General features: G+C 47.5%; 1 protein-coding gene and 1 long non-coding RNA gene across 2 annotated transcripts; one reads left to right on the top strand and one right to left on the bottom strand.

Annotated features, from left to right (window-relative positions):
• Positions 1-13,604: 13,604 nt before the first annotated feature.
• Positions 13,605-45,654, bottom strand: LOC107526122 (uncharacterized). The gene is made up of 4 exons (XR_001602123.2): positions 45,480-45,654; positions 27,245-27,324; positions 20,936-21,136; positions 13,605-16,100 (listed from the first exon to the last, which is right to left on the bottom strand). It is a non-coding gene; the product is annotated as an uncharacterized LOC107526122 (long non-coding RNA).
• Positions 45,655-45,887: 233 nt separating this feature from the next.
• Positions 45,888-48,260, top strand: TSPYL5 (TSPY like 5). Its single transcript, XM_016198513.2, has one exon. The coding sequence runs from the start codon at positions 45,939-45,941 to the stop codon at positions 47,172-47,174; it is 1,236 nt and encodes a 411-aa protein (XP_016053999.2). The 5' UTR covers positions 45,888-45,938; the 3' UTR covers positions 47,175-48,260.
• Positions 48,261-50,480: the final 2,220 nt, after the last annotated feature.

Below are 50,480 nucleotides of genomic sequence, written 5' to 3'. Positions count from 1 at the left end.
CTTGATGTTCTTTATACAAGGATTCATGCGATAATTTTCTCCTAGATTTTAGTGCCAAGGAAAAAACATTGTTTCTACTTTAATGAGTGGGAACTACCTAATTCACCAAACTTTCTACTTGCCGCTAGAAAAATCTAAAGCAAAATTTAAGACTCAATGATAGTGAGTCTCCTTAGCGTGGAGTTCTGGAACAATAATCTCCCTTCTCTCCAGGGCATGGTTTAATATTTTATCATTATGTTAATGATTGAAAGTATATGTGCCTGTCATCCAAACCACCTCAAATACTTTCTGAAGCAGCTAGAATGCAAATAATGAACGATGCAATACATACTATCAATACTGTTGCTTAGTAGAATAAATGCTAACAATTTCAAAAATATTTTTGGCGTTTCAGGGGGTCCCCAGACTAGTAACTTTTTATTCTCAGCATATAGTAAATGAGATATTAGTTACTACTGTCCTTTTGCTAGAAAGAAAATGCCTGCATGGCCCCTGAGCCATCTGATGACGTATTTACGTTGTAAAAGTTTTGCATTTAAGAGAGTTCACACAAATATTTTTATTGAAAGCGGGGAAGGGTTGAGGTTGGTAGCCATTGGTGAAGAATCACTTGTTTCTATAAAGGAATCAAACAAGACCTGACAGTATTGGCTTTTTATAATTGATAACTTAGGATGCTAGGAGCTTTTGCTAGTTACTTTTAAGATTTTCCTGTTTCACATTTATTATGTATGTTCAGGAGTGGTGTCTTCATTTCAGGTCCTTTAGAAGGCAGTGGAAAATTCAGTAAATCAACCATCTGTTTGTCTACACCATATAAAAAAATGGGTTGGTGGCCTGGCCAGTGTGGTTCAGTGGTTGAGTGTCAACCTCTAAAGGAGGAGGTCACGGTTCGATTCCCCGTCAGGGCACATGCACAGGTTGCCTGCCCCATCCCCAGCCGGGGGCGTGCAGGAGCCAATCAGTGACTCTCTCATCATTGATGTGTCTCTCTCCCCTTCCCTCTCTCTCCCTTCCTCTCTCTGAAATCAATAAAAACATATTAAAATATATATATACACAGTAAAAGAAGCACACAACTGAGTATACAGATACTAAATTACGACGAACAGTCCCTGCCAATTACGTAATGCCAGTAACCAATGTTACCTCAATAACTTTAATCTTTTAAAAAGCTCCAATAAGGGAATCGCAGGTGACCTGCAGAGAGGTAAACGTCAGAGTGACATGTGACTTATCAATGACACCTTCAGATTTCTAGTGGGAAAAGCATTTTAAACTCTGAATTCTGTCCCTGTCAAATCGTTAGTCAAATGCGAGGGCAGATTAAAGACCACCTGAGAACAATTTATCAGGAAATTTATTTTCCACTCGCCCTTTACTGTAAAATTAACTGAAGACAGTCGAACATAAGAGACGTGTCAGGAGAGAGAGCACGAGACCTATCACTGGGGACACACTGGAGCCGACCCAGGGAAGCCGCTGCAGGGGCTCTCAGGAGGACGGCCACACCCCTGGCCCGGGGACGCATCCCTGGGATGGGGACAGGGGGGAGGGCTCCAAGCAGCAAGTCTTCAGAGGGGACACTTCAAACACTAGAAAGACTTAAGGATGTGAAAAAAAGCAGGCGATGGAAGAAGAAAGGGAAGACGATTAGAAAACCCAAGAAAACATGTCTGGAACCACAGGAGACTCAGAAAAGTGGGGCGTGGGCTGAAGTCACAGCCCTGGCACCTCCTGAAGAGGTGGGAGGTCTCAAGGTGCTATTGAACTGGACAGCAAAACACAGATGCCCCTGTCGAGGCGCACATTCTCTAACGGGACTGATGACGACAATGGCCACTAGGAAATAAGCCAAGATAATGATATTTCTACTGTGGGTGAGAGTGGGGAGAGGCGGGTCTCAGAATCTCCACCCTCCGCTGCAGGGGCCGGAGCCGGCAGGTCCTCAGGGGCACCGCAGGCTGGCAGCGGCTTCCTTTCATTTTCTGCTCTTTCCTCGCTGTCCTATTTTGTTTCATGTGCATATTTTATTTTGACAAATAAAAGACATCACTCGGGTGGATTAAAGGTGGCGGAGGTCTGAGTGGAAGCTACCCTGCCGCTCTCCCGGGACCAAACTGGAATGACAAGCAAACTATAGAAAAACCATCCTGAATAACCAACTGCAACTGAAGACGAGCTGGACAGCACCCCCATAACCAAGGAGGAGAAGGGGAGATCGCATAGAGACCTGTAGGAAGGGCGGAGGCGAGAGGGCTGGCGGGGCTCCCACAGGCAGCAGCTGAAGGCCCGAGGGAGGTCTCAGCTGCGGGGGTTCCCACTGAGGGCTCTGGGGCCTAAACCCCTGGCAGGGCTCCCCAGCCCAGAGCACAGACCTGACACAGGGGCCCACAGAACATCTGGCCGTGAAAAGCAGCCGGGTCTCTGTCTGCCAGGGAGAGACCCTGGACATGCAGGCCCCTCTTCAAGAGCCAGCGCACAAAGTTCCATGTGCAGCCACTCACCTTGGGCTCCAGCGGAGGGAGGGCAGAGGGGCCTGGACGGTGTGAGGAGAGCCTAGGGCTGTGGGCCCTGGACGTGGAGCTCAGAGGGCTGGCCTCTGGATTCCTGTGCCGAGTCATTCCCCCAGGCTGCGGAGGCAGACATTTGCCTTCCCAGCAGCTTTTGCCTGAGGAGGAAGCAATTGCCCCACACCGCAAGAGAACCTCTCGCCCTACCCCCTGGAGTCTCTACAGCCTGAGGCTCATTAAGAGAATCAGATTAATCAGCCTGCAGGCAGAGGCTGACCTCTGGGTGCTTTGAGTCTTTGCCTGATCTGCTTCTGGACTAGGGCCTTGCAAAAGCAGATTTTGGTGTGCATCTTGGTCCTGTTCAAACACACCCAGCCCCAACAGAGGGGACCTCAAGCTGTGGGTTATTGATAGCTCCAAACGGTACTCAAGGCCAGTCACAAACAGCGTCTGACAGTGGCCTGAACTAGAGACCCTTGAAAGAGGCTGATAGTCCTAGCAGGACTACTTAACACATAGAAACAAACCTAAATAGGCCGCTACTATGGCAAGCATCAGCCACTATCTGACCCCGACATGAACCCTAACATTAAGCCTAATCCAAACTAAAACCCTAACATTAACCCTAACCCTAACTCTAACCCTAGACTTACCTCTAGCCCTACCCCTACCCCTAGCCCTAGTACTAATCGTAGCCCTAACCCTAAACTTAAACCTAACCCCAAACGTAACACTAACCCTAGCCCTAAACCTAGCCATAGCCCTAGCCCTAGGCCGAACCCTAATCCTAGCCTTAACCTTAAACCTAATCTTAGCCCTAACCCTAACTCTAACTCTAACCCTAGTCCTAGCCCTAACCCTAGCCCTAGCCCTAGCCCTAGCCCTAGCCCTAACCCTAGCCCTAAACCAAGCCCTAACTCTAACCCTAACCCTAACCCTAACCCTAACCCTAACCCTAACCCTAACCCTAACCCTAACCCTAACCCTAACCCTAACCCTAATGCCCTGGTGCCTGGCACCTGTGCAGATTTTTGTTGCCTAAACAACCTAGGTTCCATGCCGAGGTGGTGCTATGCTGGATGGAACGGTGCACGCCCCTTTACCCTGCATGGGTCTCTGGATCTCCTGGAGTCCCTCTGCATACAGCATTTTTGGCTTCTCCAAAGGCCTCATACAGGAGTCATGGGCTGGCTGGGGTTAGGGTCAGATGTGGACTCTCTACCAGCCTGTCAGAAAGGCCCAGGCAACAGTGGATCCTGTGACTGGGTGCAAATGAGTATGAAGTGTAGACCCCGGGCTCTTAGGGAGTTTAGAGATTATTATTCAGACAGATCTCAAGGATCAGAGTGAAGCTAACACTTCTATTCAGGCCCGGGACCCACTGCTTTGGCCTTTCAGCTCTGTATCCTGGCCACCTGGCTGATGGCATCCACATCACCCATGAGTGCGTTAGAAACGCAGAGTCTCAGGCCTCAGCTTAGACCTGCTGAAGGCAGACCTGCATTTTAACCAGATCCCAAGGTGATGTACATATACACTAGCACCTGGGAAGCACTGTTCTGTAACATAACTGGCAGATAGACTAAAAAACTGATGCTGGGCCCGGTCGGTGAGGCTCAGTGGATTGAGCGTTGTCCCATGCACCAAGAGGTCACTGGCTCAATTCCTGGTCAGGGCACATTCCCACCTTGCAGGCTCGATCCCCTGCAGGAGGCAGCCGATAGATGTTTCTCCATCATCAGTGTTTCTGTCTCTCTCCCTTTCCCTTCCTCTCTCTCTCAAAAATCAGTTTAAAAAAACATAAAAAAAACTGATGCTGGAACAATTTTCCAGATTTGGGGAGCCAGACAGCATGGTATGTTTCAAGTAAATGCAACGAGGTTGCTATTAAATACCTGTAGAGACTTTTTTCTGTTTTTACGTACCACTCTCATCTAAATTCAGCTTTTTTGGGGGGGATTTCCAATATTCATGGTAGGCAGTAATGGAGCTTGATATCATATATTAACTTGAATTCTCCCTTCCCGATATTCTTCTTGAGTTAAGAACTCTGACAATAGAAAAAAAACACTATATAGCTGACATTCAAGGAAAATCCAGAAAATGAATTCCTTTTTATCTTCAGGCAGAGCAGCTCCAATGAATAGAGTGTGGTAATAAAACCTTTTTTATATGCCTGTCATAGAAAGACAAACCTTTTCCAAAAGAAATGGATTTGAGTATTTGTTAGATATGATAAACAGCCTGACAAAAAAAGGGCCCGAATTTCCTTTTTAAATGTTCAGTAGGGGAAGGTTTTAACTTCTCTTGTCAGGTAAAAAAAAAGAATTCATTATGGAAGCTGTTCCAGCTGAAACTCAGAAATAAAAACTAGACCAGATCAGAGTAGAAAGCAATGATTTAGAAATGTGTTAAAGGGAGTAGTTTAATGAATAAAGTGTCAACTTTCTATAGGAGCAAAAATAAATCACACACAGGCTTAACCAGATTTGTCGCCATGAATTAGCTGGGTGTATGGAGCTGGCGCCTGACTCGGGGTAAGGAAAAATTAAAATCTAATTCAAATCTCGCTAAGATTTGTATACGGGTATTGCTGATAATGATGTTAATACTGGCATTGTGTTAATTTTATGACTTCTTTATGCCAGCCAGTGCTAAAGGGAAAAGAAAATGAGGAGCGTTTGAGTGAGAATGGCCCTAATTTTCAGAGTTTTTTCACTCAGGAGAAAGCCTTGCCCCCTAAACCCCATCCATCCATCCATCCATCCATCCATCCATCCATCCATCCATCCATCCATCCATCCAGGAGTGACCTGAAACCCTGCTGCAGAATTGTCTGGACTTGGAATTGCTGTCCTGGGACTTGGTTTCCAAGTGTATTTATTTCCTAGGGCTGCCCTAACAAAGCACCACAAACTGGGTGCCTTAAACAACAGAAATGTATTCTCCCACAGTTCTGGAGGCCAGCAGTCTGAGACCAAGGTGTTGCCAGGGTTGGTCCCTTCTGGCAGCTGCAAGGGAAGATTGGTTCCAGGCTTCTCACCAGCTTCTGGTGGTTTTGTTAACAGCAAAATGGCACCAGCTGTTAGACTTTGGTCCTTGATTTCTGGATAAGAAAGAATTCAGAGACAAGACTCAAATATAAGTGAAAGTTTATTTAGCAAGCCACGGAGGTAGAAGAAATGAGCTGTAGAAGAAGTGAGCCAGCTGGGATGCATGGACTCAGGAAACAAGTTACAGAGGCAAAAAAAGGGCCGTTGGAGCCAAGACAGATAAATCATTTTGTCACATCACAATCTTCCGTGTGTGAATCCTTAGAATTCTTTCCTCGAGATCCCTTGGAAGAGCCTAATTTCCACCGAAAACACTTGCATACCGGTGGCTGTGTAGCCAGTTCCCTGGAATGGGACGTAGGCGGAGAAACGTGTGTCATTTTAGGCTGGACTTTGGGGAGTGGCTGTGCCTTCTCTGCTGCCTCTTTCCTATTCCACCAGCTCCAAGTAGAGGACCCTGGGCTTTGGTGAAGTGGTGTCAACATTTGCTGCTCTCTGGAATCACTTGGAGAGCTTTAAAAAAAAATCCTGATGCCCATTTAGATGCTAATTAAATTGGCCTGGGGTGTGGTGGGGCAGCAGGAGTTTTACAGCTCCCTGCTTGTTCTAGAGGATAAGTGGGCAGAGAATTGGTGCTCTGGTGGGGTGGTGAGGCCACAAGAGGGAAATCATCACAGGGAAGGAAGCTACCCACTGGCCGGAAACACCCACGTTGGAATGTTACTTAGCAGAGAAAGATGTCTTTATTCTATTAAATCCCTGGAAATTTGAGGTTTATTTGTTATAGTAGTTTAGTTATCCCAATTATACATCTTTTTGATGAGCACAAAGAATGGCTCCTTAGCATGCCAAAATTTTCTCCCCACACCTTCCAGCTGCTTTGTTCTGTTGGATCAGGCTGTCCCACAAGTGGGCAGCTGGGGTGCAGGTGGGAGGAAGAGCTGCCACTCTGCTGACCTTGAACACTTTGAATCGGGAGCATTGCCCCCATTAGCAAGACACTCGCACACAGAGACAATTACTGTTCTGTTAGAAAGATAGGGAATCCCTCAGGCTTGCATTTGTTCTGTGATTCTGTTAGGTTTTGTAATTCTGTTTACTAATATCCAGTGCTCAGGGTGACGCCTTCTGCTCTGTGGGTAGGTTATGTGATACCACATTTAATTTTTCCAAGTTTTCTGATACCACTCAGTGGGAGAAATAATTGTTAGTGTTCAATTACAGAATGTTTCTCACCTAATTGTCTCAAAACTGCAGGGTATGTATTTGATTTCTTTGATTGATCTGTTTTGTGTATGCATTTTTTTCTAACATCTTGAATAATTTAGGAGCAATTCTTAGTTTGTGGCTAATTTGGTGCCTAGCAATTATGCATCCTTCTGAACGAAGCAGCCTATTTCACGCAAGTGTCTGAAAGCAGGGAAGAACTGCTTTGTAACAAGAGTTATTGTTACATGAACTTGGGCACCGTGTAGTCATCAAGGTTCCCTGAAGTCTGGTGCTTATGTTCAGGTTGAGTTGTGTTCTAACGGCTGGTGTTGGTCCTATCTCCTGTATCACCATGGATGGGTTGTAAAGCTTTCTGTTTGCTCTAAGCTCTTTCCTTCGCATTAGCTGAAAGCAATATTGAAAAGGAAAATAGTGCCTGCTGGAGCTCCCGAACCCAACTGAAAACTTAGTGCTAGGGAGGAAGTAGGATCAGTCCTGGAGTGGAAGTGGGCTGAGGTGGGGGAAGAAGCAGCAGTAATACAGATACTCTAGAGGTATTCTGGGATGGCTAGAGAGCAGTCCTAGGTGGTACTCCACCCTTAAGCAGGCAAAAGGATTCACCTGTACCAAACTGAGCACTTTCCCCCCTGACACCTTGAGGCAGGTATTCCCAGCTAGGAGGTCAGGATGTCACCTGCTAGATTTGGAAGCCACCATGCTGTTCTTCCTATCACTGGAGACTTCCCTCTCTGTCATGCTCTTCTCTTGAGTTTTCATGAATTTCCAGCTGGAAGGGAGACAGGGTGAGGGATAGGTCCCCCTTTCTCTTCCTCACCAGGGAACTTAATCGGCAGTGCTCAATGGAGGCTCGGGTCCCCTCCTCAAAGTGATCTCAAGGCTTTGGGCAGGACACAGATGCATCTGGTCGATGACCTCCAGCCGAAGCCTACCAGGAACACACCTGTGGTTGAACGAGTTGGGCTTGCTGTTTGTTGTGATGAGGGCAATACACAGCATGGGAATTGTGAGGAAACTTCACTAAAGGGTGTCAGGAAGAAGCTGCTGTAGGATTTGGGCTTGTGTTTGATGATTCGAGGAAGGTTCAAGAAGTCAGGATTGGATCCTTTGAGGAAGTGGGGGTAATTCTACAGTTGGGTATCTTAACACATCTTCTCCAGAAGGTGGGATCAACGAATCCAGGCTGGAGCTGTAATTGGTAAAGGAGAGGGGTCACTCAAGAGCAGGACAGGGGGATGCTTGGCCATTTTTGAGCTTTGGACAGTGTTCATATTTTTGTGTGTGCTCAGACATGAACTTGGAGTGGTCTTGTTTTTGCATTTACCCTTCACAGTCATAGAATGGCCTTGTCTGATGCTGTTCTATGAAATAGTTTATATTCAACAGGCCTAGCTGTGCATGCCAGGGCCAGCTCCCAGCAACGCCAAGGCCTGGCCGGTAGAACCAGGCCAGCTCCCGATGTCAGGGGCTGTTTCTCGTGTTCTCAATCTGGTACATCCTTGTACAGCCATATTTATCATTAAAAGATTGAAATAGTTCTGAATTGCTATGTGTGTAGTCAACCGCCACATTCAAAATGTCAAGGATCACAGCTCCCCTGAGTCTGAAACAACAGGAGAGAATGCGATTGGCTCATCAGCAAACACTTCACCAACTCATCAAGTGCATAAAGCAAGGCTCCTCTAAAAAATTAACCAATGCCAGAGGGCAGGAAGGAAGGAAGAAGAAAGCAAGAGAGAAAAAAGGGCCCAGAAAGAAGGGAGCCAGATGAGCGAATGCGGGTGGGCCTATTGGAATAGCTGAGAACACGGTACATGCACAGTTTTCTTTCATGATTTTTCCTTGCTCCCAGCCTGACAAAGCCCAGATGCATCTTTTCCTTTTCCTGTGAGGCCCGAATTTCCCACAACACGTGTCAGTTCCACAAACTTCTTTTCACAGGGGTAACCCACGAGAGTAAATTTCCATCCTGCTCTCCGGTGCGCTCGGCGCCCTCTGGAAGCTCCAGGCTGTGGTGCCCAGCATCTCGCAGAGTCCAGCTGCCAGAGTCCCTCATCTCAGGTGGCCGCTGGCGACTCACTTCCCTCCGCCTGCCTTGAGGGGCTTCTGAATCTGCTCCTGGGCCGGAGCCCATCCCTCTCAATTCCAAAAGCAAGAAATCATGGGCTGCTGACCTGGAATCCAATCCTAGATATTAGGTGGACGGCCCATATTTTCGGTTCTGCCGCAGTGGAACGATTTGTGGGTGCCCATCCGACTCAGATGATTTGACGGGAGGGTGAGGGTGAGGCTGGGTCAGAGAGGCGGGAATGTGAAGGCAGGGACCCGGGGACCCAGGGCGAGGGACCCAGAGGGTTTTATTTATCACACTGCGAGCATCAACCCATGCCAGGCGTTCACCCCCAAAATACTTATTAATAAGTTGATAGGGGACTCTGTCACTTCTCAGGTGCTTGCTGGAACGCAGGGCCCCAGCACCCCCCTCCCCCCTCCCAACTCTTCCATTTCCAGCACTGACTCAGGCTTGCTCTTAGGCCCACCCTTATCTTGTCAGTAATCTAATCAAGTCCCAGTTATGGTTTTTCTTTAAATATCTCCCAGGGGACGCGGGTTCCTTCTCTTCCTTTGCCACCTCTTGGCAGACCCTGGCACCAGGGTGCCTGCCTGGGTTTCCACTGGAGGCTCTATCCTTTGCTACCCCCACCTTCCCCCTTGTCTGTTGCCAGAGTAACTCCTACAACACAAGCTCATTCTGAAACTCCTTAACCACCTGTCATCTTAAAAAAAAGTTTTTATTGATTTCAGAGAGAGGAAGGGAGAGGGAGAGAGAGAGAGAAACATCACTGATGAGAAAGAGTCATTGATCGACTGCCTCCTGCACACCCCCTGCTGGGGATCGAGCCCACAGCCCAGGCTGGTGCCCTGACCGGGAATCAAACTGCCATCTCCTGGCTCATGGGTCGAAGCTCAACCACCGAGCCACGCCAGCTGGGCACCACCTGCCACATTTGTTGTCAGTCTGTGGTCAGAGCCCTCTATCTAACTGATCCACCTCCCCGCTGAACTTGACACATGCAGGGCTCATCTGAGTCTCCGTCATGGTGCAAACGAGGCCTCTTTCTTAATTTATATCCAGAGAACAGAGCACAGACAATTTATCACAAACATGCGCGCTAATAAATTGATAGGAACTGGAGTCCATCTGTTTTCTGACAGTGAGGAAAGGACTCATTTATGTTCTCAGGAAGTCAAAGCACCAGGTCTGGCTGAACCACTCTGATCCTGAGCATAATTCTTTTGCTCATTAAAAATTCTGAGATGTTTGAATCTGTAATTAAAGAAAACCGCAGCCCCAAATTAATTAATTTCAATCCCAAAGAAATTCATCCAATTCTACTAACTCAGAGGAAGATATTAAAGATCCTAACATCTCTCAGGTGACAATTCCAGATGGTGAGAGTGAAAGATTATTAAAAGAAAAAAGCCTGATAATTAAATGGACAAGTGAGTGACACATGGCTTTGGTTTTTATGTGAGTTTTTTACGGGAGCAGAAGGATAAACTCCAGCTGTGTAGTAGTGTGAGGCAGCCCCAGGAGTGACACTCAAGCTCCCGCTTATCTGCAAGTCAGTTCCAAGAGAAAGATGTTAGATCCACTTCTCTTTCTGATAGCAGATGCATTTTTTCTTTAAAAGCGACCTTGAGGTCAATTCCTTATTTCTTCAGCGAGGGTCTGTTTCCACAATGATGCCCAAGGACTCTCAGGAGCACCAGAGACCAGAATGCTCAGGAACCAATTCCCTGGATGACTCCTGCCATCGCAGGCCATTTGCAGACGCAGGCTCTGGGCCCCTTTCTCTGGGCCCAGCTCAGAGGACGGTGAGGGCTTACAGCTGGGGACCACGGACGACTCAGTCCACAAATCATGGATTTGATGGAAGTGAGAGTGTTGGTTTGTTCTCAGCATATCAACCAGTACAGCCTCCATTTTCCTTCAATCTGAGACACACATTTCCCTGTCCTGCAAAAACGTTTCAAGCCCTTAGGGTAAGGGGTGAAGATTAGCGTGGACCGATGACGTATGGAAGCTACTAGGAGAAGCACATATCTAATCTGAATGGTATTTGGGACTTGAACAGAGTATAATTGTTTAGACTTTGCATTGCTGAAACAAATTCTTAAGTATAGATGCTAAGTGGGATCATGACGTGCACGGGCTATGAGGTTTCAGAGGAATATTTGTAGTTCCTTGATTCATCTGATTACCATTTATTAAGACTTACGTATGTGGGGCAGGTAGCTCAGTGCTGGATAGATCCCTAGTAAATGAGAGGAATTCAATACTTATTGAATCGCACACACACACGCACACACACACAAGCACACACACACTCAGCATTCACATAATCTCCTTCTGACACCTGGGCACTGTTGGCCTGAAGCACCAGCTGCCGTTGCTTGTTTTCGCTTCTGCTACTTCATTTTTCTTATTTACTTTTCCTCCCGATTTAACTTGGTGTCGCCACGATGCGAGAAAGGCTTAGACGCTGGGGGAGAGGTGGAAGGAGAAATGCGTATTTGGTGGGAAGCGCGTATTTATTGCACACCTGAGCTGTCGATTTAATGAGACGATACCCAGGCCCACAGACTGAGGAGGAAGAGAGAAGGGATTTACTAGCTGTCTGGAGCTGTCTCTGGGATTCCATTTCGTGCTTTTGTTTTTATAATTAAAATTATTTCACCACTGGGGTTAAAACCTTATATCTTAAGTGTCACCCGGAAGCATATTTTTTGTGACTGAGTCGTTCTGGGAAACAGAGTCGGTTTACGATATATATCTTTTTATCCCTGATATCTCAAAGCGCATGTTTGGGAAATGCCCCCAGTTTTTCTTCCTATGTTGCAAGTGAGGAAGCAGATTCAGAGGCTGAGCAGCTGTCGGAGGCAGGTCAGGCCTCGGTTCTTCCCTGGCTGTTCTGGCCGGAGGGTGCGCCCCTGGGGATTTGTGCAGCACAGTCTTTGCCTGTTTCTGAGGCAAGTGACCTATTTCTAAGCAGGCTCATCCCAGAGAGGCCCTTAATGGATTTACCTCCCTTTAAAGGCAGGAGCTATTTCTTCTCCCAAGACACACATATGATGGATGAAATGATTATCTCATCGGCTTAATTCTCGCTCTTTTCATTTTGGAGTGTCGGGCCAAGGCCTCCCCCTGTGCCCCGGGTGGGGGTGCAGCGGAGCCAGCGGGCGAGACTCGGGGCTGCCCGGTCGCAGAAACGCCACCTCGGCGCGGGCAGCCTGGTTGGCCCAGGGAGCCGCGTTTTCTTTACCGCCTGTTTCCTCACCAACTGTATGAAGCCCAAGAGGGCCCAGGACAGTCAGGACAAGGTAATTCTAGATCAACTGGAGTTTATTTGAAGGGAGAGAAAATGGAGGCAGGAACTTCCACTCACCAGTGAAGGGAACCATGAGAAACTGGTGGCGGTCCTCATGGTGACAGCAGAGCTAGGGCTCGGGGCAGAGCTAGATTTAGGGAGCTGTTGGCTTGGAAGCTGCCCAGGCGCCAAGCTGGAAAAGAGAACAGCCTGGGAACGTGGCTCGGCCTGACTCAGGTTCCCGTGCGATGCCTTCCATTCCTGGCCAAATGCAAACGGACTCCGCTCCCGCTAGGACAGCCAAGCTCTAGAGCAGAAGTGCCAGGCCCACCCACACTGCCACGGTGGTGTCATTGCAACACGCGTGGATGACTTGCGCATTCTACCTGAGACGTGCTCCCGTGGACAGTTTGGGGAGCTGGCATTTGCAGTGAGAGGCTAATTTGAAACTCAGTCGTACCTGATACGGGGCTGTTTATTGGGAATAAGTAATTTATTTTAGAGCGACATTTTATTAACCACATCTTTACATGGTTCCGTTTGCTTCTGATGTATTTTCTGGTTCTGAAGACCACAGTAATTGAGCTCTCATTTTTGAACATAGAAAGTATGCAATTTTTATGAATAGAAAATGAGTTTCTCTTTGCTTCCATTAAATAAGTAAACAAATATTTAAAGAATATTGGTTTGAAGGGTCATCAGATTGTTGACGACTCAGGCTCTCATATGTCTAGGAAGGTCCACCTACCTTCCCACCTGGAGGTGTAGAATTGACTATGGAAGCAATGAAAGATTTTGACAGCGTCACAGAGAAAGAAATGACAAAAGTCAGTGACAAATCAAATGAGGGAATGAACTGTAAAGTGCTACTGCAGTGATTTACATTTGGACAAAATAGATTGCCTGAGAGATAGGGCCTTGTAGGGCACGGGGGGAACTGGGACTTTGGAGATGTCATCACTCTCAGGGCCCTGAAGGGGTCAGAATCAGAGTCAGCAATGGACTCTTTGGGTTGTTTACAGCTTCTTGTACGTGTTTTGGGGTTGTTTACAGTTTCAAAGTGAGTATATGAGCTCAATCAGAGATTGTGCTGAAATTTCCTCTTACAGTGATGAGAGCCAGTGCATATTTGTTACATGAAAGGAAGAATGAATTCAGAGCAAGATAGCAAAGAAAGATCAGTTTTGCCATATCTAGCTGAAACTGGGACCTAACAGGAGATGTCAGAAAAGCAGGAAAGGGGAAGAATGAGCTCAGAGTCAGAGCAGAGGTCTGTAAACACACAGAGTCCCCCTCCCTCGCGGCTTGTTCAATAGCTGACTGAGGGAGTGGCTGTTCACAAGCCATTCTCTACGTTGCTGCAGAATTACACAGCCTCCTCGGAGAAAGAGCCCAGATAAACACGAAGCCTAACGATTACCGACGTTATTACTTCCCCGTGTTGAACATGGAAATTTTTATTCGTAGTGGATTTTGGCACCTTTTTTCTTTTGCCCTTTACAGATCATTAAATGCATTTTCAAATCAAGAAAATTCTCAAAGGCCTTCCCAAGCTAAGATTGTTTATAGAGCAAAAACTCGCTCCCAACAAATATTTGCAACTTAATAATATGTTTGTATAAAGCCCAGAATTTTTGTATAAAACAGGTGTCAGCCCAGTAAATGTTTCACTGCTCCATTAAGCATCTACCTTTCCCTTGAAATTCCTCCCTGTCTAACAGGGCACAAATACACCAAAATGGTCATTTATTTTAAATTATCTCAGTGCTGGGCTAGGAAACATGGGTCCCAGCTGATGGCAGAATTCTTCCAATGAGGCCGCCTTTGGGACTGTTAAGCCATAAAGTGATCTTTATAGGTCAGCGTTCATCCCAAGCTGCTGTGACTACATGAAAAGTAATTGTCTGGCACCAGGCAAAGGGGGAGTTTAACCAATAGGCCCTTATGGCCAATACTTCTTGAAATTCCACTTTCTTTTTCCCTGTACTCACTGGTGGGACACGTGGAAAACAGACGCTTTGAGCAGAGTTGACTAACCCCCAACTATTTGTTTCTACGGCCTGTTTATTCTAGGCGGATTGAAAGAGGTGTGTTTTGCTGGCGCCGAGATGAGCTCAACTTGGAAAGTTGGTCCAAGTAGCAGAATGCTCAGAGGCTCACATTGGCTTAACCAGGGCAGGAAGTCAGGACACTGTTGGCAAAGAGAAATCGAGAACAGGGAGGTCTCCTCGATAATTCAGATCGCAATCAACTAGTGTTCTGGAGAGACCCTTAATTCCTTTCCCTCCACACTCCTCGACTCAGCACTCAGAGCCCAGCCCCCCGAAAAGGCAGTGATCACAAATAATCTTCCACGAGGACTCATTTCCCATGGCATCCTCTTCACAGCATGGCCTGTCCACCTTGGAAGCCACGAGAAACCCAGCGTCCCAGCCCACCCCACATCACCCCGTCTTGCCGTTGGGTTTGGACCCTCCCCAGCCCCCCAAACCCTCCCACTGTGCCTTACGGACTCAGGGTCTGTCATCAGCAAAATCCCCTAGAGACTCAAATTCTTTTCTGAAAATTTTCTTCATCTTCTCGCAGCCCCGACGAAAATCCCCTGTAGGCCTCGCAGGTGGTGTCCTTTCTTTCATTTCCTCTCCCCACCTTCTTCAAACCCTGGGCTTGGAGCCGGGCGAGTCTCCTTGCGTCCCACCCTGCCCCAGCCCTTGTTCTTCCCACGCTCTGAAGTCTTCCAGTGCACTGGAAACGCGCGCCCTGGGGCTCTGTCATGTCCTACTCCTTTTGTGTCACCTACGTTCCTCCTCCTCGTGCCCCCTCATTTATCGATAAGTTTAGCACGCGGATTTCAGCTCTTCCACCACCACTTTTGTCACTGCTTTCAGTACTCTGAATATCCAGACAGATGACCCATCCAACATGCGGCTTTTCTGTTGCAAGAATCTCACGCTCTGTCCCAGGTCAGCCTTTATTCCCACGACCATCCCTTCGATGTGGTGTTGCCCGTTTCTCACCACCGCAAAGCCTCAGCTCCAAGGAGGCAGCCTGTAAGCCGGGCCCTTAACAGGAGCTGAATCGGCCAGCACATTGACCTGGGGCTTCTCGGTCTCCAGAGCTGGGAGAAATAAACTCCTGTCGTTGAAGCCCCCCAGCCTACGACGTCCAGTTATAACAGCCTGCGCTGTCTGAGACGGGGGCTCATTCAGTGGGATGGTAGAAACCTAAGCTGGGGCTGTGGGTCTTGAATCAGGTAATGGGTGTGCATGTGAGCTGCACTCAAAGACCCTGACTATTGCTCTTCTTGCTGAAAAATTAACTCCAAGAGAGGACTTTGAATCCATCCACCCATTTATTCCACAGTGAATTCTGGGCCCTTGCATGTGTTGTGTCCAGGATTCCCAGCCCTGGGATACAGACAGCAACGAACAAGCCGAATCCCTGTCTTCCTGGAGCTTGAGAGTTCGCAGAAGATCATATTTCTTTCCCTTTTTTCTTTCTCTGCTTTGCTCCAATGTCGCTGGGGAGTGGTTTGAGTGGAAGGTGCAGTGTTACGCACAGCAGAGGGGTGGCGTGGAATGTGAGGACAGAGGAGTGAGCATGGCTGTCACAGGGCCCAGCTGCCCCGCTTAACGCTGCGTGAATGGGAAAATTACTTTGTCTCCAAACCTTACTTGTCTCTCCAGCAAAATGCAGGAACTAATTGAATCTGCCTCGCCGGGCTGCCGAGAGGACGGTCTATTGCAGCACTTGGCACCAGCGAGAGTCCAGGGCTCAGTGGGTGTTACTCGTAGAGCCAGTTTTGGGAGAGGTCGAGGCGGAGACGGCTCCCGAGAGGGAGCGGTGCAGATCTTGGTGAAAGAGGGAAATTTCTCCAAGTGGTCCTGGCTGTAGGCATATTTGGTCATGAGGGAGTGATGGCTGCAAAGGGCCTGGCAAGAAAGAGGGAAGAGAAACGGGGCTAGAATGAGAAGGATGGTCAAACAGGAAGCCAACCCGGAGGAGGTGGCCTCGAGAAGATTTATGCGCGAGGAAATACTTCTGAATCCCAGGGATGAGGGAAGGTGGGATGGGCGGGTGGGTGTGGGGCCCAAAAATGTAAAGAAGGGGCGACCTGCCAGAAGGAAATGGGCCTATGCTCATTTAGCTGAGATTTGGAGTGGCTCCGGATATGCTAAAGGGGGGTGTGGGGCTGCTGAGGAAAGCTGAAAAATTGAGCTCGAAAGTGTGAAATGCTCTTGGAGTTCAGGGGCCCCTTGGAGATGCGGGTTTGAGGGGATGGTGAGCAGAAGGGATAGGAAAGGGAAGAGAGGAGTCAGCTCATGGCAGGAGCCAGGGGTCCAGAAGAAATTCAGTGTGGCCGAAGCTTAAAAACAAGGACAACTAAATTGTCACTTCAAGTTGATGGCTCTACGTTGTGGCCACGTAACCCCGCAGGATGCTCTGCAGACGCCTGTCTGTTTTGATGTTGGCAACACCCTGTTTCCGTGGATGGTTTAGGCTGGGCTGAGGGGAGCGAATAAAGTAATAAAGTTTACGGAATGCATTTAATTCATCCCAGTGCTGCACACACACACGCACACACGCATGCACACACGCACGCATGCTCACCGATGTATATTATTCCATGAAACCATACTGATCTTACTTCCCGTGATAAAGTAAAAACAACGTTAAATACCTAATTTGGTATCATTACGTCTTAAATGCAACATAGGAACAAACAATTTAGAATAAATAAAACTTTTAGAATTTCAAATGAGTAAAGATGATAGGATGAGATAGTTGTGTTTGTCTGCTCATAAATCCATACTAAGACACACGCAGACAAGGCTTCAAGCATATCTGGTGAACTGCGGATCACAATTTTTCTTTGTTTTTAATGCAGTCAAGGTTGAAAATTCAGTTCACCCAGACGGGTTACTGTGAATAATAACATGAGCAATATAGTTTTTCTATTTAACTTAAGAAGTTCTTATTCAGTCTTAATCCAAACTAGTGAACATAAACATAAGTCTTGCAATCATTTTTCAGTGCAAATGACTATAATTTATTCTTTCCTTTGGACAGCAGCACATTAAGCCCAATTACTGAATCAGGGTTTGGAAAAGAAAATGGATTTGGAATCCAAGCATTTTTCTTTCATGTTTGAATTTCTCTTTTGGAAAGTTAAAAATTAAAAGTTTGGGGCAGAAGGGAGTTGTACCAGTATTTCTAATTCTATTTCATTTGCAATGTGTTCATTAGTAATGTTCTCTTTGATATACAGTAACAATATTGGGAATGTTTGGTAGGTTGGGCAATTACTTAAGCCTTACTTACTAGGCAAATGAAATCTTTTGAACCCCCTGGGTATGTTGAGTATCTTGTTGATTTTCCTCTACGGTTTCAAATTTAGTTCATTAAAAATACTGAAAATGTCAGTGAAGTGTACCAATTTTATTAACAAACATCATCTTCAAAAAAAATTGCCAAATGACACTGCTTCTCAATGAGAAAAATGTGCATTTCATTTTGGAGCTCATATACCCTGCTAACACTTTCCCTCATAACAACCAGTAAACTTTGGGATGACTTAGTAAGTGGATATAATTAGCTCTAATTTCTGAATATTTTATTTTGTGTGTTTGTTTTTTTAATTTAAAATATATCTTTATTGATTTCAGAGAGAGGAAGGGAGAGGGGGAGAGAGAGTTAGAAACATCAATAATGAGAAAGTCATTGATCGGCTGCCTCCTGCATGCCCCCTACTAGGGATGGAGCCCTCAACCCGGGCATGTGCCCAGACCGGGAATTGAACTGTGACCTCCTGGTTCATGGGTCAGCACTCAACCACTGAGCAACATCAGCCGGGTTTTATTGTCGTTACTTTAAAGCATGTCTCCTGGACTGGATGCCGTCACAGTCTGTGTGTGGCCTGATGTGGTACATGGGAGCATGGGACACACTTTTCTCATTCTAGAAACTACAGTGCATGCAGACCACTATTGCACCCATTATCTCATGAACCCCGTAAAGCGCAGAGGGTGCCAGAGCAGAATTTAAATCAGGCCACAGGGATCTGACCTTGGATCTGCCACTTTGTAGTGAGGGGATCATGGGAGATTACTAAGAACTTTTGGAGCTTTTGTTTCCTCTTCTGTCCCAACCTCACAAGGTTATATTTTGATTTTAAATGGGGATTAGATTAGTTAATACAAGGACAGTACTTAGCACAGTGCTGGTATCTAGTACATGTGCAACAAGGTAGCTCTTAGCACCGTAATTTTTAGTCTTGTTTCAAGCATTAGGTGTTTGTCACATGATGTGCTTATAGGCATCTCTACTTGCCCACATGGTGTTCTGAAGTCTGGTGTTTGGCTCCGTCTTTGTGAAACTCCACCTTGTTAGATCCCACCTGTTATTCTAATGCTTCCCTGATAATTCTGGTCTCTGGCTCAGTGAGGTGGTCTATTCCATGTCTCTCCCAAACTTTCACCTTGGCCAAAGTTTAAGGAATCTCAACATCAAAAGGAGGGTAGCTTTTGTCTTCCCTTTGCCTCTCCTGAGGACTGGTAAATGGAGTAGAGAATATGAAGGGAGAAACAACGGAACTCAGTGAACTCAGAGGTCTAGAGTGGCGGTGACCAGCTCTAGCGCTGGAGTCAGCAGCCCTGGGCCAGAGCCTCTACTTGCTAGCAACGCAACACTGCACAAGCTAATGGAGTGTCCAGACTCAGCTTCCTTATGCATTTAAATAGTATGAGATCTACCTTCTAGGGTTGTGCTGAGGATCCCACGAGCAAACACATGTCTGGCACACACACAGTGGGTGTTCAGTAAGCATGAGCTGCTCTATTTACATTGCCATGGTGGTGTATCTCTGTGGTCGTGGGTGTGGGCACATGGCCCTGACACCAAGAACAGGAGTCTGGAAGAGGCGCTGGGGCCTGGGGTAACGCTAAGGAAGTCCTTGGGAGAAAAGAGGAGGGGGTGGAGAGCAAGCTGGAGGATCTGATGGCCAGTGGAGCCAGCTAACAGTACCAGCGGCAAATGCGGCTCAGCTCATACAAGCGACCCTTTGTTCAGCCTTCGGCCGGCATGTGTCCTCCAACACTGAGGCTATTATAACACCGGCTCCTGAACAGCACACACCGTCCCAGCTGCCAAGGTCAGGATACGCAGCCAGCCTTCCCCAGCTGTGGCCTGGCCGCTTCCCAGCTCAGCTGTGGGTGGGGTGCTCAGCAGCGAGGGCCGGAGGGCCAGGGCGTGGGGGAATTATGGAGGCCGGATCTTGGTATGGCAGCCACAGAAATGTGAAGAAAGAAAAAAAAAAGGCACTTATTTTTAAAAGCTCCCACCTTAAAACTTGGAGTTGGGGTTCCCGAGGATAGTGGTAATAAAATGATGGTGGTAAGTGGCTGTTTGGGTTTCCAAAAAGTATTTTTGTTTGATGGAAATAAACAGCTTCTGATGCAGATTGAAATTTAGTCAAGGGATTCAGATCTTTGTGTAATTAAAATCCTTTATAGGGATCAAAGAAGCCTCGGCTGGGGGGCTTTAAAGACAAGGAGGGGAGGCTCTTGGCATGGACGTTCTGGACTCTCAGAGATGCCTGGACGAGGCTGGGTTTGTCCAGACTTCACAGCAATAACACTGAAGCAAAGTTAGGGAGGCTCAGACCAGGCTGCTCGTGTCTGCCTGGTCCCAGGATATCTGTGTGGCCAGGTGCCACCAAGGACGCAGGCCTCCCCTAGGAGAAGGTCTTCAGCCCTCCCACTTGCTCTGATGCCATTCGGGAGGGGTGCTGCACCTCCAAACCCTACTGTGCCCCCAGGCTCACTCTTGCACTTCAAACCTGCCTAGGAAGGAAGTGGGAGCCCATCAGACCAACTGAGGCCTTGGGGACGGATGGGAGCCCTCTCTCAGGGCCATGGCACCAGAGGCACTCTGTTTAATAAAGAAAAAATTAGAAGTAGGGCACTTGGGTTCGCTCCTGGACTCTAGGGCCACTTGGCACCTTTCCCAAGTTTTCCCTTTGCTCTGTGGTGACATCTCTTTTGCAGCCTGTTCCAAGCAGACTTCCTGATTCCTGGCAGTGCCTCTTGTTCCTGGGTGGCTGGGCCGCTCGCACAGGGGACACTCTCCCCCCCTTTCAAGCTGCTTCTGGAGCCTGAAGGGGTTCTTTCCCCACCTCTAACGTCGCCCTTTGTTCTGCCTTCATTCTCACTTTCGCTTACATTTAACCATGAGAATGCTGAGCTCAGGCCTTTCGTGTCTCTTGCAGGGATCGTTACTACGGTCAATTCCTAAGTGACGGCCCCTCTGCTTTCTTCAATCCACCCTTCACACCAGAGCTGGTTTTCTGGAGCGTAGACCTGATCATGTCACACCACACACAGAAATCCCCCCTGGCTCCTGCTGCCTCCCACATAATAAAGTCCTGAGCCCTGCTTCCCCCACTTAACCTGACTGCAGTCCCCTCTACCCGCGTCCCCTCTCTTTTCTGCTCTATTTTGTTCCCACTGTGTCATACAACTCACTGTTCTGTAAACCTGCAGAGCATTTTCTTGCCTTACGTGTTTTATTTACTGTTCTTTCTGCTCTTCATCACAATGTTATTCATCTTTCCAACGATCTCAGATGCCTTCTCCTCCGTGAAGTCTGCTCAGATTCCCTCAAAGGGGAACAAACAGACCATTCTCTTTGCTCCCACAGAACTTGGATTCTACGTCTCTTTGAACTTTTGTTTTCTATGTGCTTTTTTAAAAATGGTAAGAACACTTACCATGATCTCTAGCATCTTCCCATATTTTCAATTCATAATACTGGCTTGTTAACTGCGTATGAGGGCTTCGTAGAAATGGAAGACAGGTGGGAGCCGGTGGCTTAGATAATGGAGGCATCGGTCTTCTTGAGATTTGTAGGCAGACAATGTGCATCCAGGCTCCACTGGGGTGAGCTTGGGAAAATCATTTAAGGCCCAACACTAAAATGTCATTAAAGAGCAAGACAAAGTTATAATGAGTTACACACATCCGTGAGTTGTGTATGCCCTGTGCAGTTCTGTTTTCTCCTTTATAAAATGAGAATTAAAGTATCTGCCTGTATATGCCTTGAATGAAACAAGTCACATGCACTAATGCTTTAGAAGCTGCAATATGGTGAGCTAAGCACATGTTGGAAACCTGTGTGGCTGTGCCAGCTGCTGGGTTGAGCATGGATGTTACAAGTGAGATGACATGGATTTGAGTCCTGGAAATACTATGCATGAGCTGTTGGCAAGTGTGGTAGGCAGCTTCCAAATGGCTTCTAGTGATTCCCACCTCTTGATATTTACCTCTTTGTGTGTGTGTGTGTGTGTGGGTGTGTGTCGGGGGGAGGGGGGGAGGAGGCTCGACCTAGTCACTCTAATGGATAAAATCTGGCAAAAGTGATGGGCCCAATGGCACTTTGGGGATTAAGTTGCAGAAGGCTGCTCTGTCTTGCCTGCATACTCTCTGACTCTGAGACAACTGCCTTGTGACAAAGAGGCTCATGTGACAAGGGACTGAGGGCAGCCTTCAGCCAACTGGTGTGGGACTTGAACCCTCAACCCAACAGCCCCTAAGGAACTTGATTCTCCCACAACCATGTGAGAGAGCTCGAAAGCAGGCTGTTCTTCCTGGAGCCTTGGCGTGACTGTGGTTCCAGCTGACTTGACCGGGGCCTTGTGAGAGACCCTGAGCCAGAGGACCCCCTAAGCCATGCTGAGAGTCTCAACGCACAGCAACTGTGAGATAATAAATGTTGTTTGTTAAGCCACTAAGATTGGGGGGAATTTTTTTTTTTTATGTGTCAATACCAAATAAATACATCAAGTTACTCCATCTCTCTGAGCTCCAGTGTCGTCCTCCTTAAAATGGGATCCTAAGACCTACTTGTGGGAGTTACAGCAAGAGGTCCCTGAGAGAATGTGTCTAAGCCAAAGGCAGTGCTGGCATGGAGCGGGCACTTAGTAAATGCTGGTTGTTTTCGTGATGTAAAAGCAGCAAAGCCCAGGGAGAGCTGAGTGATACACACACTGGGGCATGGGGTTAAGGGCAGTGGCTCCGTGGCTGTCCTATCACAGCATCACCACACTCTGCCAGTCCTGTGTGTTTGGTTGTGTGCTTGCCCCAGTTGACTTTGGATTGGATGACGATGGGGGTACACGTGTGTTGTGTCGCCACTTTATCTCCTGTGCCTGGCAACACTCAGCGAGGGGCCATTAAATAAGTAAATAATTGAATTGAGGAGGGGGTTGGAAGATTCCTTGCTCCATTGGGATGTCTGGTACTTGAAGCAGCTGGCACTTAAAGTACCAGCAGTAGCGTGGGGGCGTGGAGGGGATGCTGGAGCTCAGTGTCAGGGCCGACTCTGGTGCTCATTCGCAGGCGCTCCCAGCTGAGCTTGCTGCACTCGGGTCACTACTTCTCCAGCCTCAGTTTTCCCGTGCGTCAAGTGGGAGTAATAGTTGCCCTTACTTCCTAATTGGATCACTGTGAAGATTAAGCAAGGTCATGAACACAAAAGCACTTTGTAAACTGCAAACATGAGAGCTGTCCAGACTGTCAGTGGAAACCGGCGCCACGATGGCCGTTCTTCTCAAGGGCGCTATTCTCAATCGGGCGTGTTCTGACAGATTTAGAAAATGTCTTTGGATTGTAAACAGAATTTATGGACTAATTTTACATAAAAAAGCAATATTCTGACAAATTTTACTTTTTTTATTACCTGGAACATGTATTCATTTTTCAAAGGGGTAGAATGCTATGTTTCTCCTTTAAACTATTTTTATTTACCTTTGTGATTAGCATGTTTGGATTTTCAAATGGGAAATGTGTCCTTTATTGATGAATTCTTTAGCAGTAGGGACTCGGTGGTTTTGCTTTTACAATGTGTTTTTGGCAAATTTTGGCTCCAAACATTTGTTTGTGCCTATTGACATGTGGGCAAGCACTGTTACTGGCTAAGGCAACAAAGACTCTTCAGAGGGGCTTCCATCTGTATTCAGGCTGGGTTGGACCCAAGGAACCATGTGTTCTGCCTCATGTGAAACACGCCCCAGGCCCTAACCGCATAACCATTTCTGCCTCGGAGAAACCCAAACACAGAGAAGAAGGCTGAGCCAGTTTCCTTGGAGCAGGTAATTTCCGGGCCCCTTCCCATCGCATCCCAACTGCCTTTTCCAAATACATCTTCCTCTTCACAATTGATGTCTTTGCCCAGCATTTTACAAATTGAGCTCTCCTTGAAATGAAGGCACCGTGTAACATGAACATGAGCTGGGGAAACATAACATGCTATAACTCCTTCTTGGAAAATCACAATGCAACTAAGTTTAACATGACTTAGGTCAAAATAAACATCGTCAAGTCAGAGTTAATTGCTTTCTATGTTCTTTCTTATATATTTCTGTAATAACAATGATAATCTTCTTTCTTCCCCCCATCTTATACCACACATAGTGATTAGAATATTATTGACTATATTCCCCGTACTTTACATCCCCATGACTATTGTGTAACTACTAATAATTTGTACTTCTTAATCCCTTCACCTTTTTCACCCACCCTACAACCTCCTCTCCCACCTGGCAACCATCAAAATGCTCTTGGCATCTATGAATCTGTTTCTTTCTGCTTGTTCACTTATTTTGTTTTTTAGCTTAAATTGTTGATATATATGCATTTATTGCCATCTTATTGTTCACATTTTTTATCTTTTATCTTTTATCTTCTTCCCAAAGAAGACCTCTCAACACCTCATGCATTACTGGCCTAGTAGTGATGAACCCATCCAGCTCCCTCCTGTCTGGGAAGCCCTCTACATGTCCCCTGATTCCAAATGATAGCTCCACTGGGCAGAACGATCCTGGCTGTAGATGCCCACCCCTCACCACCCCGGTCTGCCAATTCCTTCTGGCCTGCAAAGCCTTCGTTGAGAAATCAGCAGACAGTCCCATGGGAGCTCCCCTGTACGCAACCAACTGTTCCTCTTCCATTGCTCTCAAGATTCCCTCCCTATCCCCAACCTTCTGCATTTTAACCATGATGTGTCTTGACGTGGCCTCTTTGGGTTCATCTTGTTCAGGACTCTCTGCACTTCCTGGATTTGTATGTCTATTTCCTTCACAAGGTTAGGGAAGTTTTCTGTCATGATTTTTTCAAATAGGTTTTCAATTTCTTGCTTTCTCTCTTCTTATTCCAGTATCCCCATGATGTGATTGTTGGTATACTTGAAGTTGTCCCAGGGGTTTCTTTTTTCTTTTTGCTCTTTTGATTGGGTGTTTTTTGCTTCCTTATATTCCAAATCTTACCTTTTAGTTATTTGTACACTTGTGTATCTCCCTGGTTACTCTAACATCTGAGAGTACACGCTAGCTTTTACACCTCTGCAATTCTGCTGGGCCCAACACAGCGCTATGGATGAAATAGGTACTCAATAAATGTTTTTGTAATATACTGGTAGAATCATGAATGCTGAATCATCTAGAGTGGGCCAATAAGGAGAACATAGAAGAAGAGTGTACAGAGAGGCAAAACGAGTCATGTTTTTAATGGGCCAGAATCAAACAGTGATGGGGTGAGAGCCCCATTTCATCCAGCTGCTTCAGGCAGTCTGACGTCAGTGGGTTCTATTTAGTCATCGCTCCAAATAGATTTGGCCCTTTCCAACCATTTATTCAGTGTCATATAAACATGGTCTGTTTGTACTTTCCTGCCTGGGGACATTTCTTCATCCACACAAATCCCTTTTAATTTTTTCCCTCAAGACCTGAGTTTGTTTACTGAGGGAAAGTAATTTAGAAACTGCTCATCTTGATTTGGAGTTAATGAAGCCAATACACAGCCAATCTTAAATTACCAATCAGATGATTATCTCACGTTAACATCGATCGTCTTTGGCCAGATACCAATTTAGGACATGCTTTTACCATCTGTGTCACCAATCACCTTCTCTCATGCTGGGGGTAGAAGGTAATCCTTGGAGGCTTTGAATATACTCTCAGGCTTCCCATTGCTCAGCATGCTTCCCTTTGTGGTACGGACAAACACAAGTGGCAAAAAGGACTTTGACTCAGGCTAAGAGTCAAAGTAAAGTGTGTTAAGTCAGGTACTAACTCTCTGCAGAAGCTAATAATGCAGTTTCTGTCTTTTAGTTAGCTTAGCTACATGTATCTGGGGCTCTGAGAGAAAGAGATGGCTTTTCAGACAATAATGCTGGCTCCCAAAACATGGAAATTGCCAAAGGAAGGGGAGGCAGTACTCCACTGAGTTTTTTCATGGGTTGAGAGACAAAATGTGGGAGTGAACTCAAGCTAAAAGTCTTCATGCTGAGAACTAACCCCAACGGTTTGTGGAATCCCTGGGGAGTCCTTCACAGTTTGGCCATGACATGAGGAGCCTTAGGACACACCTGGGTCTGTTTTCCGAGACCCAAGTGTCATTCACTGTTGAGAAATGTAAACAAGCCCAGCAGATATGACATGAGGAATGACACCAAGGGCCATTCAGAGAACCCATGTGGGGGAAGCAGACTCAGTAATGATGATCTTTACTAAAAGAGACACCTGTTAAATTGCTAGTTATTGACAGGGATTCACGAAGCATGCCAGAGACAGAGAATTAAAGTTTCTGTTTTGACTCCAGGAGGTGAGTGTGGCGTGTGGAGCAGGAGCATGGGCAGTGCTGGAGGCCAGAAAAGAAGGCACAGAAACCCGAAATGTCACAGAAGAAGGGAGGGAAATGAGGTAAGGACAAAGGGAGGTTTCAGGGAGCCACAGGGTTAATGCGGGCAGGGAGTTCCTCAGGGAAATGAGTGAAGCACTGGATCATTTAATGTAAAATTAGGGTTGGAGTTACTGAAAGGAGTCCAGGGGGTAAGGCAGAAAATCATTGGCAGAAATTAATCACCCACTGCTTTCAGCACTGAAAATTATACTGACCTATATACACCAAAAAGACTGTATAAGAAGCCAAAAGGATGGCTCTGGGGCCTGAGGGTTCCTGAGAGGGGCTGCTGCCCTGGCGGAGCAGAGAGCTACAGCTGGGTTGGGGTGGCTCTATGATGCTCTGGAGGAAGTAATATCACAGATCTTTGTGTAGTTGAGGAAGGGGAGGTTCCTGTACACAAAGGGGAAAAGGGGTTCAGTACTAATAGAGGCCCAGCAGCCCTTTGTGGAGAACGCAACTGTGATGAGCTCAGCTCCTGGCAAGGAGAGCTGTTTGGTGTGGCCCCAGGAGTCCCCTGTCAGAACCCTGTGGGCAGAGAAAAGGCACACACTGTGCAGTTTGTGGGGCAAGCTAACGGTGCCAGAGGGACCATAACCTCAGGAGCTAGACAAGATAGGACAACACTGTCTCCATGTGGGACAGAGCCCAAGGCTGACCCGTGCCCTGCAGTGCACACAACCCTGGGTTTTGAACGCGGCTGTTCCGTTAGGTGTACAGGCAATGCCCCCACAAGGAACTGTCTGATAAACCCCTTTTCTCTTCCAGGGCTTGGGGGTGGGGGTGGCAGGGGTTGCTCAGGGTCCTGGCTATCTTCTTGGACATGGAGATGTTGGGATCACGACTGGCACGAGGGTGAGATGAGCAAGTGCCTAGGGTGCAAAATGCAGGGACGCGCCGCTCTCAGCATTGTTGAGGTGAACGGTCAGCGCCTCCTTACATCTGGCTCTGGTTGGAGTCAAGTGCTCTTGCTGCACATTTGGTAGCAACCAAGGCAGTCTGGAGCCCATGCTTCTGTCTGGAGTCTAGAGAAGCTGTGGGAATCTGGCATGCATCAGGGTGGGAGGGGGGTGTTTTGTTCTCTGTCACTTCCAGACTCCTAAGAAGCTGTGGACACCATTAAAGAAGGGGCTGTTAGGGACCGAATGCTGTGGGCTCACATCCTGTGCAGTCGTCCCTACCCTGGGTGGACACAGGAAGGAGTAAGGAACAGGAAGACTGGATGAGCTAAAGGGAATCCTCAAAGGACATTTATTAACTTTTAGAAATAACTTCTCTATTCTTTTCTTATTAGAAAAATAAATGTGCGTTCATTTGAGATAGAGTTAGAAAATAAAAATCACCTGTAATTCCAACTCCCGGAGTGATCCACTGTTTCCACGGTAGTCAGTTCCTTCAGCGTTTCATCTTTTATTTCATGGTCCTAGTAACACAATGATGGTGATGAGACCAGTGACCATAACAACAAATGTATGTTGAGCGCTTATTTCTTCATGTCTAACCCCATGCTGATTGTTTTACATGCCTTTCCCAGCACGATCTAATTTATTCCTCATAACAATCCCACGAGACCAGCAACGCTATCCCCATTTTGCAGGTGAAGACATGGAGGCTGAGAGATGTGAGGTAACCTGCCAAGTTGACACAACAGGGAAGGCGCAGAGTTGGGATTCGACCCCAGGTTTGCCTGACCCCATCGTTGGAGTGCAAGAAGATGGGTTAAAAAGGGCTTCTCTCCTCTTGCTGTCCCTTTCCCCCCCGCTGATTCCTTTCCTGTCCACTTACAAAGGAAGCACAGAGCGAGGACTTAGCAGCAGGTCCTATCTAAGGAGGTTTTCACCTCTCAGGAGGGGTGAAGCGAGACTCTTCACACAGGAACTGGGCGCTGCTCCTCCCACCCACCCCACTCCAGGTTCTGCACAGTGTTTCTTGAGCTTATTCACACCATGTAACTTACACGTGTGAAATAAGAGCTTCTCGTTTCCTTTTTGTGTTTGCATTTTGATTTTCCAGATTTTTTGACTCTTCCTGGTGCTGCATGAAGTTCAGAGCAAAGGGAGAGACAGGGGTCCATTGGAGGGGACTGTGTCCCGCTCAGATCCAGCCCCTGCTCATATCAGACTTTGCCCATGGGTGTTTGAAGTCAGGACCAGTAGGTTACACTCCACTGTCGTGAGAAGAAACTTCCCTGGGTCCACACGTGTTCTAGAATGATATAAAACAGCTAATGTATGCATATTAAAGATGGCTACAAGTTCTTTGACATTCCTTCCTTTGAGGGAGGGGGGTCTATTTCTCCTCCTCTTGAATCTGGGGGTGGCCTGTGACTGCTTTGACTGGTAGACTGTGGCAGAAGTTCTGGGCCTCATTTTTATGGGAACTGGCAGCCTGCATCTTGGTCCTCAGAATACTCTCTCGGAGTTGTGAGCTATACAAGGGTGTTTTGACTACCCTGAAACCGCCATGCTATGAGGAAGTCCAAGCTAGCAACAATGGAGAAGCTCTGAGAGAAAGGAGGGGAGGAAGGGAGAGGTGAAGAGGGAGAGGAACACCACAGACTGGGGGCTTAAACAACAAAAATCTATTTTTTCGCAGTTCTGGAGGCTGAAAGTCCAAGATTTGTTATACCCAACTCACTCGAGACTAATTTACACAGAGACCAAATTGATCATTTGGAGGTTTATTAGCCGGTGGCTACGAGCGGGCTCCTGCCCTAAACAGAATCCCAGCCCCAACAGTCTCTGCAGGGAGAATATAAAGACAAAAACCACATTCTTGGTTGGGAGGGGTACTCAGGTGCGAGCTAGTGAAGCGGTATACAGAAGCTAAGAGAAGCGTTAATCAGCCTTCTTCGGTTAGCTGTTCCCTGGAATTTCGTGGGTGGAATTCTTTCACAAAGAGCCAGGAGAAGGGGAGAGGTCATTGTTTCTACATAATAAATCTTGTTGCTCTTGCTTATCTTCAAATAGCGGTTGTCAGGCTGAAATGGGAGCACTGTGCTTCAAGATCAAGGTGTTGGCTGGTTTGGTTTCTCCTGAGGCCTCTCTCCTTGGCTTGCAGACGGCCACCTTCTCGCTGTGTCCTCACATGGTCTTTCTTCTGTGTGCATAAATTCTTAGTGCCTCTTTTTATGTCCAAATCTCCTCTTCTTATAATGACACCATCAGACTGCATTAGGACCCACTCTAAAGGCTTCATTTTAACCTATTCACCCCTTTAAAGGCCCTGTCTCCAAATACAGTCATATTCTGAGGTCTGGGAGTTAGGGATTCAACATGTAAATTTGGGGTGGGGCAGAATTCAGCCCATAACACCTGCTGCCCAGTACTGGCAAATTACTTTCTCCAAGATTTCGCTTCTATACAACCGGAAAGATGTTAATAAGCAACAGCTATCAAATGCTTCTTATGCTTTAAATACTTTACATTTAACTATCTTACTTAATCCTTACAATAGCCATATAAAGTTGGTATTATTATAATGTAAAAAAATACAGGATGCCCAGTTATATTTGAATATCATATAAACAATGAATACTTTTTTTAGTGTTGTCCCATGTAATATTTGAGACATACTTACACAAAAATTATTCATTACCTGAAATTCAAACTTAGTCAAGTATCATGTAATTTCTCTGACCACCTAATCCCTTGAACCCAGAATAGTAAGGCGGGTCAGGGCTGCTCCCTTGGGAGATGCCCAGTTGTCTTCTCTCCTCTCCTATGTGGAGTCTCTCTTCTCTGCTGTGGCACCAAGCTGAGGTGGCCTGGGAAGCCAGCCTAGGCCAGAGTGCTTCCTGATTTGGGGAGGAATTTGCTTTCTCCTGCTCTCTTTAGCTTCTTTTCCTCTGTCACGGGTGGTGTTTGCTTGAATAAGCTTTTCCCTGCATTTCAATGATAAGACCAGACACTTAAATATGAGTTTGGGGGAAGATGGCCAAGGGCCTGTTTTGGTTCAATGCTACTGACACCTTCCCAGCATAGGAAACAAAGACTCCTCCGTATAACCCGTCTTTGCCCATCTAAGACCTTCATTCAGGCTTGAACTCAGTCTTCAGCCAGAGTAAAGTGCTGTTTGCCTCACTTTGTTTTTCCTGATCTGGCGGCGTAGCTCTCCTTTGGGAACTCTGAGTGAAGGTTTAAGAAAAATTATTCAGAACTTGGAAATAAGCAAAAGGATTGCTGCATGACCTTTCAATGTCATCTAAGGCCGTGTTACTTAAAGCTGGTTTGCTGACCATCAGTATCACCTGGGAGCTTGTTAAAATGCAAATTTTCAGGCTCAGCCCAAGACCTACTGAGTCAGCATTTCTGGGGGCAGGGCCCAGAAACCTATATTTTGATACCTAGAGAAGCTTGCCGGGGGTCCTCTCTCCCTCCGGGGAATGCAACATAGTTTGTACCAGTGATCTGGGCTCAGACCTGTGACAATGCTAGTAAGATGGGGATGATTTTGCTTTCTGTCCAGTGGAGAAGACAACCCTAAATACTATGGTTCTGCTGCTCTCTTGGCTAAGAACCAGTTTTGTATCTGAATCTGTGATCTCACCTCAGCTCTTCTTCCTGCACTGAGAGCAGAAGTCCTATATTCTCACATTCTCCTTTCATCCAGCGTTGTCACCCTCCCAGCTCCCTCATTAATGAGTTGAATAAAACTTTGACATGTGCTTACCTACCTATCTATATGAAAATTAGGTTTTTAATATTTTGAGAACCACACGTTGACAGAAGGATAACTAAGGGAAGACAGGGCTCATCTCTCCTTCAGACTCCTGGCTAAAGACTGTCACGACACTCTCTGTCTCAATCAGGGTCCAAGGATCCTAAACATGATACTAATAGAATAGAATACTGTTTCCACAGGCTATCCAAGGAAATCAACAGAGAAATTATTACAATTAATAAGGAAGTTTAGCAAAGTGGCTGAATAGACAAGCAGCAACGGCAAGAACAAAGACAGCAATGAAGCAACTGAATTCCTATGGATAAGCAATCCATTCATAAAAGGAGATTAAAAATCATAGAGCATCCAAAAATATAAGAGGTGACTAGTAATCTCCAAAACAGAAATCCAAAAAATTTTATGGAAAATATAATAGAAATGTAGTGAAAGATAGTTAAAAGACCTAAGAATGGATATGGCTGTGGATGTGAGCATGCACCCCCCGCCCCCCCAGTGTGGGTCTGGGAGTCGTCACGGCAATACCAGGAGTGACAGAATCCCCAAGCTTGGCCACTGCATGCATGAAAGGTGCAAATAACACTGAAATCCGGTTGGAAAGACGGCCAGACTTTGGGAGACAGCCTTGAGAAGTTAACACCTCATTTATAGTGTGTTGATTCAGACTCTGAGCTATTCAAATCCCAAGATTTTACAGAATATTAGGCAGGATCCAGGCTTTAAATCTGGCTGAAGGAAAGCGGCTCTCTCCTTTCTAAGAGAGAAAGAGACGCTCAGTCTTGGACAAACAGGAGATGACTTTGGAGGAGACACTTTATGTTAGCAGCAGGCCCTGCTCCGTAGGGACCGTAACGGCCTGAACTGCAGCAGCCGCCGAACCTTGAAGGCCGGGCTTTCCCTTCGATCGCCGGCAGGTGAGGCTCCATCAGACCCCGGCGCTTTGCTTCAAGCCGCTGTCGAAAAGAAATCCTACCTCAGGACTGAAAAGGGGGCCAGCACAGGTACTAATTTAGTGAGCGTGGCCATTGTCACGAGGGAACGCAGCCTGGTTAAGGGCCTGAAAGTCCTCCGGCGCCCTTGAGCCCTTTACCTATGTGGAAGTTATCAGAGTGTTATTATTACCCACCGAAAATCAACCGCGAGAAAAGCCCATTCAGACTAATCTCAGTGCATTTAATCACACGACTGTCAGCCTCAGTGTAATCACAGCCGGCACAGGCCGTAAATGGCATTTCAAAAATGTGACTGTCAGGCCTGCCTTCCCCCAGCCTCTGTGGTTTGCTTCCTTCTACGGCTGAGATAATTTAACCCCCGCCAGCAGGTTCAGCCCCACAATATTTTCTAGGGAAAGGTCTGCAGATATGCCTGCCACTGCTTCCATTTTTCTACCCAACAGAGACATCACTAATGGGCCACCTCCCCCATTTCCACTAGGCCCAGAAAGCTGCCACCTTGGAATCCTCCTCAAAGTGCTCTAGCAGCTAGACCCATGGCCTGACTTTCTTAACTCTTTTTTTGCCTGAAGAAAGATAAGATTTCCTGTTTCTCTCTAGCAAAGATCATATAATTGTTATTTTATGAAGAGTTAACCAGAGAACATGGAGCTGAAAACTGTGAGGAAGGAAGTACAATGTGTGAGGCAACGGTTTACTATGAATATTATAGAATATTTATGAACTTTGTGATACTGTGGTATTAGCTCATTTTGTTATGTTTGTAATTTGTTATACTTTTTTTCTCAGTCTAAAGAAATATTCACCTTTGTACCAAATTTTATATTTCTCATTTTTCTTAAAGAGGGTCCTCTCCCCAATTATATGAGATCTACTTGTGCTAATATATAATCACGATTGACATGATTTATTTACCAAGTTTTATTGAAAGCCAGCTGCAGGCAGGGCAATGTGTAGGGGCTTTATGGTAGAGTGTGAAAGTGGAAAGAGACCATGGTTGGAGTTAGGGATCCAGAGGACCAGTCCTAACTCTCCTAGAGAGAGCCATATGAGACCAGGCAGGTCCCTTCCCCTCTTTAAAACTTGATTTCTTGCCCGGCCAGTGTGGCTCAGTCGGTCGAGCGTCATCCCATGTACTAGGAGTTTATCTGTTCGATTGCAGTCGGGGCACATGCCCAGGTTTTGGGCTCAATCCCCAGCATGGGGCGTGCAGCAGGCAGCTGATGGAAATTTCTCTCTCATCAATGTTTCTCTCTCTCTCGCTTTCCCTTCCTCTCTCTGAACTCAATAAAAACATATTAAAAAATAAATGAAATAAAACTTGATTTCTTCTTCAGTTAAGGTTTGTATTAAAGCTCATCTTCACTTGATGAGAGTCGGCCCAAACATTAATATTATTTATAAATAGTGTTGTCACTATCTGGCCGATTCTGCTGCTAGGAGCTTATGACCCGCTGAGCCAAGGTTGGTCTTTGGTTTGTTGTGACTGGCAATGCTTGTTGGCAGTTCTGTTCCTTTGTTTCAGAGGTTGGCTTGCATCTGGGGCCAAATGAGCCCATTTCTGATTACTGGATTGTTAAGTTGTGCCTGTGGGTTACCACGCCCAATAGCTAGGTTGCCATCTTGGTCTTACTGGTCCTCTGACAAGTCCTCCTCAGGGGACCTGTGTCAGGATATACTCCTGCCTGGCAGGCGGGGGCATGATTCCATGACTTTGTTTTCATGGACCTAACTTCTAATAGAACATTTTGTTTGATGTTCTGACTGTGCCTCCTGTGGTCTAGACGCTGGCCATGATTTCTGTCACAGGCATGATGCTTATGGTCACATGGATATCGACATGACATCACTCTGCAGTTCTTTGGTTTGCTAAGGAACCACCTTCCATATAAATCTCAAAAACAAAATTTCCATCAACTAGCGAATGCTGATCCTCTATTAGAAAATTAGTAGCTTGTACTTCGGTGGATACTTCTGTTTTTATTTTCATGCCTAAGTTAGTCGATGATCGCTTTATTCATCATTTACTGGTTGACTGGATTCATTCCTCCCCTTTCCCACCAAAGATCAGAGTTGGATTTTTGAATTCAATAGGGAATTCTGAACACATCAAAATGTCAGTTTTTGAAACTGGTAAGATCATAAATTGTATTTGAGTTTGATTTTGGTTTCCAAAGATAACTTAAGGTGTCAACAGGCCTTAATAAGGTCAGTTACATAAGCAGGTAATTAGTTTGAGAACAGAAGGTCAAGGCTGGTAAAAAGCTGCTAATCTGGTTATTTTCAATGGTGTTTTAGCTGTGGCTCATACCTTTTAAATTAGAGTTCCTGTCTGCTCTGACTGTCTTTGAAGATTATACACGGTCAGTTAGAGGATTAATTTACTAACTCCCTCAGTAAATATTTGCTAAGGCTCTGGATGAGAAGCTGTCCACCACTTTGCAGCGATGATGCAGTTCCACAGAGGGAGAGTCAGAATGAAGAAGATGAAAGTTAGGGGTCAACTTGACCCAGAGGGAGAGACCACGCCTTTGAAGTTCCACCCCAGACACTGAGAGCCAGTGGGAGGTGTTGATCCATCCGTGCTGGCTGGGCAGAGGATGGAGGGAGCAACAGAAAAGGAACAGCTCCACCCCAGCATGGTCCTCCCGGGAGCCGGGAGCCATGGGCTCTATTTAATGAAGAACGTGGTCATTTGGTTGCTACTGCAGAAGTCACCAACCATCGGGCTGAGTCACAAAAGCAATAAAACAATAGAAATGGCATGGAGCAAATAGCACAAGATGTCTAGTCAAATACCAGTCTATTTTTTCTATTACTATGTAGATGGTCAGATTACTAGCACTAATGCAACCAAAGTCCTAGACAATGTGGAAAGGGTCCTGGACATTTCACTAATTAATTAATTAATTCAATCACTCAAATAATAACTTATTTTTATTTTTATTGATTTTAAAGAGAGGAAGGGAGATAGATGACAGGTAGAGAGATGATAGATAGATGATAGATGATAGATAGGTAGATAGATGATAGATAGATAGATAGATAGATAGATAGATAGATAGATAGATAGATAGACAGATAGACAGATGATAGATAGAAACATTGATTTTCTTTCCACCCCTTATGCATTCATTGGTTGACTCTTGTGTGTGCCCTGACTGGGGATGAAACCCACAAGCCCGGTATTTCGGGACTATGCTCCAACCAACTGAGCTACTTGGACAGGGCTCAAACAGTAATTTTTATTGAGCATCTGCTATGCACTAGGCCCTTGCTAGGTGTTGAAGAGTCAAAGATAAATAAAACAGGGCCCGGCTGTACCGAGGTGAGTGTAAGGAGACAGCTGTGTGAACAACACTGCCCTGTAGCTGGCAGGCTCACTCACAGAGTGCTTGCAGAGGCCCAATGCGCTCTGGGGGCGAGCGGCCCAGACTGCAGGAAGCCTGCCCAGCCGCCAGCCCCGCATTCATGCTCTCGGATCACTACTTTCGCCTGTGAGGCAGAGCACTCAGACGAGAAGCTTCTCCCCCGCCCTGGGTGAGCCACAGGAGCCCCTCTCCTTTTGCCGGCAGCATTGGTCTAGGGTGAGTTAGTGACCCACACCTACCGAATGGGACCAGAGGGGAATCTGCTGGGAAAGATTTTCTCCTCTGATAAAAACAGGATGTTTGAGGGGGAGCCCTCACTTCTTTCTGCCTTCCGATGTGGTTGTGTGCGGGTCTGATGTTTGGAGTCAAGACACACATTTTGAGACCAGTTAGAGAAAACAAAACAGGAAAGGCAGCTCAGAGCTCAGACAGCAGCTCTCCACCAGGTCAGCTGGCTCTGGAACTGGCCGCCACCCCCTCGCCAGGTAGCGGACCGCTATGTTGTACTGTATTGAATACCTAGTTTAACGCTTGTTAGTCGACGCTGAAAACATACAAACTGACACAAGTCTTCCTGAACGAAGTCCTGAGCTGGGTCTCGAAGAGTGTGTAAGACTCAACCAAAGCGGCAGTGAGGGGTGTTCCCGGTGGACAGAGGTGCAGGGCAGACAGACAGTAGCACATTTGGGGGACCACAGGTACCTCAGTGTGGCTACAGCAAGGGATGGGCCTGGAGAGAAATGCAGGACCTTGTGTGCCATGGGAAGTCGCTCAACTGCACCCTAAAATAAACCCAATTTGGAGTCTCCGATTGGAGATTTTAATTAATAATTAATAATCGGGCTGCAGGAGGAATTCTGGCTTACCCCCCTCATGCAGTTTCTGTGTTCTTGGAATGCCACAAAATTAAGCCTTTTCTAAATATAATTGTCTTTTGAGGAAAGGGATGTTTTCAGAGCTTTGCAGTCTTTTTTTTCTCTTAGCCTAGAATTGATTGGTGCTCCAAGACGTTAATTTTGAACGAAATTAAGAGCTGTGTTTTCACTGTTCCAATGGTTGCAGAGCTCTGGTTGCTGGACTATAAGCTCCATGAGGGCAGGGGCTTCGTTTCACTGAGTAATTTATCCCAGCTTCCAGCATGATGCCTGGTTCTTAGAAAGTACTCAGTAAATGCCTCTTGAGTGAATGAACAAAGGTTTTAAAATTATGCATAGGTCCGTAACTGCATCATATCAACTTCCAACCATACTCCCTAAAAGATTTCGGAATCACTATAAATGATATTGGGAAGGTCATCTGGCTTCTCCCCTCCACTGGAATGCTGGAACCCTACAAACTAAGAGCTAGTATCCGTGGTTAGTCCTTGTGTTATGGTTCAGTCATTTTGAGAGTTCTCCAAAGTGCAATCATTGCCAATTAGAAACTTTCCCCAACCAAGACCCAAAAAAAGTCATTTACCCTTTCAGGTTTCCTGTGTATGCAGGACACCTGAAATCTCAACCAAACTAAGTGTTACCTCGAGGGCTATTTCTTATTTTAGTCACCTGCTTTACTTATAAAACAACAAGCCTGCATTTTAAGGCCCTCAAAGTCTGGCCCCAAGTGGGCAGGAGGAGCCCACTTGTCTCTAGCACAGCAGGATTCACCTAGCATCACAGGCCACGGGACTAGGATTAGGTGGGAGGGCCTGGAAGGATCTAGAAAAGCTCTGCCCTGCAATGTTGTGCTTTGCTTAGAAAACCTGCATTCAGGCATCTCTTCATGATGGCTTAATTTGCGGTATTTTTAATCCAGGAGATTAAATCAAGCTACCCATTAAGAAGGTAATCCATGCATTTGGTTTCCATTAAAAGGGAGAGAAATGGGTGTTTTTTCTGTCTTCCTTTTGCCCTAATTTCCCCTTCCCTTAAACTTCCTCTCCTCTGCTTGGTGACGTCATTGCAGCTTTGGGGCTCTGGCCGTGGGTGTGGGTGCGAGCGGCGCCCTCTGCAGCCGTTGCTTATTCACTCGTGAATCATCGGCCTGGGCCTGTGGGCTGGGGGAGTGACATCACTGCAGCTCCTCCTGCTCCTCCCCGGCCTCTTCTTTGGTTCTCGGCATGTTCACAACAGGCCTGTTCCGCCGAGTCTGCCCAGCAGCCCGGGAACTCACTAAGCTTCCCAAACAGGGTGATCCAGGCAGGGAGCCTGGGGCTCTCACCAGGGCTGACCTCCTTCACCCTGCCCACCATGAGGCCATTATGGATTCAAATGGCTAGGAGGTGACCACACCGATGTGACACAGTGAAGGCCACCAGATGTCCAGGAGTCAAGCTTCCCAGCTCTGTTCAACCTCTGCGCCGTGGGGTCAATTTTTATAAACTATCGTTTTTGTAGGCATGCTCTTAATTCAACTGTTGTGCAAACTATGGGCCTGTTTCTCGGCAATTAAAATTCAGAGCCTTTCGAACAACCATAATCCCTGGTTTGATCTTTTCCTCTCCCTTTCTATTTTTTTCTCTCTTCTTGAACTGCTTCCCCACCTCACTCCTAACTTAACAGTTTCCAGCTGTGTATCATTTGGCTCTGTTTCCACCCAGGCTTTTTCTGTAATATGCAGCTGGGCCCCTGCCAGGTCCCAGATGTGCTATTTACTTATGCTGAAGCATCTGGGCCTCGACACAGCCCTGTCACTGCAACGTGGCAAACCCACAGAAAACCCAACTGGCAGCCAGCTAGGCGCTGCACCATCCTGACAAGCCAGGGAGTCATTTCAAAGGAGTACAAGGCAGGCTAAAAAGGAAGGGGCCTGAGGGTGCAGGGAACCTGGGGGGAGCAGAAGTCCACAGCCTCTGGGGCCGAGGCTTTTAGATGAGCCTGGTTAACACTGGGATGAGGGTTGGGGTCCTTTCCAAGCAAGTGATGCTGCTGCAAAACCAGAACAACGCAGCCTCCCTCGTGTGAACTGGAGGTGAGGTTACCCAGTGAACTGATGGGCTGTGAGCACCAGAGACAGGAGCCCTGGGTCAGGGACACAGAGCTATCGGGGAGGGGCACTGGACTGGGGGCCAAAAGTCCTGGTCCCAGCTTTTGACTGGCTCTCTCTGTGACCTTAGGCAAGCCTTTCATCAGGGCTTCTACTTCCTTTCCCATGAAATTGGAAGATTGGGCTAAACTGTGGGATTTCAAGCTTTTGTTCTAAAAATTCACATAAATCTTAAGCAGAAGCCTTTTATGTATGTGCTTTCACTACTCCTGTGAAAGGAAGTGGTACAGCAACAGTGTTTGTTAAAAAGCCTTACTGGCCCGGCTGGCGTGGCTCATGGTTGGGCATCGACCTAGGATCCAGGAGGTCATGGTTCGATTCCCCGTCAGGGCACAGGCCCGGGTTGTGGGCTCGATCCCCACAGGGGGCGTGCAGGAGACAGGCGATCAATGACTCTTTCTCATCATTGATGTTTTTCTCTCTCTCTCTCCCTCTCCCTTCCTCTCTCTGAAATCAATAAAAACAATGAAAAAATATTTTTTTTATAAAAAGCCTCACTGGCAGCCATTCCAGAGCACACCGGATCCCAAAGAGTTGAAAGGGAGGGAGGGGCCTCAGGGGTGTGCCTGTCCAACATCCATCCACCCTCACCTCAAGAGCCACGGGCTCAACCACATGGCCACCCTTTTGGTGGCACAGAGAACAAACCTCCGCCTTTGACACCCTCTCTTCTTTGTTCCTCCCTGGAACTGTCCCTTTAACTTCCTCCCACCCCCCTCCTCCCTCCTCCCTCTTATCTCCTTAGCTTCCTGCAGGGATGGCCAGTCATTCGGTTCCATCTTCTCTGAACGGGTCGTGCAGAGTAAGAGGGAGGCAGAACCATTTATAACCTCAGGTGAAACAAATACTTAGCAGACAAATCTTCCAGATCACTAAAATGGAGCCTCCCTTAGCAGATTTTGCATATTAGTATAGCAAAAGGAACTCATCTCTCTTCTTCCTTTTTGCGTCTCATTACTGAAAGCCCCATTTCTTATCCCAGCCTTAGCTTATGTGACAAGCCCCAGGAACGAGGCTAAGGGCTGTAAGAGTGTGTGTCCCTCTGTCTGGCCCTTTCTGAGATAACTTTATGGATCCTCAAGGCTCCTTGGAACACTGCTCAAGGTGCAACCATCACCCCATCCCTGGGTCCTCAGAGAAGAGTATGCTTCTCCACCTGGATTAGAATCCTGGGGAGTCTTTGGACTAGACAGACTTTTGCAGATGCGCCCACTCTTTCTCACCTGCTGCTCTGAGGGAGGTCCACATCCATCTAGGGTCCCACTAGTTGGGAATGAGTCATAACTTTGAAGAACAATTCAGAATTCCTAGGACCACATAGCTATCTTCAGGAGGCACAACTTTCTAACGGTACAGTGGTGGACACTTTGAGCACATGAATGAAGGCAAAGCTTCAGACCTCAGAACTTCCCTCATACACGTAACTCCTGTACATAGACCCAGGAGTCCAGCCTGTCTAGAGATGAGCGCTGTGCCACTAATGGAGGTCCCAAATCAACTTGTCTCTGTGGATAAAGTATTACTTTTCCTCTTATCTTCAACGAATGGCATAGCACCATGCTTAAAGCTGTTATAGATTATTATTTCCAAATATTTGCCACCCTACTTGGCGACAGATTACTGTCCTCTGGCTACAGGCATGCCAGGCTTAGTCGCTGATTTGCGTTGGCCAATGAAATGTGAGCAGAAGGGATGTGTGTCATGTCCAAGATATTCTGAAAGCCTTATGCAAGGTCTCCCCATATTGCTTTTCCTCTCTTCTAACGAAAGGCCGTATCAGAGGGAGGTTCCCCACACAGGGGCAGCTTCTTCAGCCGGGGTCTCAGAATGGTGAGGATGTGGAGAGGCGCAGACCCGCCGTGCACACGCCGGGATGTGGATGGAGCGCGAGCAAGGGATGTGCCTCTGCTGCCGTGAGCCTCAGTCTGCTCGAGCTGTTTCTTACGGGTTACGAGCCAGACAGACCTAGCTGGGAATTTTAGCTGTATAACCTCAGACAGGTTAGTTCACCTCTCTCAGCCTCAGCCTGCTCATCTCGGAAATGCTGATAACAGCACGACTGGGTTGTTGAGAGGGTTAAATAAGAAAATGCAAGTAAACGGCTTAGCACAGTACCAGGTACTTAGAAAACTCATTAAATGTTACCTATTATTATTATAAAATAGACTTATGGCACAGGAATAAAAAGATGGGTGTATATGAAAGAAATGAGGAATTATGGAGCATGACAATTAATTATAAACCTTCTAGCACATCTCTCAGAAACAACACCCAGTAGTTTACGGTACTACAGCAGGCAGAACAATGGCCCCTAAAGATGTCCAAACTGTAATTCTCAGAACCTGTCAATAAGTTACCTTATGAGGCAAGAGTGACTTTGCAAGTGTAATTAAGAATTTAGAGATGGGCACTTATCCGTGATAATCTGGGCAGGCTCGGTGTAATCATTAGGGGCCAGCCATATAGATGAAGGGGAGAGGCTGGAGAGGTCGTGAGAGATGTGCGCAGTGAGTGATACACAACTGCTGGCTGGGTGAGCAAGGGATGTGCACAGCCTCCAGACGGCAGAGAAACCACTGCACTGGATTCTCCTCCAGGGCCTCCGTCAGGAACACAGACCTGCCGGCACCTGGATTTCAGTCCAGTGTGACCATCTGCAACTTTTGACCTCTAGGACTGAAAAATAATAAATTTATGTTGTGTTAAGCCACTAATTTGTTACCAGCAGCAATAGGCAACTAATTCAGGTACAATTCCTTTATCTTTTATTTCAGCATGGCTGCTGCTCGTCGACAGGCAGGCTGGTTTTCCTGAGCTCACAATAATGTAGTTCTGGGTGGGATTTCTTTAGATCTCAATGCAGGCGGACTCGTAAGTCAGGCTCCTGCCTGTGGCCACTCTTTCTAGTCAACTTCCTCCCTCATCACACGATTCCACCCTATCCCACCCCATGTACAGTAATCTCAAAATCGTAAAAGAAATTTTCTATTTTAATTTTAAAGGGACATGTTACTTTGTTGACTGTGTGTAGTTTCTGGGTGGCTTGTGATATTTCCCAGGCATTGCTGAATGAGAAAAGTAAGGCCAGAAGGAGAGGCCCTGAGACACGCCTGCATGATGCCAGCATGATCCTTAGCATGACTTTTTCCGGGATTCTCTTCTAGCAAATGAGTCCTTTCATCATGAAGACAATGGCATATAAACTCTCTTGATGATGAGAGAATTAATTTACTAGAGTAATACATGAGGCATATGGTAGCAATTTTTTTAAACCTCACTGGTTGCTGAAATCTTGTTCGATTATAAACTGGGAAAACTGATGGTGGTTGTTTGCTTCTCTTAGGTATTTTTGTTTTACTTTTGAATTGGCCTGAGGACTGGAAGAGGAGAGGCAGGAGGAATATTTGCCATCTTCTTCCCAGAAGCACTTCTGTTTCATCTCAGCCTCCCTGTGTGGTGGTGGGCAGGCTGCCTGGGTACCACAGTGGCCTCTCCTACGCCTGTTAACCTTCTGCAAGAGCCCGCTCGGTGTATGCTCTCATCTCCCACTGCAGTGCTTGGCTCCTCCACGGCTCCTGCTGGGGGTGGAGGTGTGGATGGGCTTGCAGTTAAGAGGACATGTCACATAAGGAGCGAAATCTCTGGCCTCTCCAACTATAGGTCATATAGGTCACATGTCTGCCACAGAATGGTAAACATTCTTTCTTTCTAAATAACATAATAAATCCATGTTCAGACTGCTACTTGTTTTGTTTCCCGTTGGCTCCCAACTCACAGATCCCATCCTGGGAGTAGCTACCTTTCCAGAACCCTCCTCAACCATGACACACTCATCAGCTTTACTTCTTTTTCTATGAAAACAGGGCTGCAGCATGGCAGACGTACCCTCTATAAGTCCTGGTGCCAGAAAATAAATCTTTTATCTTTCTATATACTTGACTTTATATGTCTAAGTCTCCCCCCATCATCTTAGAGCTCTCAGCTGTAAGGATCCCCAAGCCTCCAAACTCTTCCTCTGATACTTGGTCCCTGAGAGGCGGAGTCTGGTTACTCTCGGTGACCAGCATCTCCCTCTCAGAGTGTGTGTAAAATCTAAGCACACGCAGTATGGTCATTCTTCCCATGTTAGATTTTTACTATCACATTTTGGTCCAGATTCTTCAGTGGGAAACTTACTGCCACATAATTCGCTCTTACTCATTATTTTCTCTAAATATGGTTATACTCATTTTTAGCTGGATAGTGTATGAATTAGTCCTGAATTATACCCAAGACCAGATGGAGTTGGCTTTTTCAGAGGAAGACAAAGCTTTTGGTTTTCTTGTCTTAGGAAAAATGCCAGCGTGAGGAATTACCTGGCTGGCGTCCTAATTGTCTTAATGTGTGAATCAGAGGGGCCATATGGCCCACCTGATCAGTTATGTGGGTATTGATTAAAAAGGGGAGAAAAAAATAATCCAGAGAGGAAGTTAGTCACTCAAGTCTACCATTTATGTCAGAAGTGTGTTCATCACTCAGTAAAGAGCTGCAGATGCGGCTGCTGGGGACAGCCGGCAGCACGGATGGGTCTCTGCTGGTCTTAAACAGCCTTCATATTATAGAGAGAGAAATATTTTTGGAGTCTACTTTACACATGTTAAGGAATCAGAGGTAGCATAAAGTCCTACATATGAAAAGATTAAACCAGTTAAAAATAGACATCATCATTTTGAAATCTAAAATGAAAAGAGATAAAAATCTTGCTTGATAAAAATATCATCCCTTGCCCTAGCCAGTTTGGCTCAGTGGCTGAAGTGCTGGCCTGGGGACTGAAGGGTACCAGGCTGGATTCCAGCCAAGGGCAGGTACCTCGGTCACAGGCTCAATCCTGGGCCTCGGTTGGGGTACGTGTAGGAGGCAACCAATCTATGTGTCTCTCTCACATCGATGTTCTTCTCTCTCTCTCTCTCTCTCTCCCTCTCTCTCCCCCTCCCTCCCTTCTACTTTCTCTGAAAAGCAATGGAAAAAATATCCTCAGGTAGGAGTCTGCCTGGTGTTAAGGCAGGAAGGCAGGTGAGGATTTGATAGCAACTCTGAAATAGCTGTTACTCAAGATGGCACAATTAAGGGATGATGTATGTATTTTTTACCCTCACCCAAGGATATTTTTTCCATTGCTAGATACTTTGAAGGATAAAAAAGACAGTCTCTACCCTTACATAGTTCACTATCTAATTTAGAACCCAAGCTATAGGCCCAGGTAAAGTTAAATATTCATAGTTCAGAAGAAAACTAACAGCTCACTTCAGCAACACAGACCAGTCTCTTAAATACAGAAGCCACGGGGGCTGGGTGACCCGGACCAGAGGAGGCTTTTTATATAAGGTGCTAGTCTCTTATTTATTTTCCCTCACTTGCGGCTTATCTCTTTGGCTTGATAAAAGAGGCTCAAGGCAGATTGTATAATAAACATCGTTCTGCAGTGGCCCAGCCTATGCTAATCCTGCAGTGGCTTAGCCCTGGGTGAGCGTTAAGTGACGCAGATGCTGACGTTGGATTAAGGTTCTGGACAGCAGAGGTTGGTCAAGCTGTGAGTGCTCTGAGAAGTGGGCCAACCCATCAATTTTTTTCAGTTTGTAGAAGGATGTGACCATTTCAGTTGACATTTTAAATATTTTCTGAGATTTACAGAGTTTCAGACTATGGTTATTTAGCTTCAGAGGCAATTTTGTACAAACACTGGCAAAAAACTGCATGTCTAATTGCCAAATGGATATTATAGTTAACGAATCCCCCGTGAGATCAAGGACAGAGCTGCTTAGTATGGTTTGGGATGATCATGGAAGGTCTTGGAAAGGAGTGACTATGAAAGGGCCTTCAAAAGGAATTTAGGGTAATCCTTGGATTAATCCCCTTTAAGTCAAATATTAATTCCTCTAATTCAATATATTTTTTTAATTTATCACTTTAGATTTTCACCTAACAACTGTCCCTGAATAGTGCCCATAACAAAAGATAACTTTTTGGCTAAATTATGAGTTTAATAGGCTTATGGTGTTGATCTGAGTATATAACTTTCATCTATAACATGGCTGCTGTGGGGAAAAAAGGAGCACTCCGACTTTCAGACAGGCAATCTATAAACCCCTTTTGGAAATTCTTCGATTGGTTCTTTCACTCAACAATTATTCAATGAGTGCTCTTCATGTATCAGACACTGCTGTAGGCACATAGGAATGACACCCACAACGATCCCTGCCCTCATGGAGCTGACCGTCTAGAGAGGAGGGGCAGTTAATAAACATAATTGGTATAGTGTGTTGGAAGTTGATAACTGCTATGAAAAAAGAAAAATTGGAGCAGGGTAAGAGGGATGGGGATGGGTGGTCATTTTAAATAGGATTGTCGTTGAGAAGGTGGCATGTAAGCAAAGTGTGAAGGTAGCCAGTCAAGATGACTGACTATATCTGGGGAGCATTTAAGGCAAAAGATGAGCCAGTGCAAAGGAGGCAGGCGCTTGCTAGTGAGTTTGAGAGGGGGTGGGGTGGGAGAGGTCAGAGAGGTAGGTTGGGGATTGGCGGGGGCGAACTTGCTACATCATGTAGAGCTTTGCAGGCTATGGGACAGCCTTTGAGAAGGTTAGAGGTCACTTGTATTGGCCTGCCTTAAAGTGAGGCCTGCCCGTATCAAAATAATTCCTTTTCCCTGTCTACATCCACTTTAATGTGCCTACAAACCACCTGAGACCTTGTTAGTATCTAAATCCTGATTTAGTAGGTCTAGGTGGGCCTGAGATTCTGCATTTCAAACAAGCTTCCCGGTGACCCCAGGCGCTGGTTCGCTGTCACACCTGATAAGGAGAGTAAGAGGTGTCAGGCTCCCGGGGGCCTTGCGGCTCCTCTCTCCGCGGGGCGGTTTCACGGGACTTCTGGTTCCCCTCCGAGCCAAAGGACACCTGCAAAGGTTCTCATTCACACTTTCCTCTAGGCCACGTTCCCACCACGGGCCTCACCGTCTCCAGGTCCCATCAGAGGGCTAGTGAGCGCCTGGTCCACGGTTGCCCCTGGCAACAGGAGCCAGGCCGTCGGGCCGTTTCCACGCGGGGCCGAAGGGGTTTCTGGGGCCTGCTCCCTGCAACGACGGAGGCTCTTCTCCGGAGCCGCAGCCTGGGAAACCCCGCTCTGCTCCCTGGGTGATAATTCGACTCTGGCCACACTCCTGCGGGCTCCACTCGGGGTCCCACGCGCCGCCGCCGCAGAGCCGAGCGGGCGGGGGGCGGGGGGCTGTGAACACAGAGCGCAGCTACGGGCCGGCCGTCGGTCGCGCTGGCCTTGCGCTGGCTCCCGCCGCCGTCTGGGTTCTCCCGGGACCGCCCCCGGGCGCCGCTGAGCCTGCTCTCACCTGGGGGGTGGGCTCGCTAACAGCGCCCCATCTGCTGGCATAACGCACCCAGAGCGCTTAGCGGGAGCCTCCCTCGCGACCCCCAATTTCCAGCTGCGGCTGGGTCTGCAGCTACCGTCTGCATCCAGCGCGCGTGGACGCGCTCGCGGCCGGGCGTCCCGTGCACTCACCTTCCCTCGCCCCGGAGGTTTCCAGGGTGCGACCGGGGCCGCTAGCAGTGCCATCGCGACAGTCCCGGGGACAAAGGGGGCGCTGCAGGTGCTTGGTGCAGAGGGTGGGCAAAGGGGCCGACATGATGGCGCCCCCGGGCTGTGCGCGGCGTGCGCAGAGACTGTCCCACCAGCCCCGAGACCCGGGGAACCGCCCCCCGCCGCCCCCGCCCCCACCCCCCAAAGCCAGCGCGGAGCGAGCGAGGGCGAGGCGGGGGAAGGGGCGTCCGGGGGGAGGGTCGCTCCTGCGCAGCTGCGGCGCTGGAGCCAATCACGGGGCGCGCCCGGCCCTCGCGCGACCGCGCGGCGTACAGCCGTGACGTCCGCGGTTGCCATGGAGAGACCCCTCGCTTGGGACCGTGAGCTGGCGCCGGAGGCACCGAGGCCGGAGCGTGGCTTGGAGGCCAGTCAGCTGCCACCATGAGCGGCCGAAGCCGGGGCCGGAAGTCCTCCCGCGCCAAAGGCCGGGGCAAGGGCCGCGCCAAGGCCCGAGGCCGCGCCGCTCCCGACCGCGCCCCGCACGCCCCGGACCCTCCGCAGCGCCAGAGGCTCGGGGAGGAGGCCCTGGCGGCACAGGTGCGGGCGGGCGCGGGGTGGGGGGGCCCGGACCCCGCCGCGCCCGCGGCCCCCGCGGCCCCCGCGCCGGGGCTGGGGGAGGAGGCCGCCTGCCGCCTCCCGCTGGACTGCGGCCTCGCGCTGCGAGCGGCGGGCGAGCGCGGGCAGGCGGCCGCCAGGCTCGGCCTGGGGAGGGCCTCGGCCCTCGCCGAGCGCCTGGCGACGGACACCGTCTTCGTCGGCACGGTGGGCACCGTGGGCAGGCCGAGAAATGGCCCCCGCGTTCGAAACCTGCGTGGGCACGCGGGGAAGAAGGCCCCAGCGGGGAAGGGGCCTCAGGCCGTGGCCGGAGCGAAGCCCAAGAAAGGGGCGGCCGGGGAGGGTGCGGCGGCCCCCGCGGTGGAGGAGAAGGCGGAGAGCGAGGCCGGGCCCGCGTCCGCGGCGACGGCGGGCAGCATGGACACGCTGGAGACCGTGCAGCTGAAGCTGGAGACCATGAACGCGCAGGCGGACCGGGCCTACCTGCGCCTCTCGCGCAAGTTCGGGCAGCTGCGCCTGCACCACCTGGAGCGCAGGAACCTGCTCATCCAGAGCATCCCCGGCTTCTGGGGGCAGGCTTTCCAGAACCACCCGCAGCTGTCGTCCTTTCTCAACAGCCAAGACAAAGAAGTGCTCGGCTACCTGAACAGCTTGGAGGTGGAAGAGCTTGGCCTCGCCAGACTGGGCTACAAAATCAAGTTCTACTTCGCGCTCAACCCCTATTTCCAAAACAAGGTTCTCATCAAGGAATATGGGTGTGGCCCCTCGGGTCAGGTGGTGTCTCGCTCTACTCCAATCCAGTGGCTCCCAGGGCAGGATCTCCAGTTCCTCAGCCAGGGGAACCCAGACAACAGCCCGAGCTTCTTTGGGTGGTTCTCAAACCACATTTCTATTGAGTCCGACAAGATTGTTGAGATTATTAATGAGGAACTGTGGCCCAATCCCCTGCAGTACTACCTTATGAGTGAAGGGGCCCGTGCAGAGAAAGGAAAGGAAGGCAAGCAAGGCCCAGCAAGGCAGCCAGTGCAGACCCCTGAGCCTGGGGTAAACAAATCCCAGTAACCTTGCACAGGTCTGCTGGACCTGCTGGACCATGTGTGTTTGGCTGGCTGCCTTCCCTTTGCCTTGGCCTCTGTGCACTCTTCCCTTTGAACTTTGGTTACAAGAATATGGCACTTAGGATCATGTTCTTTTGCCTCCCCATGGCCTTGCTTTTTCACATTAGTGTCACAGGTTATGTGATCCTGCTCCTACCCTTTATATGTTAAGCACACATGCTTCATATGTGTGCTGCCCTATCTACAAGCCCGCACCTTGTTCTTGGCTCGGGCCTTTCCCACCTCTTCAACATGGACGGTCATGAGTCATTGTCCAAGAGGGTCAGTGCTTCCTTAAGCTCTGCCCCTTCAGAGCCGGTGACTTCGGTGGGCTTTGCGTTCCTGCTGGCCATGCATGCTGTCTATGGCAAGATTTCCTGTTGCCACTGCAAAATGAAGCTAATGCACATGGTACTGACCATCAGCCAGAACTGATTGTTCAGTAGCCCTGGGGTTACTAGCCAAGGCACCACCTACAGGATCTCTGGCTTTGGACAATCGTCCATGCTCTCCTGCTGGATGTGCAGCACACTGGCGCTTGACTGCTGGGCCTGGATGAGGCGAAGAATGAGAAGCAGTATGCCGTGTGTTCTATACCATCATGTGTCTCCTGCCTCTGGGCCCTTCCACTGGTGAACCTTCATCAAGCTCTACGCCTGCCTCATTCCTTTCAGGCCATGGAATTTTGTCTAGGTTGTTATCAGCCCCAACCGACTTCCTGTTCAACAAGGACCTCAAGAACTGCCTGTGGACCCAGGCCCCTTGCCAGTGCATGAGACACACACCTACCTTCCCCAACCTTCCAAGAATCCTGTTGGCTGTCAGACTGATGGGTGGGCTGGTATGTGTGGACATGTGCTCACTGTCCTTATGCTGTGGCTCCAAATGAGGGTGGAGACTAATAGAATGCAGTGTGCTGTAGTGGGGTTGCTGGGGAAAAGGTAGTTCCGATGTGTGAACCTGTGTCTACTTCATTTCACACCTCCGTATTTCCTGACTTGCTCTTCCTTCTTTGTTTCTACCTTCGAATTCCCATAGGAGTAGGCTTAAGTCTTTAGTATAGGGGAATCCCAAGGCTCTCTTCTGGGGGCCTGGGGACAGGGATGGGCAGAATCTGTTCTGGATCTCCAAGACTCATTTCCACAGGGTGTAAAAGCTGAGCTGGGCCCTCCCTGCCCAGGCTTCTCTGTGTTCTCTCCCCTTCTCATCCTTGGGGGTCGGGAAGTAGGACTGTAGCTATACTTGCCCTCCCTACAGCTTCCCTTTCTGTATGGAAGACCTCATTCTGAGGGCTCTGAGGGCTCTGAGGGCTCTGGAGGCCTTGACTTAAAGAGTTGTAGAGAGGGTGCGCTACACAGGGGAGTTGGAGCAAAAATATAGTATGGGAATAAGTCTAGTATGGAGTGGGCCTGGAAAAGCAGATAGAAATGGCTTAAGAAAGCTCAGGGAGAATATGCCTGTCTCTCAGTGATGGAGGGGACACAGGGGGACCTTCCCAAGGGTGGAGATGGGAGAATTAAAGGGGTTGCTGGGAAATACAGGGTAACAGGATGTATCCACCAAAGGAGAGGGTATGTCCAAATTTTTGTCTAGGTGGGGATATGCTCCAAGTTTTGTCCAATCTCCGTTTCATCATTACTGTGTTTTATGAATAAGAGAAAACAGAAGCAGAAAGGTGTTACTTTGGATGCTTTTTTGTTCTCGGTGTAGCCTTATATATGGGGAAGATTAATGCTATATGCCGTTTATTTTGCCTCAAAGTAAAATCTTACCATGGTCCTGATTTTTGCCTAATGGGAAAATAGAGCTGTATAGGTCTGCTTTTTATTTCTTTTAAACTTTTTGCTCTTTATTATGGACACTTTCAGATATGCACAGAAGTTAAGAGGATAGTCCATGGACCCTGTGTACCTATCACCTGGCTACATCAGTTATTAACTTATGATCAATCTGGTTTCATTCTCTCTCTCTCTTTCTGCCTGTATTTATCGGAAGTCCAAGGTACTGTGCCAATTCAACTGTGACTACTTTGGGAGACTGGGACTCTCTTTTGGTGGTGATAGCGCTGGGGTACATTGTTATTGCATCAGGTTTGCTTTTTGTACTTAATTTTAACTAATGAAGTTCCAGAGATGGACCTTAGAATTACAGGTCTTCAGAATTAACAAGAAGTCTCAAAGAGAGATGAAGGGGATGTTCCCTTTCCCCTGCATCCACCAAAGGAGGGAGGGACTGTTCTGTTCTAAACTGTTCCAAAGACTGATAGGATGTGGTGCTTACTTGAGACCCTTCACCAGAATATTAGTCTTTCTTTCCTGTATAAGATGGAGACTTCTGTAACTGTTAGAATTGTTATCAGCTTGTCCTGGTCTCATAACTCCAGTTTTGGAAGTATAATTTGGAAATTGTTGCTCTGTTCTGTGAAAATAACCTCCCAAAACTAATCAGTAACTGGTTTTCTTACTTGCTAATTTGACACCTGGTAATAATGCATTTATTTCTTTGTTCCCAGACAGTATAAATAGTTGTAAACTTGCGTGCATGAAGGAAAAATAAAAGCCTGTATCTGTTATATTTTTTATTTTCAAAAAGACTCAAAGACTGAGTAGTTGAGGGGATGAGTGATTCCTAAGCCTCAGGCCCTTGTGTGACTAGCTAGCTACATAACAATATACAAAGTTCTGATTCCCACGCTCTTACCAGAGATTGAGATTCCCTGATTCTGGCAAGAAGCCAGGTAGTCTTGTTTTCCACAAGCTTTCTGGGTGATTCTAGTGGAAATCCATGCTTCTCAAATTTTTTAGCTTATCTGAATTGTGTGGGGAGTCCTGTTAAAATCCTATTAAAATACTGAATTTTGATTCAGTAGTCTAGATTGGAATCCGAGATTCTGCATTTCTAACAAACTTCCGGTGATGCCAGTGCTGGTGGTTTGTGAACTGTGTGGGAGAGAAGGTGACCTCCAAGGCCCTTTCAGACTAGACTAATAGTGCTCAACCTTGGTTGCACGTTAGAATTATCTGGGAAGCTTAAAGAAATACACAACTGGAGTTCCACTCCAATACCAACTAAATCAGAATTGAGGGGTGCGGAGGGGAAGGTTGGTCCCAGTATAGGTATTTTTAAAACATCCCAGTTGATTCTGACATCTAACTAGAGTTGAGAACGAGGGTCTCTGATGCTGTTCCTAACAGATCATTATGAAGATCATTTTCCTTTCATCAGGAGAAGCAGCATCAGACAACCAAAGGCCACGTACAGCTGTCCAGCA

This window comes from Miniopterus natalensis, chromosome 16, assembly GCF_054644295.1.
Source record: "Miniopterus natalensis isolate mMinNat1 chromosome 16, mMinNat1.hap1, whole genome shotgun sequence".
NCBI lineage: Eukaryota > Metazoa > Chordata > Mammalia > Chiroptera > Miniopteridae > Miniopterus > Miniopterus natalensis.
This window is presented reverse-complemented; position numbering and strand designations above follow the sequence as displayed.

Excerpts from the sequence above, each read along its gene's own strand:
- TSPYL5 (XM_016198513.2), top strand. The coding sequence starts at position 45,939 with ATGAGCGGCCGAAGCCGGGGCCGGAAGTCCTCCCGCGCCAAAGGCCGG.